At 46.6% G+C, this 72,089-nt stretch overlaps 1 protein-coding gene and 1 long non-coding RNA gene across 2 annotated transcripts; one reads left to right on the forward strand and one right to left on the reverse strand.

The window, feature by feature from the left end:
* Positions 1-13,064: 13,064 nt before the first annotated feature.
* Positions 13,065-17,651, reverse strand: LOC136576389 (uncharacterized). Its single transcript, XR_010786363.1, has 3 exons — positions 17,509-17,651; positions 16,802-16,976; positions 13,065-14,051 (listed from the first exon to the last, which is right to left on the reverse strand). It is a non-coding gene; the product is annotated as an uncharacterized lncRNA (long non-coding RNA).
* Positions 17,652-31,660: 14,009 nt separating this feature from the next.
* LANCL1 (LanC like glutathione S-transferase 1) lies at positions 31,661-59,177 on the forward strand. Its single transcript, XM_066575631.1, has 10 exons — positions 31,661-31,720; positions 36,740-36,834; positions 37,640-37,757; positions 41,259-41,466; positions 45,513-45,660; positions 46,535-46,681; positions 51,567-51,749; positions 52,546-52,722; positions 55,496-55,568; positions 58,466-59,177. The coding sequence occupies exons 2-10, from the start codon at positions 36,751-36,753 to the stop codon at positions 58,540-58,542; spliced, it is 1,215 nt and encodes a 404-aa protein (XP_066431728.1). The 5' UTR covers positions 31,661-31,720; positions 36,740-36,750; the 3' UTR covers positions 58,543-59,177.
* Positions 59,178-72,089: the final 12,912 nt, after the last annotated feature.

Genomic DNA, 72,089 nt, shown 5'->3' on the forward strand with positions numbered 1-72,089 from the left:
GCATCGCACAGACCGATAACCGTGTTTTCGTGCAATGTGCTGCAACAGCAAGGAAGGCTCCATAGGGAAACATGGGCAACAAACCATCACAAGACACAAGCATCTCTAGCAATCGCAGTTTATTTTGTCTCACAACGCTACAAAACATGGCTAATGTGAAGTAACCAACAGAAAAGCATGGGCTTCACATACATGTAATTTGTCGCATCGCGAGAAAATAGCGTGACTTTGTCACCTGTGTGAAACGGGCCTAACACAAGAATGGGCTCATCACTAAGGGGTTAAGTTGCTTTTGTATTGTGAGTTTGCTTAGGAAAAAAGAGAAAATGACACGGAAATGACTAAATAAATAAAAATACATACATGACTATGAAGTATTAACCCTTTTCAATCCACTGATTGACGTCTAAAGCCATTATGATTTAAAGCTGTACAGCTCCAATGTTGGAAAACATACGCCGGGGTTCTCTTACTGTATATTGCCAGCCTCTCTGCTGTTGAAGCCTATCCAAGGCGTCACCTCATGCAGTACTGGCTTTAGCCAGCATATAGCGCCATTGTATAACTGCAGAAAAAGAGTAAGCCCCCTAGGAAAACCAGGATACAAATTGGATTAGAAAGGGTTAATGATGACGCTACTTGGATCACGTGTGACGGGATTTCCTGCAACAGTTTCAAATCTCTCCACTTACATATCCATAAGGACATTTTGCTGCACAACATATATGTTTAATGGCTATTACAAAGACGGATGTTTGTTTTTTCTCTCTACTGGATAGGTGAAAACTGATAGATGGTAAGGGTTTGAGCCTTTCTGGGACCATGCCGATCCCAAGAGCAGGGGCAGCTAGGTCTACAGGGGAACGGAGCAGAAGTGAAGCAGGCGCGCATTTGCTGCATTCATTTCAATGACAGCGCCGAAGATTGTGAATATCTTCTGTTGTACGTAGCATTGACTCAGATTTGCATTGCGGAATCTGGAGTGGCACTTTCCTCTACATGAGTGGAAATCAATCGTGATTTCTATGTGGATTCCATATGGTTGGCTTTCGTTGAAGCTAATGGAAGCCATCCGACCCGCTGCCCTAACACAATGACAAAAACTGTACTGCACATGTCTGACGGCTCGCTGTGCGGACCATCCACAGTACAGCCGGCCAAGAAGAAGAGAAGGTACACGTGGATGCCGGCTGGGCACAGGGTCGGATTCCGCTGTGAGCTCCCGCATGCAGAGCCCCACCTGGTCGTGTGCAGCCGGCCTTAGGAAATACATGTTTCCATATTGTGTTACACAAATGATAAAACAATACCATACGTAAAGACAGACAAAGACTCCAAGGCTGCTGCTATAAAGACTGTTGGTCATTTCCTTCAAGCCACGGTATGGAGTTGATCTGCAACAAGGAAATTCCAAACCCATTTTCGTACTCTTGACTGCAATGGTAACCCATCAGCACCCCATGAACACATTACATCCCCACGCCTCCGCAGATTGAGTGCCCCCCTGAGAGTACCCGTCCTGGGTCCTCAATGAGTTAAATAGCTGATGCATACCTTGTATTCCGCTTCTCCGGTTGTGGCTGCTGTTCTGCTCTTCTTCATAGGACATGGTTGTGGTTAGTGACTGCAGCACAGACGCATAGTATAAGCTGCAGGGGGAGTCTGAAGTAATCTACCCCCCACATCCGACTATATTAGCTGTGGCTAAGAAATCCGCTCTAACTACCTTACACTCAATACTTCTGTGAAAAAACCCGAAGAAGTCAGTTTCCCAAGAGAGGTCATTGGGCTATCAGCACCTACTGCAAGCGACATACACCCCTGTGAGTCCTAAAGTTTAGCTTGTTCTCCTAAGTAAAGAATCCTTGCATCTTCTGGGACCTGGAACTGGAATTTCTTGTTAACTCTTGAGGCACAGAACTTCTGCATGGCAGGATTCCAGAAATGTGCTTAAAGGAGTCGTCCATGATAAAATATTTTTTTACAAAGGGGTCCCTCAGTGTGTAAAAGTAAGGGCTCCTTTCCACTGGCAATAGCGATATCGCTGCGAGAAAATCGCAATGTTAAAATCACATCGTAACGCTGCATAATCGCAAGCTTTTGCGTTGCGATGCGAGAATCTGTTTAGCCATTGCGCTGTATGGCCGACAGAAAAATGCAAAATGCTGAAACAATCCTCCTGCTGCGATTTTTAATCCTCGCATCGCAGCTTGCCCTTAAACATCGCTAGTGGAAAGGTTGTCATAGAACAACGTGTGGGACTTTCCTGCGAGAGCTCGCACTCTCGCATCGCACTGAAAACGTGCGATTACCTCGCCAGTGGAAAGGAGCCCTAATAAAGAGATCACAGAGCTCATATTCACCGCTCTCTGATACCTGTAAGTCCCCCACTGACGCTTCAGATCCCCCCTGTGACGCCCCGTAAACCTGCCGCTCTATCACTGGGCTTTATCATTGGCTGCCTGTTTACGAGACGACTCACGCAACCTCTTTAACCCCTTAATGACGCAGCCCCCTTTTTTCCCCATTTTTGTTTTTTCCTCCCCCCTTTAAAAAAATCGTAGCTTCTTTATTTATCCATCGACGTCGCTGTATGAAGGCTTGTTTTTTTGCGGGGCGAGTTGTTTTTTTCAATGGTGCTATTTAATGTACCATATAATGTACTGAATTTTTTTTTTTAATTCTAAGTGGAGTAAAATAAAAAATAAAAAAACGTCATTCCGCCACGCTGTATGAAGAGAGGTGGCCTGGAACGGGAAGGGGTTAACCCCATAAGGACACGGCCTATTTTGGCCATGGGAACACAATGATTTTTTTTTTAATTGATTTTTGCGTGACGAGCTGTAGTTTATATTTGTATTATTTTAGGGTACATAAGGCTTTTTTATTCACTTTTATTGCGTTTTTTTGGGAGGCAAAACGAACAAAATAAGCATTTGGGGGGTACGTTTACGTTTTTTGCTGCGCAGGATAAACAGTGTGTTCAATTTATTGTACAGGTCGTTACGAATACGATGATATGAAATATGTGGTTTTTTTATACAAATAGAGAAAAATGCGCAAAAAGGTTTTTTTTTTTTTTTACACTGTTTTTTTCTCTTCTTTTTACACTTTTTATATCCCTGCAGGGGACCTGAACTATAACAGCTATTATAATCCATTGCAGGACTTCAATACTGCAATGCCTTATGGCTTACAATAGTAATCATAAGCAATGGCAAGGCGGGACACCAGTATCTTGCGTCCTGTTACCATGGCAACCCATAGGCCCTTCACAATTATATCGCGGGGGTTCGATGACGTCACAGAGGGAGCCCGCTCCCTTTGTGGACCTTTTACATGCCATGATCTACATAGATTGTTGCATGCAGGGGGTTAACAGCAGGGCTCGCTGTTCTTGTGTACCCCGCTGTTGCATCGGGAGGCTGTCAGTAACAGCCGAATCCCGCTACGGGATGGCACAGGCTCAGCCTGCCTCAGTTTATGCGCTATCCCCATGATGTAAGGGTACGTCATTTTGGGGGAAGTATCCTGCTCCCATGACGTACCCTTACGTCATGGGGAGGGAAGGGGTTAAACACTCCCCGCTCTGTGTTTCATATAGAATGCGATAGAGAAGTTCAAATACAGACCAGATCCCCTTAAAGGGGCACTAACGTTTCAGACAACTTCTGCTCATCTACTAGATTGTTAGTCTCATTATTTCTGTAATATACCTACAGTAAAACTTTTGTTGTTTTACCACTGTAAATCAGGTTTGAAGTGGCTGCCACTAGGGGTCGCCCTGCCAGATTCTCTGCAATCCACTGTCTGTTATTAAAGTCTCATTTACATGCAAAGATAATCTTTCAAACGATTGAAATATTGAAAGTTTTAAAATCGTTTCACATAAAGTACTAATGGGCACTAATGCCTATTGGTACTTTATCAGCTTCATTTGCATGCAAATGAGCCTCCTGGAGCTGCTTGCAGAACTCGGCAGGTGATCTGAGCTCTGCAATTAGCTCCATTGTTCTGGCATGGTCTGCTAGGAGAAAACAATGTAATCTCTAGCTCCCATGGAGAGAACAGCCTGCAGTCTGTTTTCTGCAAGGGGTGCTGAAAAAATACAATGTAATCTGCTGCTCCTGTGGAGAACACAGCATGTGGTCTGAATTATGCTTTTTAAGCTTACCTAAAAATCATTGTTCAGACAAAACTTGCAGGATAGTAACATTTACACACAAAGATTATCACTCATATGCTATCCTTTCAAAGAATTTTGAGCGATAATCATTACATGTAAATGGGCCTTAAAGGAGATGTCTCGAGGAAGCAGTGAATTTTTTTTTTTGCCCAGTCCCCCTAATTAAGCAAACATTACTAATTACCCCTGTAAATGACTTTTCTAGCTGGTTTCTACTTACCGTTCCAGCGTTTCAACAACTTATAAAAATTTTCCCAAGATGGCCGCCGGCTCTTTTCCCTTCGCTCGCTGCAGCCCGACGTGCGCGCTCCCGAGACGCTACCAGCTGTGTCTCCATGGCAACCAGACGCCCCGCAGCCGCCGACCGGACCCCTGGAGTGAACACGGCCGACCAGTCACCCACCACCAGGCAGAAGGTAACCGGCGCAGCCCCCCCCCCATCACAGCGGCAGCCCCCCCGGCCTAGCGACAGCCCCCCCCGGCCTAGCGACAGCCCCCCCCCGGCCCAGCGCTAGTTCCCCCGGCCTAGCGACAGCCCCCCCCGGCCCAGCGCTAGTTCCCCCGGCCTAGCGACAGCCCCCCCATCGCAGCGACAGCCCCCCCCATCGCAGCGACAGCCCCCCCCCCCCCGGCACAGCGACGACAGCCCGCCCCGGCCCAGCGCTAGTTCCCCCGGCCTAGCGACAGCCCCCCCATCGCAGCGACAGCCCCCCCCCCGGCCCATCACTTACCAGGACACCAGGACGGCAGGACAGCTGGGCGGTTTCTCCGGACAGCTGGGCGGCTCTGCACCTTCCTCTAACAGAGGATGGTACAGAATGGCCGCTCCAGCGCGCTCCCGAGCAGTGACAGCTCATCTGCGCATGCGCAGAAGAGCTGTAGCGGGGAGCACACTGAAGCGGCTCGTGCTGAAAGGAGAAGACCGGACTGCACAAGCGCGTCTAAAAAAGCAAGCTGCCAGCGAATTTAGACGGAACCATGGAGACGAGGACGCTAGCAACGGAGCAGGTAAGTGAATAACTTCTGTATGGCTCATATTTAATGCACGATGTATATTACAAAGTGCATTAATATGGCCATACGGAAGTGTATACCCCCACTTGATTTCGCGAGACAACCCCTTTAAGTACAGAACTTCTGTAGTAACAAGGATACAGAGTCGTTTCCTTGGCAATGGAGAGAGGCGCTATCTCCACAGGGGTGCATCTGTGCACTCAGAGGCTGCAGTAGGAAAGACCCTGTGATATGCCATGGACTTCTATACCCCCTACCCTGGATGTGCCGCTGTTCCCCAAATCCTGCGCTCTAATTCCCACCTGATGGAGCAATCAATATGCAGAACAAATAGCTGCTTTATATTTCTATCTTATATCTATCAGGCTTCATTCACACGAGCGTATATCAGCTGCGCTTTCACGACCGGCCCATATACGCTGCCCATCTGGTGCATTGGTTTACATGGGCGGATCAGATTGGCATATTACCATGGTGTTATCGCGCTCCGGCGGCCAAGATAGCGAATATGGTGCACATTTCGGCCTGGCATTTTTACACAGGCCAGGAAAGATAGTTCAGGAACTATCTTCTGGCCGGAATACAGCGGTGGCTCCCATAGACTTCTATGGGAGCTTATGGTAGCTGCCGGAGAAGGGAGGTGGGAGGGAGTAAAGCACAGTAGCTCCCGCCTCATCCTCTCCCCTGGCCAAGAGACGGTGATGGGGCGGAAAGGGGGAGGCAGTTTAGCAGAGCTAAACTGTCTCCCAACCATCCAACAGCATTCCGGGCTCGGCGTATATGCACCAGACCCCGGCCGTTTGGCTGCAACATGGCCGACCGAAAATCGTTACGCTTGTGTGAAAGAGCCCCCAACCTCATATCCATTTATAAATGAATCAGTATAAGGAATAATAATTGCTCCCATCATTGCTCAGTGGTCTATAACCTGCGGCTCACTTACTAATGCTGGAAACGAATCTGAAACAAGATAGAGGAACTGTCTTGGAATCTTACAGGAAGGGAGAAGTAAAAGAGAACTGCTTATGCGCTGTAACGGGAAGACCCAAAACTGTCAGAATTTCATTAGTTTCCTTAGTATGTCTACATTACAATTACATCACCTGTGCAAGACTGTGGAAATCCTGAAAACATGACCTGTTGGCGGTCCCTGAGGACTGGAGTTGGGGACCCCTGACGTAGCACACCTCTTCTGTGCTCTAACACACCCCTGGCCCTTCATCAGTTCTGACAATAACACATCTTTGAATTGATAGATATGGGATAGATAGATAGATAGATAGATAGATAGATAGATAGATAGATAGATAGATAGATAGATAGATATGAGATACTGAGGGGCGTGATAGTGGATGGTCGCTACATCGCCCCTAGGTTCCGCCATTATGCCTAAGTCGGGCTGGAGGAAGTTCATGTCCCGCTGCTTGAGACATGAAAAGCCAGGAGTGCAATGTAATCTCCAGCAAGTACTTGCTGGAGGTCTTTTCTTTAAAAGTCTTAAAGTCTTTTCTTGGACTTTATCTACTGGTTTCCATCTCTGACTGCCGCCAACCCGCACTCTACCGAGCTGTCCTCCCACATATGGTGTTTCGGATGCAGGCAGGGAATACGCAGTCTTAAAGAGACATACGCAAGGAATTGACACCTGCGGCTAACGCTGTATGTCCTGGGTAAAAGCCGCTGGTGCCCTATCTAATAAGACTGCTGCCATGGAGGATCTGGTGCGACAGCTGGTGCAGATTTGTCTACAGCAACAAAACGCCCAGGCAGAGGCAAGGCAGATGCAGCAAGAGACTAATCGCCTCCTAATGGAACAAATGGCAACACTGCGGGAGGCGGTGGTGACACAATGGCCTGCGGTCACAGCAAGTCAGAGCACCCACCCACAGGGGGCCCAAGGAGGACAACCAACCACAAGGGCCTCGGTGCAAGCTTCGCTGCAGATGGCGTGGAAGCCTACCTTAATGTCTTTGAGAGGATTGCGGAACGAGAAGGGCTGCCCACGGACCAATGTGCAGATGTTGTGGCCCCTTTTCTGTCAGGGGAGCCCCAAAAGGCCTATTACGACCTAAGTGAACTGGACTCCCGTAACTACATCAAACTGAAGGCTGAAATCCTGGCACGACTGGGAGTGACCATACAGGTGCGTGCAGGCCGGGTACATGCCTGGAGGTACTCGGAGAGCCTACCACCACGGTCCCAAATGCATGACTTAATACACCTTGTCTCCAAGTGGCTTCAGCCAGAGGACTGCACTCCTGTGCAAATGGTGGAGAGGATCGTTTTGGATATCTTCCACCATTCCTTGGCACCTGCGGTACAGCATTGGGTGGGACAGGCTGGCCCGACTGACGCCAATCACCTCGTGAACCTGGTTGAGAGGTATTGCGCCACGGAGGAACTGTTACAAGCCTCTACAAGACGGGACGGCGACAGAGAGGCAAAGGGTTCCCGTCAAGATGGTAAGACTGTACCATGTTCTGCTTCCAGGGGCCCTGTGTGGAAGAAGGGAGGGGGCTCAGGGGGCGAGCCAGCGGTTGGCCCACCCCAGGGCGCTCGAGAGCGGGACCCTGGATGCCAACAGTGCTGGCGGTGCCACGAATGGGGTCATGTTGCGGCACACTGCCCCCTAGGCTCCGAGCCCATGGACTGCAGCTCCGGGCGGAGGGTCTCCCTGTACGCACGCCCCGCGCTAGCCGCTGAAAACCTGTCCGGGGATGAGCCGCAGGTATGTTCGGTGAACATTGGGGACTTCCTGGTACAGGCTCTGTTGGACTCCAGAAGCCTGGTGACCCTAGTACATGGTTCGTTCGTTAACTCCACCTCTTACAATGGAGGCCGAGTGGGTGTACTGTGCATCCACGGGGGCACTCGGGAATACCCCACCGTTACCGTACCAATAGCCACCCTTTGCAGCACCGCTACCCACGAGGTAGGAGTGGTTAAGTCCCTAATGCATGAGGCTATTATCGGAAGGGACTTTCCACTGTTCTGGGCCTTGTGGAGGAAAAGGACTTTGGACAATAAGAATGTGGTTAATAATGTTGTGTGTCAGGAGGTAAGCCCTGAGTCGTATGACCCGGACACTGCTGGGCCAGTAGTAGGGGTGACCATCATTGACGATGACGATTGTCCCCTAGCTGTACTGGCTGGTGACACTGAAAGCCCGGCAGAAGTTCCTGCCATGCCGGAACTTGAGGTGTCGCGTGAAAATTTTGGGTCTGCTCAGCTGAAAGACCCAACATTGATCAGGGCCCGTGAGGCCGTAACAAAGGTAAACGGGGTACCTCAAACTCCAGGTGGGAGTGAAGCATACCCGTATATGGCTGTTAACAATGACATGTTGTACAGAGTGGATAAGGTGCGCGGGGAAGAACTGGAACAGCTAGTGGTGCCCCAACCCTATCGCCGGGTAGTTCTCGAACTGGCTCATAAACATGTGCTTGGAGGTCATCTGGGGGCGGAAAAAACCCGCGAACAAGTGTTGTAAAGGTTCTATTGGCACGGGGTACATGAGGAGGTTAAGCGGTATTGCGCCTCATGTCCTATATGTCAATTAACGGCCCCATAGCCTCATTTCAGGAGTCCATTGGTGCCCTTACCCGTTATCGAGGTACCATTTGACTGTATTGCCATGGATTTAGTCGGCCCAGTAGTATTGCCATGGATTTAGGGGACATCAGTATATACTGGTCATTCTAGACTATGCCACGCGGTATCCGGAGGCAATTCCTCTGAGAAACACCTCCTCCAAACTTATTGCCCGAGAGCTGTTCCAGATGTTCTTCCGCACCGGTATTCCCAAAGAGATCCTTACCGATCAAGGAACTCCATTTATGTCAAAAGTAATGAGAGAGATGTGCAAACTTCTAAATATTAAACAACTATGTGCCTCAGTATATCACCCGCAAACTGTCAGCCTGGTCGAGAGGTTTAATAAAACTTTGAAGAGTATGTTAAAAAGGGTGGTCAGCCAAGATGGGCAGGATTGGGATTGTTTGTTGCCAGCCTTGATCTTCACAATACGTGAGGTTCCTCAATCCTCCACAGGTTTTTCTCCGTTTAAACTGTGGTAGACCGTGGTAGACACCCACGTGGTCTCCTCAACCTCGCCAAAGAAACTTGGGAAAGTGAACACACCCCCTACAAAAGTGTGGTAGAACATATTTCAGTAATGCAGGACAGGATAGTAGCTGTCATGCCCATTGTAAAGGAACACTTGGAACAGGCACAAGTGGCACAAAGTCAAATCTATAACAGGTCGGCCAAAGTCAGAACCTTTTGCCCGGGACATAGGGTGTTAGTTTTGGTGCCTACAGTAGAGAGCAAGTTCTTAGCTAAATAGCAGGGGCCCTGTGAGGTGCTTGAGCGCATAGGAGAAGTCAATTATAAAGTGTACCAACCTGGCAGGAGGAGGCCAGAGCAGGTATACCATGTGAATTTGCTCAAACCCTGGAAAGAACAAGAGTCTCCGGCAGTGGTAAATGCGCCGGGGAGCCAGGTTTTTGTGAAGTTCATGGACAAAGCTCCTGAAGTAGCTATCTCAGGGTCCCTATCTAAGGTACAGAAGCAGGAGGCAAAGGAGTTGGTGCTTCGAAACACGGATGTGTTCTCGGAACTACCGGGATGTACGTCAGTAATCAAACATGACATCGTCACGGAACCCTACGTACGGGTCCGGGTGAAACCCTACAGAATTCCTGAAGCACGTAGACAGGCTATATCAGAGGAAGTAAAGAAGATGCTGGACCTTGGGGTCATTGAAGTGTCAAAAAGTGAATGGTCTAGTCCCATTGTCCTGATTCCTAAGCCCGATGGCACTTTCAGGTTTTGCAACGACTTCAGGAAGTTGAACGAAGTCTCTAAGTTTGACTCCTACCCGATGCCACGAGTAGATGAGCTAATAGAAAGGCTAGGACATGCTAGGTTCTTCTCTACCTTGGACCTAACTAAAGGGTATTGGCAGGTACCACTTACCGACGAGGCCAAAGAAAAGACTGCCTTTTCTACTCCCGAGGGACTCTTCCAGTATGTCTGCCTACCTTTTGGGCTACATGGGGCACCAGCTACTTTCCAAAGAATGATGGATATCATCCTGAGACCTCACCGTCGGTATGCCTCTGCCTATCTGGATTACATCATTATATTTAGCAACGACTGGGAGAGTCACTTGGCAAAAGTACAGGCGGTAGTTGATTCCCTCAGGGATGCAGGGTTAACGGCAAACCCCAAGAAGTGTACGTTGGGAGTGGAAGAAGCACGTTATTTGGGGTACATAATAGGACGAGGAGTTATTAAGCCCCAAATTAATAAGGTAGAGGCCATACAAAACTGGCCCCAACCATTGACCAAGAAACAGGGGAGAGCATTTCTAGGGATTGTAGGCTACTACTGCAGGTTCATCCCTAGCTTCGCCACCATAGCAGTGCTCTTGACAGAGCTAACAAAGGGAAGAAGTTCCACCATGATCAAGTGTAATGACGAGGCCGAGCAGGCATTTCGGAAGTTAAAGACAGCCCTGTGTAGAGAGCCGGTCTTAATTACTCCCGACTTCAGCAAAACATTCGTAGTACAGACAGATGCGTCTGATGTGGGGGTGGGGGCTGTTCTTTCCCAAGCGGTTAGAGACGAGGAGCACCCAGTCATCTATCTTAGTAGGAAACTTACCCCCGCACAGAGAAATTATAGCATCGTGGAACGAGAGTGTCTGGCGATAAAGTGGGCTTTAGAGTCCCTACGGTATTATTTGTTAGGACGACACCTCAGATTGGTGACAGACCACTCCCCTCTCACCTGGATGAGTCAGGCCAAAGAGCAAAACGCTCGGGTGACGAGGTTGTTCCTTTCTTTACAAAACTTTAAATTTAATGTAGAGCACAGGGCTGGTAAGCTACAAGGAAATGCTGATGCGTTGTCCCGAACCCACTGCTTGATTAGTAAAAGTGTTCGCCCCTACGGGTTAGAGCAGAGGGTATGTGAGGTATTGAGGGGCGTAGTAGTGGATGGTCGCTATGTCGCCCCTAGGTTCCGGTATTATGCCTAAGGGGACTGGAGGAAGGTAACGTACCGCTGTTTGAGACGTGAGAAGCCAGGAGCGCAATGTGGTCTCCAGCAAGTACTTGCTGAAGTATCTGGGCCTGGTTTTTTGGAATGGATGTCAGGTTGGTAGTGGGGCCATCCATTCCACTTCCTCCACTCCAGGGTATGGGCGAGCCCCAAGCAGCACAGGTGCTGAGGCTGAGCCAGCAGGAGGAGGTGCATAAATAGCAGGTGCACTGACACAGAGGGAGATTAGATGGCTGCTGGACCCTGGCAGCCTGTGTTACCTGCTGGAGACAAGAGCCCTGCTGTGCGCTGCACCTGCTGAGTGCGACCTGATCAGGCAGGGAGGCCTGATATCCGTATTTGGGACTATTATTTTTTTGCCTGAAGCTAAGGTTGAACATTGTGTTGCTGTTCTGAACTAAAATAAACGCAGGTCACGCCTGCTCTTGGTCTGTATCCACCAGTTTCCGTCTCTGGACGCCGCCAAACCCGCACTCTACCGAGCTGTCCTCCCACAATATATAATTTGTCTCTTCCCCTTTAAAAGCTACTATTTAAGAACAGGAATATTGAAGACAAATTCCCCCAAATTTGGGATTGCTGGATAAATTCCTCATATTCTCTATGCCCAGATACCATGTGTACAACTCTACCAGAGTTTATGGGATTAGAACACCCCCCATCATTGTGTGCTGTCTAACGCTCCCTAACTGGGGTAGCTGTACACACACAAATATCTGACAAGCGGCTGAATTTGGCATTGTCCCAGTCATTTCTCCGTTTTCTGCTTGCACACAATACTATGCAGCTAGTATCTTTACACGTGCTGTAGTAGGGCTTTTACCCACTAGCCTTTCTTTTAGCTGCGATGTCGCTGCGTTTTTTTTCCCCCAAATGTCAATTCGAACAAAAATTGCAGAAGTGCAAACTTGCGATTTTTGAGCGACGCGATTTTAATATTAGAAAGTTGCATTGACATTTGGAAACAAAAAGCGAAATCGCAGCGAAAAAAAAAAAACGCTAGTGGGTATGAGCCCTTATTGTATTGTTTTCTCTTACATTTTCATGCTTTACAAACCTGGATCCAACAAATTTTGTTTGTAGAATTCAATAAAACTTTATTGTCAATAAAGATATAAATTGCAAAAAAAAAGTCCTTATATGGCCATGCTGATGGAAAAATATAAGGTATAGCTCTTGGAAGGCAAGAATGAAAAAATAAAACATTGCCACTAGAGATGAGCGAGCGCACTCGCTAAGGGCAAATACTCGAGCGAGTATTGCCTTATGCGAGTACCTGCCCGCTCGTCTCTAAAGATTCGGGTGCCGGTGGGGGTGAGCAGTGAGTTGCGGGAGCGGGATGGGGGAGATAGATCTCCCCCTCCCTCCCGTTCCTCCCCACTCTCCCCCGACGCTCCCCGCCCCCCGCCGGCACCCGAATCTTTTGAGAAGAGCAGGCAGGTACTCGCAAAAGGCAATACTCACTCGAGTATTTGCCCTTAGCAATACAGGTGACAAGGCTAAGGGGTTAAACAATTGCATTTGGTAAGTCATATGCTTATTTGTGATATTATAAATAGAGATGAGCGAACGTGCTCGTTTAGAGGAATTACTCGATCGAGCATCGCTTTTTTCAAGTAACTGCCTACTCAGGCGAAAAGATTCAGGGAGCGCATGGGCAGCGGGGGAGAGCGGGGGGTAGCAGGGGGGAACAGGGGGGAGCTCTCTCTCTCTCATCCCCCCCCCCCTCACTCCCCACTGCAACCACCCGCTCGCCCCCCCAGGTGCCCCCCCGAATCTTTTCGCCTGATTAGGCAGTTGCTCGAAAAAAGCGATGCTCAATCGAGTAATTGCTCTAAACGATCACGTTCGCTCATCTCTAATTATAAACCATTTTTCCCAACATGCCTAGAACATTCTACATGTTTATAACACTGGAGGCGGCTTCACACGGGCGTATTTGCACGCACAAAATTTGCAGTGCAATACGCAGAGAATAGAACCCTATGGTTTTAATGGGTTAATTCTCATTTCCTTTTTTGCGCACGCATAAAGTAGGACCTGCTCTATGTTTGTGCAGATCTGTGCACCAAGGATCCCCATAGAAGTCTGTGGAAGGCACACAAGGGGATGCATGAAACCCTGCGCAATTCCGTGAAAAAAAAACACACATCTGGAACTCGTGTTTGTCTGCCGTACGCAAATAGACATTCCTGGCGTGCTCAAAAAATACAATAACACACACACAAAAAAGCCTTGTGAAGCTGCCCTAATAGATAAGAACATTGTGGAGGTTTTTTAGAGGGGGGGGGGGGGGGTTATACTTTTTCAGTGATTGTGATTTTCATAAAGCGGCCAATTTTCGCCATTTGTTCACACACCATGTCAGATGAGGCAGGAGTTAAAATATCTGTACTTGATACACACAGCGATGGTGGAATGTGTAATCCTTTACTTGACTTATCAAGAAACAGGGGTCCGGTGAAATGTAAAACAGGGCCAAATGGAGTTTTCAATTCCCAGTATGAGCGAAAAGTGTCCCAGAGCACAACATATTTTTCGCTAGGGTTAATAAACCAGCTTTGACAGCCATATTCCCCTACTTGTAGCCCCCAGGCCTGTGGGGGAGAGTCCGATGTATAGGCATGGGTAATTCTTTCCCATATAATCATCATTGGAAAACATGCCTCATGAAAATCCTTGGAGCACATCAATTCCATCTCCTTATTGATTACCGATGTCTTCTTTCCAGAACGTCTTCAAAAGCACAAAATAAAAGTGCTAAATTGGTGCGGAGAGGAAATGTCTGGAATATAAAACAACATTCTTGGTTAATGAATCTCCACAAATGCATCACTCAGTTTAGCGGTCATACGTTCTGAGGCCTTAGTCACACGGGCGTTTTTTGCCTCGATTTGCGGATCGCATGACGGATGCGCATCCGCAAATCGTGTGACCGGGGCCGAAAAATCGCCCGAAAAATCTGCTCCTAGCCGCGTTTCAATAGAAACGGGCCGGAGCTGTCCAGCGCATTGAATTCAATGGAGCCGGCAATACAGCCGGCTCCATTGAAGCAATGGGCTGCGGGCGATCTCACGATAAATTTTCGGGAAGGGCTTAAAAATATAAGCCCTTACCTGAAAATCATCCTAAAATGTGTAAAAATAAAAAATATATATATACTCACCTGGTCCCGGCAGACGGAGTTTAGCCACGGCCGGCCGGCAGTTCTCCTGAACTGCTCTGAGTAGTATTCAGCAGCCGGGGATTTAAAATCCCCGCCTGCTGAATGAGCTGCCTCTGATTGGTCACAGCCTGACCAATCAGAGGCAGCTCTCACTCACACCCATTCTGTGAGTGAGAGCTGCCCCTGATTGGTCCCTGCGCTGAGCCAATCAGAGGCAGCACTCACTCACCCATTCATGAATTCATGAATGGGTGTGAGTGAGAGCTGCCTCTGATTGGTGAGGCTGTGACCAATCAGAGGCAGCTCATTCAGCAGGCGGGGATTTTAAATCCCCGGCTGCTGAATACTACTCAGAGCAGTTCAGGAGAACTGCCGGCCGGCCGCGCTGAACTCCGTCTGCCGGGACCAGGTGAGTATATATTTTTTTTTGTTTTTACACATTTCTGGATGAATTTCCGGGAAGGGCTTATATTTTTAAGCCCTTCCTGAAAATTCATCAAGCGATCGCTGGCAGCCCATTGCTTTCAATGGAGCCGGCTGTATTGCCGGCTCCATTGAATTCAACGGGCAAACATCCTTCTTCTCTGCCACAGCTGTTACAGCTGTGGCGGAGGAGAATGATTTATCTACTATATGTTCTCAATGGGGCCCCATTGAGCGCATATAGAGAAGAGAACAGGAATCGCAGATAGGTGCGATCTGCGATTTCTGTTCTATAATTTATCGGACGAGCGCATAAAAAGCGCTCATGTGTCCAATACCATTGCTTTGCAATGGTTTTATAAAATCGCCGGACGCATGCGCAAATCGCGCGAAAAAACGCCCGTCTGACTGAGCCCTTAAATGGGTTGTCTGGAACTTTTACTAATGATCAGCTGTATGAAGGCTTGGTTTTTTTTCGGGACGAGTTGTATTTTTCAATGCTGCTATTTAATGTACCATATAATGTATTGAATTTTTGTTGTTTTACCACTGTAAATTAGGATTGAAGTGGCTGCCACTAGGGGTCGCCCTGCCAGATTCTCTGCAATCCACTGTCTGTCATTAAAGTCTCATTTACACGCAAAGATAATCTTTCAAACAATTGAAAGACTGAAAGTTTTAAAATCGTTTTGCATAAAGTACTAATGGGCACTAATGCCCATTGGTACTTTATCAGCTTCAATTGCATGCAAATGAGCCTCCTGGAGCTGCTTGCGGAACTCAGCAGGTGATCTTAGCTCTGCAATTGGCTCCATTGTTCTGGCATGGTCTGCTAAGAGAAAACAATGTAATCTCTAGCTCCCGTGGAGATAACAGCCTGCAGTCTTATTGACTGCAATGGAAGCCGTCCTTGCGATTTTCCGCACAGAATAGAACCTTCTGCGATTCTTCCCCCGCGAGCCGAAAATCGCAGTTGATTTCCGTTCGTGGGCAGGGGGGAATCGTTTAGCACAGCATGTCTATGAACGGTCATTGCTGCGGAATTCGCGGTGGGTGTCTGGCCGTAAATTCCGCAGCGATAATCTATCTGTGGGCATTGGCCCTAAAGGGGAAGGTGTTCAATCAAAATTAAAAAAAATTTTGGCCAAAAAAAATGAAAAGTCATTACTTGGGGAGGGGGTCCGGCCAGGGACACAGAGGGACACGGACACTGTTAGGGTACATTCACACATAGCATATTTTGTTGTGACCGGTACCAAAATCAGCATAAAAAACTGCTTGCCTGGAAAACCCCTGTATGTTTACACGTGGCAGACTGTCCGCAGCAGGCGCGGCACAGACCGCCAGGGTGAAGGAGTGCGCTGACAGCCGAAGACTGGAACACTGGAGTTAAAATGATACTTTGAGCTAAGCCCCACCTCTAACCACACCCCCATTTGGGTACGGGCACTCTGTTTAAAAAATTTTTCCTTAGGGTGCCCCAAGGCTGACAAGGTTTGGAAACTCCGCTCTATAGAGTTGAAGTTTAGGGGAAGTCCGAAATACCGCTGAGTCTTCGGCCAGGCTCACACGAATGTATTTCAGTTGCGTATTATGTCCATTCACGCTTGCGTATATTTATTGCATATATATTACGCGTGTAAAAATAATGCAGCGCGTTCTATTTTCCCACGTATACTGTCCATGCGCAGGCATATACGTGTAAAAATGTGACAATACGCAAATAATACAAATTCTATGCCGCGTATTACCGTACGGCCGTGTGAGCGCGGCCTAAATGAAAGCCTGGAAAATACATAAGAAGGTTCATTCCTACACAGTTTTATCAGGTTTCATCTATTCTGCAATGTATATTGTAACATTGTATCTACAGGTGTATTAAAGGGCCGGCGCTCCAGTGAGAACATCAGCAAGTAAGTTACACTGGTGATGGAACAGCCGCTCACCTTTGGGCCTCTGATAGGCTAATGTCAACGGCCTTGGTTGGATGGAGGATGGACAGCTCCAAATATCCCCGATGGTGGAGCAGCTGCTGGCAGCAGACGATGTAGAGACCGACCCAGGAGGAGACCAGGAAGTCCTTCTACATCCTCGCAGATGGTTTGTGAGCTGTCACATTTCCTGTTGGGTATAAAGTCCTTTCTGTTGTACTTACACATCATTCTATCATGCGGGACGCCACCCTTGGGTCTGACAACCAGTATCTGTTATGTCATATCATATTACATATATTATATTAGTTTTATATCATTATATATATATATATATATATATATATATATATATATATATACATATATATATATATATATATATATGTTTTACATAATTTCATCATTTTCACACTGTTTTTATATCTTATTATGTTTTTATTCCATGCCTTATATTTATCACTTTCACACCCGTATCCTCCTCTTCTCCTTATCACCTGGTTGGCTCTCCCTGTCCCTCTTATTCCAGATACACTCTCTAGTTATTGCATCCATGTCTGGTGTTACTCGCCCCTTCTATCTTTCCATCCACCCCTCTATTCACTGCGTCTTCATAACCCCTCACCATACAGCCCGCCCGCCTTCTTCAGTGCCTCTTCATCACTGCCTGTCACAAAGCCCCTTGCCCCCCTCTTCTCTCTCCTTTGCATCTCCATACTTACGGTACTTCCCATCCCATCCTCGCTGGTCACAGAGCCCCTTCAGCCCCCTTTCCTCTGCGTCATTACACAATCCCGTCACAAGCCCCCTTTGCCCCCCTCTCCTCAGCATCACCAAACGTAAGCAGCATCTCGAGCCGCCGGTCACAGAGCCCCAATCGGACCCCTTTCCTCTCCCTCCAAGGCGCAGGCGCAGTAGAATATTTTACGCAGGCGCAGTGGGGACCTCTCTCTCCCGTTCTGCCCCGCATCTTTGTTTTTCCCGCGCTGTCAAGCTCCGTATTATGACAGCTGTGACCTGCGCTCTAGAGCAGCGCCTCTGCTGGACACAGGTGTCACCTACATGCCGTTATGGTAAGTCCCTTCATAGCCAGCCTCATCAGCCATTGGCATGATTACTTATATATGCCTATTACACTGCAGGAGCCTAACCCCTGCCCTAACTAGCACCAGCCTTTGACTCATCTCCCGCCTGTGCCCCAGCGCTTCCTTTGACCCGTTTCCAGCCTGCGCCCCAGCGGTTTCTCCGCCCCGGCTCCCACTTGCGCCCCAGCGGTTCCTCTGCCCCGTTTCCTGCCTGTGCCCCAGCGATTCCCCCGCCCTGCTTGTGCCCCAGCAGTTCCGCCACGCCGGCTCCCGCCTGCGCCCCAGCAGTTCCGCCACGCCGGCTCCCGCCTGCGCCCCAGCAGTTCCGCCACGCCGGCTCCCGCCTGCGCCCCAGCAGTTCCGCCACGCCGGCTCCCGCCTGCGCCCCAGCAGTTCCGCCACGGCGGTTCCCGCCTGCGCCAGAGCAGTTCCGCCACGCCGGCTCCCGCCTGCGCCCAAGCAGTTCCTCCACTCCGCTTGTGCCCTGGCGGCTCCTCCGGCCCGCCTCCCGCCTGCGCCCCGGCGTTTCCTGCGCCCCGGCGGCTCCGCCACCCCGCCTCCCGCCTGCACCCCGGCGGCTCCTTTGGCCCATCTCCCGCCTGCGCCCCGGCGGCTCCTCCAGCCCGTCGCAGATCCAGCACAAAATGCTGGAAGGAATAGCGCTGCTCGCAATGCTTTTTCTTTCAGTAAATTGCCGGACGGCTGAGCGGAAACTGAACGGACACTATTGTAGTTAATGGGGTCCGTTCAGCACTATTTGGTTCCATCATAAGACCGACCTGTCTGGCCAGGGGATTCCCCTTTCCTGCTACCCGAATGATGCAGGAAAATGGAATCCCAGCCGCAGATGTGAGGCCAGCCTAATGCCCCATTTACAAGGAATGATTTTTGAAAATGACTGACCGACGAGTGAAAATCGTGGCGTTCAGTTGGCATAAAAATCCTCACTGATTCGGGCACTTATCATGGCGTTTAATCACCGCTAGGGAAGTGCTTAATGTAGAAATAAGTGCCTGAGCATGAATAAGCTGGTGATGACGTCACCAACTCCGTCCATGGGCCCATGTAACAGAGCCGATAGATCGATGCATACATTACTAAATAAACAGACTGATACTCCATGTGCCTGTTTTCCCCTTGCTGTTGCAGGAATGGGAGCTGGCAGTGTTACACTGACGCCCAGACATCTATCTGCAGAACTTCCCCAGAAGATCACAACTACTGAATGCTTTACCTTTGAGCTGGCATCATTGTAAGTTTTGATCCTGTTCTCTTCTGAACATCAATCTAACATGTATCTTTTTTCTATGGCCGGGCTCACATGACCATGTTGGTATAGCGTATTCTGCAAGCTGTGAATACACAGTGCCAATCTCCCATAGGGTGCCACGTTGCCGTTCACACCAATTGTGCAAAATACGCTTGCAAGGAAAATGGCAACATGTTCTAGCTTGGCGCGTATTAGGCACGCATACACACCAAGATAGTGCGTGGCGATTGCAGCGCGCAGCAAGTACGCAGTGTCATTGAAGCGTGCCGGCGCATCTCCCGCAGGCAACACACAGCCAATTAGGGCTGGTAAAGAAGAATGCTACTGTTGTTAATGTATGAATTTCCACTATATCTTTGGTTGTAATACCAACTATTCCGTACAATCTGCAGACCCAAAAGAACGGAACGGAATAGAAGCTTTCTTTCTGGCATGTCGGTGGATATTACATTCCATCCACTGCTTGGTGAGGACACTTTTTTTTTTTTTTTTAAATGCATTAAGTTTTGATGACGACTAATTGAAAAAAATGAAGTAGTTTTTTTTTCCGTTTACATAACCCTTAATTTACCACATTTGGGCCACCTGCAGGCGGCCAGGTCGGATCCCCTGCGAGAATCCTCGCAGAGGGACCCGACCCCTGCCCCTGCAGGGACCAGTGCGGGCCTCACTTTCTCCCGCGGCTCCGGCTCACTGATGTGCCGGCCAGCCGGCGCATGTGCAGAGCGGAGCCGGCTGCCTGGGAGTGACATTTCTATGTGGACCTCTCCGAGACCCGCACAGAAATAGAACATGTCGCGATTTGTTTTCCGTGTGCTCTCACCAGACGCACTCAGACCCAATGGGGAAGGGATAACGAGGAAGGGGTATCCCCCTACAGCCAGAAGGCTCTATTCTAGTTATAGCGATGATTTTACTAAATGAAGAATAAAGTAGATTTCGTGTTTATGGAGTTACAACACCAAATGCCAACCACACGTCCAAGCAGGGTGTAGAATGAAACATTATCCGCGCTGCCCATGTGTTGTAGAAACTGGCGTGTTTGTTGTAATCATCAGCGCCAAGCTGTTCTATATGCATTCTATTATCTAATGCTTCTAGCCATAGCAGTCCTCTGGGGGTGATGTTGACTTCCATAGCTTAGGGATAAGTTGACACATGGCTAAGAGAGAGAATCTCAGTGGACTTGCTTGGGCCCTTGCCAGAGAGCCTAGAAGCAGTGTAAGCAGAGCCATTTCTGGGGCGAAGGTCCGGGAGGAATTAATAGCCGCATGATATACCCTTTTTATGTTGTGCCACGTAGGCAGGAGTAAGGGGCAGGACCACCATATTTGTAAGGAGGAGCATCTCCAACAAATATTTTGGGACTGGGGGAACATTTTGGCCAATCGTGATGGAGTTCTGTACCATTGGGTTAAAAGTTAATAGTTGAGTAGAGATGAGCGAACCTACTCGGCCATGCCCCTTCTTCGCCCGAGCGCCGCTATTTTCGAGTACTTCCGTACTCGGGCGAAAAGATTCGGGGGGGCGCTGTGGGTGAGTGGGGGGTTGGAGCGGGGAGTGGGGGGGAGAGAGAGAGGGCTCCCCCCCCCCCTGTTCCCCGCTGCTACCCCCCGCTCCGCCACGCCTCCCCCTGCCCCCCCCCCCCCCCCCCGAATCTTTTCACCCGAGTACGGAAGTACTCGAAAATCGCGGTGCTCGATCGAGTAATTACTCGAAACGAGTATATTCGCTCATCTCTATAGTTGAGCTCTTGGAACTTGTTGGACCTTGTTGTCATAGGATTTGGACTGCTTTGTAAGTGGTTAGGATGTAAAATATTCAAATGCATTTTCTGATGTGTTTTTTTTTTTTTCTTCCCTTCACTAGGAAAATCTAGCTACTCACAATGCCGAGTTGTTTGGTAAATCAGTGCCTTAGCGGAACTGGTCGTAAGGGACAAAGCAAGAAGATAATTCTGCACCCCTTTCCAAAAGAATTATACAGGATAAAAGTATGGTTGCAGCAGACCGGTCAAATGTTCTATGACCTTGATGGCTTATCACAGAAGATACTAGAAGGCAATAAACACAACAAATATCGCCTCTGCTCGTGCCACTTCACACCAGATTCATATCTCACTCACGACTCCATTAGGTCATTGAGAGCGGATGCCGTACCCTCGATTTTCCCGATTCCAATTGAAGGAGAATGTGTTATTTCTGAAAGCTTGAAAAAGAAACGGGCCTCAAGACAGAAAAGACTTTTACAATGTGCGGCCCAAAGTACCGCCGTTAACTTTACACCCGGAGAGCAAGAAATGGTTGTGGATTTAGAATTCAAAAGGGACGGATTCTGCAACATGGGGACACAAACTGATTACACAATGTCCAATTCAATTGTGGTGGTGTCACAAATCCAAGTTCCGGAATCCTCCGTTATCTACAGTCCAATTGCAGCTGGTAGGTATTTCAAAAGTCAATTCATGTCGAGTCCTGTTGAGTCCCAGCTTCGAATTAAGAAATCTAGTAGCACAGACTGCGATTCTCCAATTAAATACGAGATTATTTGAAGATGAAGAGGATAAAACTTGCATCGTTTGGTCAATGAACACCAATGGGATGGAAACTAGTGCAGTCAATGCACCCATAGCCCGCTTGACGATGTGGAGAGAGACACTTTACGGCTAAAGAAAAGAAATCCTTCCATACACGAATGTAGCAAAAGTTGTCAGAAGTCATCAACTCATCAAAGACCCCCCACAGTTGGCTGGCGACTATCATACAGGGAATCTTGAGGAGTTCAACAGTCTAGCCTTGAAATACAGGACAAAAACAACCCTTATTGGTATTGACGCTATGGAGGCCAGAACAATATTGGCAGTAATAACACACAACAGCAATGTTAGAGGTCATCAGGGTTTCAAAAAGAGATACAGAAGGCGCAGAAACCAAAACAACAACAAAAAGGCAAAAATAGATGGACAGTACAGGAAGTATACAAAAAATGTGGACTGATTACAACAAAAACATTACAATGGATGTTCTGGGACTACCGTGTTTCCCCCGAAAATAAGCTGTACCCTGATTTTCGGGGGCGGGGAGGACTGAAATAGAAGTCCTACCCGAAAATAAGCCCTAGCTACACTACATTGGAAAAAAAAAAGCAATACTCACCTAGCAGGTACTGTCCAGGTCTCTCCCGCAGTTCTCCGCACCGACAGAACATTGCTTGCTAGTGACGGTTTGTAAACCCGCCTCCAGCAAGCGATTGCTCTCATTGGTTCTCGAGCGCCACAGTGATTGGCTGAGCCGCGGCGCTCGAGAACAAATGAGAGCAATCGCTTTCTGGAGGCTGGGTTTACACACCCCGTTACCAGAAAGTGATGTTCTGACGATACTGAGAACTGCAAGAAAGCCTGCCGGAACTGCAGATAACAGCCGGAGGGACCCGGATGGCTCCTGCTAGGTGAGAATTATAAGACATACCCTGAAAACAAAACCCTGTACTTCTTTTGAGGCAAAAATTAATATAAGACAGGGTATTATTTTTAGGAAAACACAGAAGTACCATTTCTAACACCAAGTATACTGTAAACAAAGAACGTCCGAATAAAGCTGAAATAAGATAAGAAGTCTGTAGGTTTCCCTTCACACAACCATCCAAATAGCTATTTTTTTTAAAATATATATAGAGATGAGCCTGCATCTGTCTTTTCGAGTTTACTGATTACGTGTCTGAGCACCATGCGGGGGGGCGGAGGGGCAGAGAGAGATCTCTAATTATAATAGTTATTTTTTAAATTAATCTGAAGTCTATCATTCTATTTGGCCATGAAATATGACTGCCCGTATAAGAGCCCAACCTGCGGCTGTGTTGATTTACACCTCTTGTGTACATTGCAGTTTGTACTCTCAAAACCCAAGAAAGTTTCAATCTCCCTCCTGGGACTTGTCCAAGACGCGGTACAGAACTGTAAGCAGCCATTAGGTCTCTTCAATCATTATTCCAGAATCATTCCTACATGCAAAATAGCCAATACATCAACGAGCACGGATCCTTGCAGGGGTCCCTCAACTACCTTGAGCGCCATACTGTAAAGTGGCTGACACACTATAATACATCCTTGAAATCAGTGTGTATGAAATCTGCTACTATGACCCCACAAGTTTAAGGGCTCATTCTCACGGGTGTATTGTCACCACGTATTACTTATGTGTACATCCCGTACATAATACGCAGTCAATGGACTTTCATTGATCCATGTACACCTGCATGTGAACACTGCATAGCAATACGCCAGAGAAATCAATCACAGCATGCTCTACTTCTCTGCGTATCATACACAGCATTTGTATGGCCTGCGTATCATACACTGTCCATATGCAATACATTGCGTATGGTTAGCGTTTCCGTTTCCATTCGCATCCCTGCTCTGAATAGAATTTTAAAAAAATACGCATGTCCGTGAGTGTGTCCATCGCTGGCATGCGCAGTGCACTATACAGCCCATACACGGTCCCTGCCAGCAGAGCATATGGGCTGTAATGTGTACAACGCTGTGGGAGACCCAAAATGTTGTACGTATACACCCGTGTGAATGAGCCCTAACTCCAAATAGCTGACAAACTACTTATGATGAGTCTATATACCTTAGGAACAATTCTACAACTTAATGTCATACCCTTTACACAAGTCTTTAAAACAATGATTGGGAATTGAGCACCAGCCAGAGAACCATACACAGACAGCTGTTTCAGAGTTTTTTTCCCCTCATTAGTCTGCAGTAGGTACCTGGCTTGGCCAGTGAGTGGCCTATGACGTGGGTCGGGAGGGGTATTTGTCTCTCCGCAAGGAGAGCACCTAGAGGGTGTGTGAAGACACCTAGGAGGTGAGTGAGGAGACATAAGGCCATGCATGCTCCTCTGGGAAGTATATGCAAATAAGGAAGAGGGAACAATACCTCTGCAGCGCCACCTATTGGATGGCAGCATTCCTGCAAATCAATGGCCTCAACCCTTTGCAATCCAATTTTGGATTTCGGGTTTACTAGGGGGTTTTCTCTTTCTGCAATTATACAATGGCGACATCTGCTGGCTAGAGCCAGTACTGCTGTATGGGACATGCTTGAGAGGCCCCCGACAACAGAGCCGCCAGTAATATACAGTAAGAATACCCTGCCAGACAACGTCCGACATCGGAGCTGTACAGGTTTCAATCAGAATGTCTTTAGACGTCAGACAGTGGATTGGAAAGGGTTAAGTCTCCTGACTCACCTAGGTGCTCTTCTTAAGGAGAGACGATACCCCTCCCGACCCACGTCACAGAACTCATGTTACTGTAATATTTGATTTAGTAGCTGCCAATCGGCGGTGTGTACGGGCTCCGATGTGTCAGTCCTGGTACAAGTGGTGCTGAATGCAATCTATTCTACGTTTCTAACGTTTACAGTGATGTGATATAATATGTGGTTTTTCCATTTTCTGTAATATTTTATTTCTGACGTCACTCTTGGCGATTGGCTTTTTACTCCGTCTTTACACACCCATGCTTGTTGACCAATGTTGGTTTCTTCGTATGTTAATTTTCTTTTGGATAAAAATTGCTTTAGAAGCAAAAATTTTGTCAAATAACATAATGCAAAGTGAATGAAGAAAAGAGAAATCCAATCAATATTTAGTGTGACCGCCCTTTGTCTTCAAAGCAGCATCAATTCTTCTAGTTACACTTGCACTCAGTTTTCGATAGAACTCACCAGGGAGGTTGTTTGAAACCTCTTGGAGAACTAATCACAGATCTACTGTGGATGTAGCTCGCTCAAATCCTTCTGTCTCTTCATGTAATCCCAGACAGGATTGATGATGCTGAGATCAGTTATCTGTGGGGCCACATCATCACTTCCAGGACTCCTTGTTCTTCACGCTGAATATAGCTGTTAATGCCATTGGCTGGATGTTTGGGCTTGTTGTCCTCCTGCAGAATTAATTTGGAGTCGGACGCCTTCTATTTTTGAAAAACGTTTTACTTTGCAGCATTTTTCCCCCACACCTTCATAAAACCTTTGCACAGCACTGTATGTTTGAGAATTCAACAGAATTTTATGGCAATTAAAACATACAGCGTTATCCAGTTGTGAAGAAACATGTATTTTGATTACATTCGATATAATTGTTTTAACCCCTTAGAGACCACGTGTTTTCACATTCAGGCCGTAAAAATACGCTGGCCTTGTGGACTAAAGTGTCTGTGCATGCAACAGCTTCCTGCTATCAGTTGCTGGAGGTAGCCGATAGGGAGCTGTCCTGGGGGGGGGGGGGTCATGCCTGGTCATGCCATCGCCAATACCCAATGGGTAATGGTGATCGCATCAAAGTTAAAGCCTCATCTCCCCTCACGAATCAGATCCGTGGCTGGAGCTGAAACTACTCACCTCCAGCCTCTGCGCTGTCCTACGGCGATCTGGTCCTGAAGGGTCTGCAATATGCGCAGTAGGCCGGAGAGCCCGGGAAATTTAAAACCTCCCTGCTCTTGGTTGGCAGAGATACCCGAGAGCAGGAAGATGTCACCGGGGGCCGTGGTATGCGGTCCCCGGTCACGTAATCGATGTTGTCCAATGGATAACGGCGACCATGTAAAGTTTAAAAAAAAGTTAAGGTTTCATCTGCCCTTATGGATCATATCTGTGAGGGGAGATACTTACCTAACGCCCTCAGATTTGTCCCCCAAGGCCGCCTGCAGACGAGCGGAAATCCCGCCGCGGGATTTCCCGCGGGATTTCCGCCGCTGAAAGTCTGCATAGGAGTGCATTACAATACGCACTCCTATGCAGACGGCCGCGGTTTGGCCGCGCGAAATCTCGCGCGGCAAACAAACCGCGGCATGTTCTAATTTCCTGCGGGGCACGCACTCACCTGGCCGCCGGCTCCGGTCTGCACATGCGCCGGCTGCGCGGCAGCCGGCACATCAAAGAGCCGGGGCCGCCAGGCGCGGGTGAGTACGCGCTCGTCCCTGCAGGCTCTGGGGTCGGATCGCGCGGCGAGATTTCTCGCTGCCGGATCCGACCCGCTCGTCTGCAGGCGGCCTAACTGGATCTTTATCCACGGGCCTTTCACTGGCTTCTGCATATGCACTCATCGGCAAAAATGGCAGACACATGCACAAAAGCCGAGAATTGTCCTAGAAATTTAAAATCTCTCTGCTGCTTGCTACCTAAGGTTGCTGAGAGCCTAGAGATGTCATGAGGGGCCTCTGTAATAGTACAAAAAAGTTAGTTTCACCTCCTGTCATGGATCAGATCCGTGAGGGGTGGTGAAATTACTTATGAGGCCTCCGACGATGTCCTCGATGGAATCTCCATCTGCGGACCTTTCCCAGACTTCTGGGCACGTGCAGTCTGCAAAATGGTGGACACAAGCGCAGAAGCTGGGCAAGGCCTGAGAAATTTAAAATCTCCTTGCTCCTGACTACCAAAAGTAACAAGAGCCTGGAGCAGTGGCCGGCAGCCTCGTTGAGTGGTCCCCGGTCACATGATCACCATTATCAAATGGTATAAAGAGGTAAGCTGGTCTAGCACGTCCAGATAGGAATTATGGATTCCGCATGCGTTTGATCCGTGGTAATACGCAGCTCAATCAATTGCATTACACAATTCTCACATTAGCGGGTCGGAATTACGTAATCCACTCACAGAAAACAATGCAGCATGTTCTATTTTACCGTGGATATTAACGACATACATCGCATTGTGCTCTATGGATGCGAATATACTCACAAGCCATATGCAATTACTTTGTGTACGGGCTGCGGGTACCCACGTCATCGCTCAGCAATGGTGCGGGAAATACAAACAAAAAAAGGTGTACTGCGCCTGACCGCCTGTGTGAGTACGCGGTTATGCGCAGTAAATTACGTGCCACTGAGGTCAAGAAATACCCCCCAAAAAAGTGTTGGGGTTTGCAGCAAGCATGGGAGTCGAAGGAAGGATACCCGGCTTTATTGCCCCATGTGCCCATCCCAAGCGGGCCTCCGTAATTACCCCTCTTTTGAGACCTACAACACAGTTTACGTTATTACTTTTATTAACCAAACAATAGGCGCAATTGCTAAACAATGCAAACTCTACTTTGTTGCTATGAGAACACAAAAATGGATCCACACATAGAGCTTAGAGTAATTAAAATAGATCCTACATAATACAAGCCAGACAAACAAGGCAATAAATTAACTGTCAGATCACACAAAATAGAAATGCAAAGCTGTTACCACATGCTAGATAAGACCTGTATCCTGAGCCCCAACGGATGCTTTCTCAAGGCATCCAGGTACTCATTTTCTCCCACTATATTTATATATATGTTTTTAACTACTATTTTGTTTTGTAATAAAGTTCATCTATGTTAATTCTTCTAAGCTCTATGTGTGGATCCATTTTTGTGTTCTCATATCATTACGTTTATCTAAGATTTAGGGAATGCCAAAAAGATGGGGGGGATTCTTTATAAGGAGTCTTTTTTTTTTTTTTTTGCACAAGTGAGCAATAGGGCCTGGGACGTTCCCTTCATTATGAGCCTAGCCATCTGTCCTGTAAGTAGATTGGGGCTACAAGAAGAACCAGTGCTATAATATCTGGGGTGCATCTCCCCAGTTTTCCCTGCTTGAAACAAAGGGAACTGCCATGAAAGTGACATTTATTAAAAAAAATAGATTTTATTTATTTTTCACATGCTTTATAATATTTTTTGCAAAAAAATGTGGGGTCAGAATACTCAGTACACCCCTAGATAAATGGGTTATGGGGTCTAGTTTTCAAAATGGGGTCACTTGTGGGAGTGTTCTATCATTTTGGCAGCTTGATGGATGTACAAGTGAGCAATGGGCATGGAATTTATTCAGTTGTGCCCTGAAAACTAAAAGGTGTTCCCTCATTATAGGCCTAGCCATGTTTCCTGTAAGCAGATTAGGGCCACAATGGGTATGTTTCTGAACATGGGACAAGCGCCGGTATCCATTTTGGGGTACAAATCCTCATTTTCATGTGTACTATGGAAAAAAACTGTCTTTAAAATGACATATTTGCAAAATTGCATTGACTCCTGAAAATAAACTGTGGGGTCAAAATACTCATGGCTCAAGTTTTTTCAGTGTGATTCCAGAATAAAGTAAACAGATGGAAATATATAATCAAAAATGTGTACAGTATGTTTGCACATATTTGAGATATTGCAGTGAAATGTGAAAAAATTATAATTTTCCCCAAATTTTCCGTACTTTGGCGCTTTTAAAAAATATACACAACTTCTCTCGGTCTATCTTTACCACCTAAATGAAGTACAATATGTGGCGGAAAAACAATGTCAGAATCACTTGGATATGCAAAACCTTTACGGAGTTATTCTATGTTAAAGTGACACGTGTCAGATTTCCAGAACTTGGCCCGGTCATTAAGGCACAAGCAGGCTGGGGTTAATTCGTCGTGCCGTTGTTATTTTTATTATTTTTAAAGTAGACTGAAAAAAAGGCACATTGTCTGTGTTTGCACTCCTGAAAGACCTTGTGTGCATTTCTGTGCGTGTGTACACCATAGTGAATAGTTTCTGTGCGCACATGCACTGCCTGAAGTCACACGCAGCTGCCAGTGGATATAGCATGGGAATGGGAAGACATAGAGATATAAAACAACCACTCCAATACCCCATGGCCCTTATCCTTTGAGCAGCTTAAGGGGGATAGCTTTATGATTGGTGGGATTTTGACCTCTAGGCCCCCAATCAAACCCGAGAACAGGGGTTCAGTTGGTCTCCGAGGTTGCACAGGTCTGCCACCACTCCACTCACTTCAATGACAGCATCGGCAATTACTGAACTGCAGAGTTTCTGCAAAAACATACTTTGAAGTTTAATTTAGGAATGGAGTTATTAGGTGGGCAGCACTGGTCCGTCCCACGATACTCCGTGCTGTGAGCACAGTGGAAGTACTGGGAGAATCCGCGTCATCACCCAGCGCCGGTGCGTCATGCGCGTCGGCGAGACTCTCGCCACTGATCCGTGCAGTGAGTATGGGGTTTGGAGGGCGCCGGGTCTGATTCCACTGCGACATTTTGCAGACAAAATCCGACCTGGCTGTGGGCATGAGCCCTTACTACTGGGGCCACTATGGGGGTGTCAATGTTACTACTGGGGCCACTATAGGGGGGTGTCAATGTTACTACTGGGGCCACGATAGAGGTCACGATTACTGCAATCACTATGGGGGGGATCACTTTTACTACAGGTGCCAATATGGAGGAGGGGGCTCACTATTACTACTGGGGCCACTATAGAGGTCACTATTACAACAGGAGCCACTATTCGGGAGGAATCACTATTACTACTGAGGCCGTTATGAAGGGGTCACTGATACTACTGGGGCCACTATAGGGGGGGTGTCAATGTTACTACTAGGGACATAATGGGAGATCACTGTTACTACTGGGGCCACTATAGGGGGGGTGTCAATGTTACTACTAGGGACACTGTTACTACTGGAGCCATTATGGGAGATCACCGTTACTACTGAGGCCACTATAGAATTCACTATTACTACTGGGATCACTGTGGGAGGGATCACTATTACTACAGGAGCCAGTATGGGAGATCAATCACTATTACTACTGGAGCTGCTGGGGGATGGGGGCACTGTTAATCCTGGGAGCACTGTGGGGGTCACTATTACTACTGGAGCCACTAAGTGCCAGTCATTGCACTGGCTGCCAGTTAAATACAGAATTCAATTTAAACTTATTACCTTCATCCACAAAGCCCTCCACAGTGCAGCGCCCCCCTATATCGCCTCCCTCATCTCAATCCATCACCCAGCCCGGGCTCTCCGCTCGGCAAACGAAACTAGACTGCACACCCCTCTAATTCGAACTTCTCACTCCCGCCTCCAAGACTTCTCCAGAGCAGCACCGGTCCTCTGGAACGCACTACCAAAGAACATCCGGGCAATCCAGGACTCGAAAAACTTCAGGCGTGCTCTAAAAACGCACCTCTTCAGGGAGGCATACCGCATTCCCTAAACAAACCCCTCTGTACTCCGCCTGATAACATGCTCCCTGACCTACTGACTGCAGCTCCTGCTAGCCATCATAAACCGCTCCTGTAGTCATATTGATCCTGCCGTCGCATAGCTAAATGTCTGACTGTTGTCTGTATATAGCATCCCTCACTCTCCAGCACGCGATACTGTGCACACCTCCAGCCATTTTACCTTCTGTATCACCCCATTACTTGTAGTATGTAAGCTCGTTGGAGCAGGACCCTCACCCCTATTGTTTCCATCAGCTGATTACGATTGTAACCGTGGTTCTGTAATGTTTGTACTTCTGTCTTTCTGTATCCCCCCTGTCTATGTAAGCGCTGCGGAATATGTTGGCGCTATACAAATAAAGATTATTATTATTATTATTATTAAGGGAGATCACTGTTACTACTGGGATTACTGTGGGAGGGATCACTATTACTACTGGTGCTGCTATGAGGGTATCACTGTTACTACTGGGGCCACTCTAGAGGTCACTATTACTATTTGGTTCACTATTACTACAGGAGCCACAATGGGGGTGGGGAAACACTATTACTACTGAGGCTGCTATGAAGGGGTCACTGTTACTACTAGGGCCACTATAGGGGGGGGGTCAATGTTACTACTAGGGACATAATGGGAGATCACTATTACTACTGGAGCCACTAAGGGAGATCACTGTTACTACTGGGGCCACTAAGGGAGATCACTGTTACTACTGGGGCCACTAAGGGAGATCACTGTTACTACTGGGGCCACTAAGGGAGATCACTGTTACTACTGGGGCCACTTTAGAGTCACTATTACTATTGGGATCACTATTACTACAGGAGCCACAATGGGGGTGGGGAAACACTATTACTACTGCAGCTGCTATGGGGAGGTCACTGCTGCTACTGGGGCCACTGTTGCCATGAGGTTGTTATTGGGGCTCGTTCACATGGGTGTAAGAGCATTGGCATTATTGCCGATTGGAATATCACTTCTGATTTCCGTCGCTGCGGCGTTCTCATGTGCGCTGTCCGTATTTGTGCAGCACGCAGACGGGCTGATTACAACAGTACGTAAGCACCCAGGTCTCCGGCCCATCTGCGCCGCCCGTTACTACAATCGCCCGTCACAGCGCGTAATATGCACCAAAATGGGTCATGCCGTGTGTGTCTTCACGTGATCGAACATTGCATGAGGTGGCTCATACAGACGAAGCCATCAACACCGGCGGCTGCTCTGCGTAGTACGCGTATGGGCGAGCCTACTACACTATAACAATCAGCCCTGTGAGGCAGCCATAGTGCTGCGGTCTCCCCAGTGACGATGAGTCAGCCCCGCCGGTGTAGAGGCCCACAGGTAACACACGGCTGCCGGCCCCTCCACCGCTGAGCTCTCACTCAGCACTGACACATTCAAAGCAGCCGCCGCCAGGAAGAGGAAGTGGCGCGGCAAGAACGTCACAGGAGGGGCGGGGCCTGAGTCACGTGATAAGCCGGTTCACGCTGTGCACGTTGTGTTCCTGTTGTCTCCTCGCCGCTGGTCTCTGCTGTGAGTTGTGGCGCATGCGCCGGACGCTGTGCTCGGGTTTTGCGCCGCGCTGTGTATTAGCGCCAGTGTCCGGGAGGAGCTGCGTGCAGCGGCAGTGCGGTTGGGGTTGGTATAACCCCCGGGGGTTGAGGGCCGCTGCTGTGTAGTGCATGCCGTCAGGGAGCAGCTGCAGCTCTGCAGTGATGGCCCGGATGTGACAGGGTGCGCAGGTGTATTATAACTGCTGGCCTATAGACTGCTGGTGTGGCTAGCAGGTCTGCGGCACATGCACCCGGCCGACAGCGAGCCGCGCCACAGGTTCTCGCGCACCACCTCCCCCGTCCGATTGCTGGGCGAGAATTGCGCTAAAACAGGACCTGCTTCGGTTTTCCCGTTGCGCTCTATTGGTGCAGGAGGAAAAAACGTCCGTTGAAAACAAGGTGCGAGTTCAGTGCGTCTCGCAGTCACACAGCGCGCACGCTTTTTTTCAGCCATTTGAATATGGCCCCTTCTTCGTACGGCGGTGTCCGCGTCCCGCTACTCTGCAGTGCCGAGTTTGTTCCGTCCGCAGATCACATGCTTGGAATAAAAAGGCGTTTTATTGTTGATTCCACTCCAGAAATTCCATATGCGGATTTATCTGGCGGCGCGCTGCGTCTTGGCGTGTTATTTGCGCCATGATAGAACATGCTGCGGTTTGTCTTGCGCAAGCATTTCCCGCAGTTCGTGAGCGGCCGCCTACGGCAGATGATGCGGCGCGTTCTGCACACGGCATACGCTATAAAAATACGTTAGGTGCGAGAGCCACAAGGCCGGCTGCGTACGAGCGTATCGTAACCCGTCCGTGATCTGTACGCCATGGGGTGCGTGTTCGTGCAGTGTGTCTCCACTGGAAGTATGGGTGGAGACATAGGTTGGAACGCCCGCAGCTGCTGATTGGCTGCCGGACACACACCTTCACATAGCCACGCCCACACCAGCTCCTCCAGTTGGAGACGTATGCAGGGATAACACAGCAGCCATCATCAGCACCCGGGAGCCGATATGGGATGAGCGCGTACACAGCAGCCGCTGCTGGCTCAGCACTCCCTCTAGGTGGCAGCAGGGCGGCCCCAACGGCCATCCAGGGGCCGTATGCAGCATCCTGACCGCTCAGTGACGGCAACTGTCAGGAAGGTGCGCAGCTGTTGTCCACCAGCGGCCACTTCTCCTTTGGCTGAGAGCGGCGTTCTATGGCTAAGTGTGAGGAGTGACGGGAACACACACACTGCTAGTCACGGGCTCCCGGAACTACGAGGGGCCCGGTACACAAAGCTGCTGCTGCCACCGGGATCAGGAAAGGGGATAACTGGAGCAGTCAGCCCCGAGTACCCCCTCACTGCTGCTGCCGCCACCTGGATGAGGAAGGGGAATGACTGGAGCAGCTGGCCCCGAGTACCCCCTCACTGCTGCCACCGGGATGAGGAAGGGGGATGACTGGAGCAGCCAGCCCCGAGTACCCCCTCACTGCTGCTGCAACCGGGATGAGGAAGGGGGATGACTGTAGCAGCCGGCCCGAGTACCCCCTCACTGCTGCTGCCGCCGGGATGAGGAAGGGGGATGACTGGAGCAGCCGGCCCCGAGTACCCCCTCACTGCAGCTGCCACCGGGATGAGGAAGGGGGATGACTGGAGCAGCCGTCCCAGAGTACCCCCTGACTGCTGCTGCCACCGGGATGAGGAAGGGGGATGACTGGAGCAGCCGGCCCCGAGTACCCCCTCACTGCAGCTGCCACCTGGATGAGGAAGGGGGATGACTAGAGCAGCCGGCCCCGAGTACCCCCTCACTGCTTCTGCCACCGGGATGAGGAAGGGGGATGACTGGAGCAGCCGGCCCCGAGTACCCCCTCACTGCAGCTGCCACCTGGATGAGGAAGGGGGATGACTAGAGCAGCCGGCCCCGAGTACCCCCTCACTGCTGCTGCCGCCGGGATGAGGAAGGGGGATGACTGGAGCAGCCGGCCCGAGTACCCCCTCACTGCTGCTGCCACCGGGATGAGGAAGGGGGATGACTGGAGCAGCTGGCCCCGAGTACCCCCTTACTGCAGCTGCCACCTGGATGAGGAAGGGGATGACTAGAGCAGCCGGCCCTGAGTACCCCCTCACTGCTGCTGCCGCAGGGATGAGGAAGGGGGATGACTGGAGCAGCCGGCCCGAGTACCCCCTCACTGCAGCTGCCGCCGGGATGAGGAAGGGGGATGACTGGAGCAGCCGGCCCCGAGTACCCCCTCACTGCAGCTGCCACCTGGATGAGGAAGGGGGATGAATGGAGCAGCCGGCCCCGAGTACCCCCTCACTGCAGCTGCCACCTGGATGAGGAAGGGGGATGACTAGAGCAGCCGGCCCCGAGTACCCCCTCACTGCAGCTGCCGCCGGGATGAGGAAGGGCGATGACTGGAGCAGCCGGCCCAGAGTACCCCCTCACTGCTGCTGCCACCGGGATGAGGAAGGGGGATGACTGGAGCAGCCGGCCCCGAGTACCCCCTGACTGCTGCTGCCGCCGGAATGAGGATTGGCGATTATTGGAGCAGCCGGCCCCGAGTACCCCCCGACTGCTGCTGCCACCGGAATGAGGATGGGCGATTATTGGAGCAGCCAGCCCCGAGTACAACCTCGCTGCTGCTGCCACCGGGATGAGGAAGGGGGATGACTGGAGCAGCCGGCCCCGAGTACACCCTCACTGCTGCTGCCACCAGAATGAGGAAGGGCGATGACTGGAGCAGCCGGCCCAGAGTACCCCCTCACTGCAACTGCCACCGGGATGAGGAAGGAGGATGACTGGAGCAGCCGGCCCCGAGTACACCCTCACTGCTGCTGCCACCGGGATGAGGAAGGGCGATTATTGGAGCAGCCGGCCCCGAGTACAACCTCACTGCTGCTGCCACCGGGATGAGGAAGGGGGATGACTGGAGCAGCCGGCCTTGAGTACACCCTCACTGCTGCTGCCACCGGGATGAGGAAGGGATGACTGGAGCAGCCGGCCCCGAGTACACCCTCACTGCTGCTGCCACCGGGATGAGGAAGGGCGATTATTGGAGCAGCCGGCCCCGAGTACAACCTTACTGCTGCTTCCACCGGGATGAGGATGGGGGATGACTGGAGCAGCCGGCCCCGAGTACCCCCTGACTGCTGCTGCCACCGGAATGAGGATGGGCGATTATTGGAGCAGCCGGCCCCGAGTACAACCTCACTGCTGCTGCCACCGGGATGAGGAAGGGCGATGACTGGAGCAGCTGGCCCCGAGTATCCCCTGACTGCTGCTGCCACCGGGATGAGGAAGGGCGATTATTGGAGCAGCCGGCCCCGAGTACCCCCTGACTGCTGCTGCCACCGGAATGAGGATGGGCGATTATTGGAGCAGCCGGCCCCGAGTACAACCTCACTGCTGCTGCCACCGGGATGAGGAAGGGCGATGACTGGAGCAGCTGGCCCCGAGTATCCCCTGACTGCTGCTGCCACCGGGATGAGGAAGGGCGATTATTGGAGCAGCCGGCCCCGAGTACAACCTCACTGCTGCTGCCACCGGGATGAGGAAGGGCGATGACTGGAGCAGCCGGCCCCGAGTATCCCCTGACTGCTGCTGCCACCGGGATGAGGAAGGGCGATTATTGGAGCAGCCGGCCCTGAGTACCCCCTCACTGCTGCTGCCACCGGGATGAGGAAGGGGGATGACTGGAGCAGCCGGCCCCGAGTACCCCCTGACTGCTGCTGCCACCGGAATGAGGATGGGCGATTATTGGAGCAGCCGGCCCCGAGTACAACCTCACTGCTGCTGCCACCGGGATGAGGAAGGGCGATGACTGGAGCAGCTGGCCCCGAGTATCCCGTGACTGCTGCTGCCACCGGGATGAGGAAGGGCGATTATTGGAGCAGCCGGCGCCGAGTACACCCTTACTGGTGCCACTGGGATGAGGAAGCGTGATGATTAGAACTTCCTGCCCCGAGTACCCCCTCACTGCAGCTGCCACCGGTATGAGAAAGGGGGATGACTGGAGCAGCCGGCCCCGAGTACTCCCTCACTGCTGCTGCCACCGGGATGAGGAAGTGGGATGACTGGAGCAGCCGGCCCCGAGTACCCCCTCACTGCTGCTGCCACCGGGATGAGGAAGTGGGATGACTGGAGCAGCCGGCCCCGAGTACCCCCTCACTGCTGCTGCCACTGGGATGAGGAAGTGGGATGACTGGAGCAGCCGGCCCCGAGTACCCCCTCACTGCTGATGCCCTGGGATGAGGAAAGGGAATGACTGGAGCAGCCGGCCCCGGGTACCCCCTCACTGCTGCTGCCACTGGGATGAGGAAGGGGGATGACTGGAGCAGCTGGCCCCGAGTACCCCCTCACTGCGGGAGACCTCTCCTCATCCTCACAGGGGCTAAGTAAGGGATGAGCAAAAGTAGTAGAGCGGTCAGGATGCTGCAGACTCATGAAGGTGTGTGTCCGGCCAGCCAATCAGCGGCTGTGGGCGTCAACCCCTGCCAACTTATGGCTGCGATTGGCACTGTGCATGTTTCGGATTCTGACGTCTCGGACATACGCAGTGTGATATACATTTTTGTTTTCGAATTCCGCGCTCTGTGGAGGGCTGGCCTGTGTATTAAAACACCGCTCCTTCGCAATGCCTGCGTATGATACGCAGAGAAATAGAGCATGCTGCAATTTATTTCTCCTGCATATCATACGCAGTGTCCACTCGCAGGTGTAAATGGAAGAGCAAAACTCCATAGGCTTTCATTGCCTTAATACACCGTGTGTTGTGCATCGGGTAATACGCGGTGACAATACGCCCGTGTGACTGAGCCCTGAGGATCTAGTCATACATTGTAGTCAAACCACATTTCTGACACTTTGGTATTTATTTATTTTTTTTTTTTGCAAAACCATGGCGTTGCGCTGCAATTTTGTGACCATCACAGCAAAACCTGTAATATGACACAACGTGAGTCTAGAACCTGACAGAAGGAAAGTAACAATCTCACTGAGCGACGTTTTCATGCTTTTTCTTAGGTTATTACACCATGGATATCAGAAGCTTTCAAAATCCTTATTTATATCAAGATTACAGTAAAGATGATTCAACACCCTTCAATTCGGTTGGACAGGTGAGCGGGCCGGAACTTTTTTTTTTTTTTTTTCTTTAAGTTTGTAACATGTAAATTATTTGGCTATAATTTTTTTTTTTTTTTACTACATTATATCAGAAATATATATTTATTTAATGAACATCCCTGCTCTGTATCTTAACCCCAACCCTGCAAGTATGTGGCCTTGATTCTCACCAGTAAAGGCCTATTTAGACCTAATGATTATCGCTCAAAAGATGTCGCTCAAGCGACTTTTGAGCGATAATCGTTGTCATTTACAGTGCAAGATGATCGCTTAAGATGAGTGATTACCTTGCACTGCCAGTGGAGGCTGCAGAAGACAAGCGGGGTGTCCCCGCTTGCCTTCTACATCCAGCTGTTCCCCACCCCGAGCGTCCGGCTGTTATATAGTCGAGCGCTCCCGAGTGGAGAATGCAGAAGACAAGCGGGGTGTCCCCGCTTATCTTCTGCATCCAGATATTCTCTGCACGGAGAGCCCAGCTGTTATACAGCCAAGTGCTTCGAGCAAGGTATGGAGAGCTGGACCGCTCTGTTCCTTATACCCAGCCAGTTATCAAGGAGAGGGATACAGCTGAAACAATAGTATCAGCTGTATCCCGCTGTGAATCCCTGATAAGGCTCATCGTCTTTCAGCACGCTAAAAGACGCCAATGAGCGACTGCATAACGAAAACTGCAAAACAGTTACGATTATCGCTCAAAAGAAGGCTTTTGAGCGATAATCATTGTGTCTAAATGGCTTTATGGTTTCATTATCTGATTTAATCATCCTTTAATGGACCCTTTTTTCTTTTCTCTTAAAGCTGAATCCGGTCTTCGTTAATCGCTTAAATTGTAAAATCCAAGAACTCCTTCAGCTTCTGAACACCGGACTGCAGTCTGCAGATCGTGACGATTTCACTGTATACACCGGCTGGTCTGGTAAGACTATGAAAACATTCCTTATCCGTCTGTCTTGTGTTCATTCACAATAACTGTTTTAGGCTTTGTCGCATGTAAGGTCATTTCTTCCTACAACAAAATTGTTAAAAACATCCCAACTTTCTGATTATTGATGATCGGTAAGTTTGTAGTACTAAAATAACTCATGATGGATATTTATGCCACCCCTTGAACACTTGTCGCTTGTGCTGCCCTTTTTTTTTTTAAGGTGCATTTACACACAGATGATCGCTCAAAAGCTGACTTTTAAGCAATCATTTTGATCATTCTAATGCCTATTAGTACCATCTGAGGCGCCAGGAGCTGTATTCAGGGAACAGACCACCCGCTGTTCTCTGAATACATTACCTTTGTTCTGCCAGGGGGCTGACAGCTGAGACAATGTTATCAGCGCTCCTCGGGCAGAACACAGTGGGCGGTCCTTCTTAACTGAAATTCATTGTTTGGTAGAAAAGTGAAAGATGGGCACATTTACACGCAACAATTATCGCTCAAAAGACTGCTTTCGAGTGATTAATTGTTGTCTAAATGGGCCTTTAGTCATTAGATGTAAACCCTGCAATCATAGCCTTTATCTGGCTGTGAAAAGTACATGTGGGGAGCAGAGGTGTAACTTGAAGCTTCTGGGCCCCAATGCAAAACCTGTAACAGGGCCCTCAACTGTAATGCTTTATTCATAGTACTGGGTTCCCTATATGGAGAGGACAGGCCTTATGGGCCCCCTAAGGCTCCTGGGCCCGGGTGCAACCATATCCCCTGCATCCCCTATAGTTACGCCAGTGGTGGGGAGGATGGAGTTGTGGAAGCAATTCATTAGATGAGACATGGGTAAACATGTAACTGTATTATTACAATGACTTCTGTTACTGAACACGGATTTTATTAATCCTTTTGATATTTTGTAAGCCATGAGTCAGCTGTTAATAAGTTACAGAAGATACAAAATATTTGCATCTCCTCACAGAAATGAGCAGCTTGGATTGACGCCAAGATTGGTAGATATACACGAGTGATAGTTGGGATAAGCGCTTATTGCAATGCTTCTTGATCAAGCGCTTTGAGTGATCAGGTTATCTTTAATTGGTATATTTCAATTAATTGTGATTAATTCTAAATGATGATCCCCAAATAAGTACATATTGAAGAAATTGTAATATTTGGATGTATTTCTTTAGATGTAAGGGGCGGACCCTAGAATTAATATAAATAAAGCAGCCTCTGGGGACCATCCCCTGAGAGAGTTAACCTAAGGTCTCAATCACACGGGCGTATGCAATCTTGGTCCACGAAAACCGTATGCGTGTGCATATTTGGCACATGTGAATTTTTTGCATCTATGCTCACTCTTTCATGTCCTGTTGGTCCCCAAATGAATTGAGCAGAGGTCAAGCATACGTGCTACCCCCTCCGTTAATTTCAATGAGCGCTCCAGAGATTGTCGAGCGCTTGAAATAGCCCCCAAAATTAGCTAATAGAATTGGAGAGGTCAGGGGCTTAATATAAGGATATGTCCACATGACATGGATAGGTTTCAGATTCTCTATAGCTTTTACATTAGCCACAAAGTGGAGATCTTACTAAAATGTACCCACAGATTAGATTTCAAATCCATAGCATAGCCAGGGTTCATATGCGTCATGGAAGACCTGGAAATGTCATGGATCTTTGTTTTTGTCATGGAGTCTTGCTAAGAGTCAAATCGGTTCTTTTTTTTTTTTTTCCATCCCCCATCACTGAGCGATTACTTTTTTTCTTGTATTTAAGTTAATTGACTGCAGTTCATGTGCTTAAGATGGGAGGACGGTTGGGTGATCGACAGAATCAAAGAAGCTGGTTTGTCACAATATTCCGAGCTGTTTTCTATCTGAGAGTAAAGTCTGTTAAGAGAATTTGCCAAAAGTTGTTTTTTATTAATTCAGTTTTTCTGTAGTGGTGATATAGATTCGGTAATGTTTAGGTTAACTACTGGCAGAACAATAGTTCACTTAAACATTACAGTTTTTTTTTTTGTATCCCTTGTAAAGGCCCATTTAGACACAGCCATTATTGCTCAAAATTCACTCAAAAGCCATCTTTTGAGTGATAATCGTTTCTGCCAACCGATAGATTTCAGTTCGGCTTGAAAACCGTCGTTCAGCAGAACAGCTGATAAGACGGACCACACGCTGTAATCAGCGCGGCAGATACAAGAATTTATTCAGAGACCAGCGGGTGGTCTTCTGAATAAATTCTGCTCCCAGCGGCTCACATGCTACTAATTGGTACTAATAGGCATTAGTACCAATTAGTAGTTTTTGCAAAATGATCACTCAAAAGCCATCTTCTGAGTGATCCTCTTTGTGTCTATATGCACAGTTAAACTGTTTCAAAGTGTATATACTGTTTACTTAATACACCAGTATATACAGTTTCATGCCGCTAAAAGCTATGAACTTGACAGCCTCTTAGGCCTCCTTCACAAGATTTTCTTGCGTTGCAACAATGCTACAAATCGCATGTATGTGAAGCCGATGCTTTCCTATGGGTTCCTTCACATTTGCAATGTTTTGTAGCCTATGACATTGGGAGACAAAAACCTCAGATTTCGTGATATGCACGCAGCTTGTGAGGTTTTGTAGCCCATGTTGTCCTATGGAGCCTTCCTCTCTGTTGCATCACACAAAAACTTTATGTGATGCAACTTTGACAGTAGGATATCGTACAGTCAAGGCCCTAAACTAAGCTCTAGCTGCAGAGGGAAAACAAAAAACATCATCTAGAAGGGCTGTCCAGCTCTGCTGCATCTTCCCAAACCCGGCACTCGTCTTCAGCATCTCTTCTGGACAGGGATTGGAAAATCCCTGCCTCCAGGAAGAGCTGGCTGTGATTGGCTGAGGGCCTCAGCTCAGCCAATCAGAGCCAGTGCTCGTTGAACCAATCGCATCCATTCATTGTATTATGCAGATTTCACACCTTTTAATGTAACCAGTGCATATTTTGCAGTGGATGCATCACATTTTTCCAGCTCAATTTACACCCCATGTTGTGTTGAATTAAAAAAAAAAAAAGCTGTACAGCTGGAAATGCTGATTTTTGTGAGCACTCTAAGGCCCACTTACACGTAACCATTATCTCTCAAAATTCGTTCAAATGAACAAATTTGAGCAATAATTGTTTAGTGTGAATGGGAAAAAATTGGTCACTATGCGTTCGCGGTTTGTTAAGCCGACTTTTCAGTAAGCTTAAAAAAACCTCGCTGGCTTCTTGTCCGCGGTGACTGCTTCCTACTCAGGGCTACTCATAGGAGGAAAAGCCCACAAGCCGGGGGCAAGTCTTTCTGTGTAAACTCTCTGCACAAGCGCTGACGACATTGGCGGTGACGTCAACGCTCGAGCAGTTGTTTAAAAGCCTGTTGGTCCATGTAAAAGGGCCATTACAGCATGCGCTACAGAGCTTTTCAGATTCTTTGCTCTAACATTGCATTCCTTGTATTCTCTCTAGGTATAGCCCTCTTGTATCTTCACCTTTCTGAAATGTATGGAGATCAGTCATATTTGCTAAAAGCACAAGAATATGTCTCCAAAGCATTGCATTGCCTAAAGAAAAGAGATGTCACCTTCCTGTGCGGCGAGGCCGGCCCCTATGCAGTAGCGGCTGTCGTTCTATATAAGCTGGGGTCCCATAAGGAGGCGGACGAATGTATATTAAGGTAAGGGTTTCACATCTGCATAGGCGTGACATCTCTGCTCTCAAATTAAACGTATGATGTGTTACTATTCTGTGTTAGGAGTTTAAGATATTTCTAACTCCCTTTTAGCTCTGGGCTGTTCAAAGTATATAGAAGCTAGTATGTAACAAATATGATTCTTCTTCCAGAATGCACCAAAATTTTAATGCAAACCTGGCATAAAGTTAGCCAATGGATTGGTGATATAAAGTTAAGACAAAGATGTCTAAGAGATCACCAGATTTATCATCTAGGATGAGCCACTGTGATAAAAATGGCACATTTGTAGACCCTGTGATCTAAAGCCCCATTTACACGCAACAATTATTGCTCAAAATTCGGTCAAACGACGGCTTTTGAGTGATACTCGTTGAGTTTAAAGGCTTCCATCTTTCACTTTGGCTGAACAATGATTTTTTGGAGAGCAGAAAATCCATCATGTAGCCAGAGAGAGATAGCAGGGACTGCATGTTGTGCTGTCCAGGGGAGCAGCTGATTACATTGTATTAAGCTGATAGCCTGAGGCAGCCCATGTGAAGATAATGAAGCTGAGTGTAAAGTCTAGACCACATGCTGGGATTTGCAAACAGCTGCTGGAGGCTCATTTACATGCAAATGAAACTGATAAAGTGATAATGTACATTAGTGACCATTTGTACGCAAAATGATTGCTAGAACTGTCAATCGTTTGAAAGTCTGTCTAGCTGTAAAGCCCTATTTACACCCCCCCCCGCATGTACTGTCTCCTGTGCTGTCGCATAGGAGCGAGTATCGTTGGCTCACAGCGGATCGGCTGGAGGAGATTTCACTCCTCGCTCTCTCCTGCCCCTCTCTATTCACTTTACATAATGGCCGTGCAGTACTGAAACGATGAACGCTGATCATTCAGTATAAACAGCAGCCGTTCAGTACTGAACAGCCGCTGTGTTAAGTGTGTTTTAAGTGTCTCTCATTGCTGCTATTGTTCCAACACTGAGTATTCCACAGTGCTGTACAAAATGCTCATCCTACGTATCGAGCCCTGTCCGCAACGAGGCTCGCAATCTAATCTCCCTCTCTGCTATATGTACAGTGTGAGAGAAAATTAGAGACCCTGTAGAAAACCCACACAAACTTGGAGAAACTATTAAAACTTGATGCCGATCTTTTCTTTAGTCTATCCTGAATCCCTGATCTCCAGTGGTGCAAGGCACAAGTGCTAACCACTGGGCCACTGTAGAGATCTCCTGCTTTCTACTTCAAACAGATGCTAAATGGTACTTAAAGGGATTGTCCCGCACCATGATCTTTTAATTTAAAACTACTTAAAATGATGTAAAATCACAGAAGTAGTAATACTTTCCCTACCAATCCCATGCTACCTCTGTATGACACTCCAGTCTCAAACTGGTCGTCTCTTGTAGTAATGGCAGGATGACTTCACTAGGTTTATAACTGTGGCCAGTGGTCATATGTAGTGTCTGTGCATTGTTGTTGTAGAAGAAAGAACAGACTAGCAGGGGTCGAAACAGGAGGAGTATTGATACAGAATTGGTAAGAAAGCATTATTACGCTAGTTATTTTACACCCTGCTGGGGGGGGGGGGGGGTGGTTGCACATCTGCAGCAGGGTTTCCTTTGTCCTGTTCCATTCAGGGAGCAGGAAAGCAGAATCCCTGCGGCCAAACAGTGGCGTGTGCCCATTGACTTTAATAGGGTCTGTTGGCTTTCCACCCAGCTGCTCTGCTTTTGGATGGAAGAAAAAGTGCTTCATCCAGTGCTTTTTTTTTTTTTTCTTCTTCTAGTATTTTTAGCCGTATCTGCAACAGAATCTCCGCAGATATGAAACCGGCCATTCACTTTTTTTTTTAATCTGTTTGCAAAACCACTTTTGAAGAGTGTTATAAGCCCTTTATGACAGCCTAATAGTTTTTTACGTCCTGCGTTTGCAGGATGTGTATGGAGGGAGAAAGCACCGCTATCTCCCTCTATACAGTGCGGGCGTCAGCTGTTTATTACAGCCGCGGACAACTCTTTAAATGCCGCTGTCAATTCTGAGATCGGGGAAGCCGTGCAGGTGTCATGGCAGCCGAGGGCCTTAGCAGACTGCCTATCAAGCCATCCCCATGGGGTGGCTTGATAGACTGCCTGTCAAAAAGCAGTATGACGTAATGCTACAGCATTACGTCATACTGCAGGAGCGATCAAAGCATCGCATGTTGTAGTCCTCTAGGAGGACTAAAAGAAAGTATAAAAATAAGAACAAAAAAGTTTTGCTAATTAAGAAAAAAAAAAGTTATAAATGTTCAACCCCCACCCCACCCATAAAATCAAAATATTAAACCAAAAATACATGTTTGGTATCGCTGCGTCCGTAAAAGTCCGATTTATCAAATTAATGCATTATTTTACCCGCACAATGAACGTAGTGCGAAAAAAAAAAAAAAATTAAGAACGCCAGAAATGCACTTTTTTTGGTCACCCTATCTCTCATACAAAATGGAATAAAAAGCGATTTTAAAAAGTCAATTGTATGCAACAATGGTATCAACGGAAACGACAGGACATACCGCACAAAATGAGCCCTCCCATAACTATGGCGACAGAAAAATAAAAGTTATTGTGCGCAGAAAATGGACACGAAATAATTTTAAAAAATTAAATATCTTAAAAAATACAAGTACTACAGTAAAAAAAAAAAAACTATACAACTTTGGTATCGTAGTAATCGTACTGATCCATAAAATAAAGTTATCGGGTGCATTTTTGTTCAATTTGTGCGCCGTAGAAGCAGGACGCACCAAAAGATGGTGGAATGTTGTGTTTGTTTTGTTTTTTTTCATTTCTCTTCAGTTAAAATTTTTTTTTAAGTTTTTCAGTACATTATATGGTATAATAAATAGTACCATTGAAAACTACAACTCGTCGCGCAAAAAACAAGCCCTCATACAGCGACGTCAATGGATAAAAGAGTTATGATTTTTTTTAAAGGGAGGAGGAAAAAACGAAAAGGGGAAAAAAGCAAAAAAGCTTAGTCACTAAGGGGTTAAACCGCTGTGGATTTGTTACAGATTCACAGCAAATCCTGGTATGATACAATTGGATGGGGTTTCACAAAGTCACGTGGCTTTTCAAGTAGTGGACACTAATGGAGTACAAACATCAAGTGCTCAGAATTTGTATTACACATTTTTTAAAGTTTGCTACTTTTACGCTAGGTGAACATGAGCCTCAACTGAGTTGCACTCTAGACTCAGGCACAACTCGACAGTCCGTGTACTGTCCGATATACACGGGTGCAGCACATTCACGTGCATTACCTTGTCCTGTTTCCCGTCCATGAGACAGAACATGCCATGAGTTTGTTGACTTGGGCCGTGTGTGTATGAAAAAAGCATCCATGTGTAGAGCCACGTAGGCTATAATAGGGCCGTGTACTGTCTGAGGAATTGCATGGACGGCGCACTGCACCAAAATACTCTAGTGTGCATTTGGCCTTAGTAGCACAATATTTCTTACATATAAACTACAAGGTTTGTGCACCAGATGAGGTAATGCTAAATCCATGGGTTATATGTGGGTTTAAGTGTAGATTTGCTACAGACTTAAATCTGCAACATAATGGGCATACTGCAGATCTGATGATCTGCAGAGGAAAGATCTGCTACATGGTGAATAGGATTCTGAAAATCTTATTTTCATGTGTTTTTACTGTATTGTGTTGCCAGTTTTCATTGCTAAAATCAGCAACATCCAGAAATCAGACCTCCAAAAGTCAAAGCGAGGTAATTTAGTAAGTAGTCTGATTTTGATAGTCCAGCAGTAGGTATAGTTGTAATTTTAATTATTGGGCTATAGGTTTTCTGTGACCTACTGGAGCCAGTAATTGGCTGCAGTGATCCTGTCTGGGTGTCATCCCTGCAGCAGTGGACAACCTTTCCTAAGCTGACAGATCCCGTTTAAGCATGTCAGGACTAATGGGTTCTCTGTGTAAATCAATGTTTTGCTTATTCTGGTTTAATCAGTTCCTCTTTTGTTTGTTTTTTGCAGAATCCTCCAGATGCACTCTTCAGTGATGAAACTGGAGTCCCGAATACCTGATGAGCTATTATATGGCCGTATGGGTTACCTATATGCCTTGTTGTTCATCAACAAACATTACAAGGGAGAGAAGGTTTCTTCGCAGTACATCCGAGAGGTGAATGTTAAACCAAATTCCAATCACAAATTTGGCCATTTAAAAATGGTTGATTTCTACATTTAGGAGCGCTCAAACCTAAATAAAAAAAAACTATAAAGCAACATTCTTTTCTATGTATGGTAATTGTAATGTATACAATACAGACCTGTACTATCTAACAGCTGATGTGTTCGGTCGGTGATTTGTGGGATGGATATTAGTTCAAATATGATTTTCTTCCTACCTTGGATAATGGCCCTCTCTACACGGGCTGACGGTCAGCTAAACAACTGCATGAGTTCGGATGTCACCGCTAAGGTCGTTAGCACTCGTGCAGAGCGTTTAGACTTCACCGCTAGATTGCGGGCTTCTCGCTCAGCGCTTCACCTTCTATGTGAAGCAGAGAGTGTTTACACAAAAGAAGAAGCCAGAAAAAGTTTTTAGGCTGGCTGAAAGTCGTCTGGGGAGTCAGGAAGCCCCCGTGTGGATTAGATGGTCACCCTGTCCCGCTGAAGTTGGTGGTTTTGGCTGACCTTGATCAAATGTGTTTAGCCAACTTCAAGGCAGCCTGTTTTGTCCTGTAAGCACCATAAACTAAATTGACGGGCTCACGGGATATGTGCAAGGAAGCCAGGCATGTAATTTTATGCTCGTTGTTCCTTTGCTGTCTGGTGCATTGAGTTGACTCCTCTCTGCTTTCAGTGGGCATACACACATAGAGAACACTGTGCAATCACACTGAAAGCAGTGAGGAGTCCATTTAACGCCCCGTGTGGCAGCCTCCTGGGCTAACAGCACTTGTCCTGTGAGCCCATAGACTTAGTTTACTTTATATTGCTCATAGGCCATGACAGATTACCTTTAAAGCAATATATATTTTTTTTTTCCTTAGGTGTGTGACATAGTAATAATATCTGGTGAGAACTTGGCTGTTCACAAACGCATGAAAAATCAAAGCCCATTAATGTACGAATGGTATGGCGAGTACTATGTAGGACCAGCCCATGGCCTCGCGGGCATTTATTACTACTTAATGCAGGTAAGTTTGCTGTACAAAGCTCTTCCAAAGTATCTAACATGAACTACCAATTAGGATTTTTGAGCAGTTTGTTTCCTTGTACACAAGTATTAGTTTGTTCTCAAATACATGTGATCTTGGCACTTTTTTTAAACTTCCCTTCAATGTTATTTCAGCAGATCTGAAGATCAGGCATGGAGAGACCCAACTCTACTGTGTTCAGGTTGTGGAGGCAACTGTGCAGCACCAGCAAGCTTCATGTTTAGGTCCCATTCTACTTAGTAGGACCCTGCACAAAGCTAGCTGTGCTTTTAGATGGCTGCTCAGCAGTCTAACCACCCAGTGTGGAATGGGGTCTCTTCTTGCCCGATCAGAGGGCAGAATAATATTGAAGGGACATTATAAAGGGGCTTTCTAAAGCCAACACTTCTCCATAGCAAAATGGCAAAATGGTTGAAACATTGAGTTATAAGGTGCAACCTATAGACTTTTTTATATAATCATATGAGATGGATATTTGCCATACTTCCCTGTTTGCTCATAAATAGAGATGAGCGAGCATACTCGTCCGAGCTTGATGCTCGTTCGAGTATTAGGGTGCTCGAGATGCTCGTTACTCGAGACGAGCACCACGCGGTACTCGTCTCGCTTAAACGAGCACTGACCATTAAATTCAATGAAGCCGGCAATACAGCCGGCTCCATTGAAAGCAATGGGCTGCCGGCGATCTCAGGATGAATTTTCGGGAAGGGCTTAAAAATATAAGCCGTTACCTGAAAATCATCCTAAAGGGCTCGTTCAGACGAGCGTGTTTTGGTGCGTGCATACACACGTACAAAAACACGCTTGTATTTACAACACTGCATTCCCTATGGTGTGTGCACATGTCCGTACTTTGCAGGTGCGTGCCTGCAAAGATAGGACATGCGTGCACCATAGGGAATGCACGCATTGTTTTCAATGGAGCCACGGCTGCTGCCCGCGGCTCCATTGAAAACAATGACCTGCTGGTTCCCTGCATTCCTTTTCATGGAAGGACTTTACATATAAGCCCTTCCCTGAAAAAGAAAGATTTTAGTGTAAAAAAAAAATTAAAAATGCAGCCATTCTCTTCAATGGAGCCGCTTCTCCTGCCGGCGGCTCCATTGAAGACAACGGTCTGCTGGCACCACCAAATTGTTTTTCAGGGAAGAGCTTAACATATAGGCTCTTAACTGAAAAGGAAAAATTTTGGTGGAAAAAAAAAAAAAAAAATGCAGCCATTCACTTCAATGGAGCCGCTGCTGCCGGCGGCGGCTCCATTGAAGACAATGGTCTGTGGCACACCTGAATTGTTTTTCAGGGAAGGGCTTTACATATATACATATAAGCCCTTCCCTGGAAATCAATTTAAAAGTGATTTAAAAAAACAAAAAAAATAGATACTCGCCTCCCTTCAGCTGCCGGGGCACAGCCGCGTCTTCTCCTGCTGTCCCCTGCACTGTGGTGCTGAACTGCTGATCTATCAGCAGCCGGGGATTTAAAATCCCCGCCTGCTGAAAGAGCTGAATGTGATTTTGGCTGAGGTGCTCAGCCAATCACAGGCAGCTCTCCCCGAATGAATGACAGGTGAGAGCTGCCTGTGATTGGCTGAGCACCTCAGCCAATTAGATTCAGCTCTTTCAGCAGGCGGGGATTTTAAATCCCCGGCTGCTGATAGATCAGCTGTTCAGCAACACAGTGCAGGGGACAGCAGGAGAAGACGCGGCTGTGCCCCGGCAGCTGAAGGGAGGTGAGTACCTATTTTTTTTTCTTTGCTTTACTATTTTAAAAGGCTTTTCAGGGAAGGGCTTATGAAGCCCTTCCCTGCAAAGCCACTAACAGCTGCCGGGGCTCAGCGGGGACTTCTGCCGCTGTCCCCGGCTCTGTAGCGCTGCTGAGCTATCAGCAGCTGGGGATTTAAAATCCCCTCCTGCTGGTAGCTCTGATTGTGATTGGCTGAAGCAATTCAGCCAACCACAATCAGAGCTACCAGCAGGCGGGGATTTTAAATCCCCGGCTGCTGATAGCTCAGAACTACAGAGCCTGGGACAGCGCTAGAAGTCTCTGCTGAGCCCCGGCAGCTGAAGGGAGGTGAGAATTGTGTTTTTGTTTTTTTTTTTTGTTTTTTTTGTTTTTTAAAATGTTTTGCACTATTTTAAATGGCTTTTCAGGGAAGGGCTTATGAAGCCCTTCCCTGAAAAGCCATTGACAGGATGCCGGCAGCAGGATTCTCTACCGCAGCTGTCATGTGTGACAGCTGCGGTTGAGAATTGAAGAATTCCTTTTGCTGCATCTGCCACAGATGTGGAAGATGTAGCAGCAGGGAATTCTTTTAACTAGCGGGGGTGAAGGATACATCTGCCGCATGCGGCAGATGTGTTCTTCATGCCCGTGGGGGTCACAGCAGCGGCGGAGAGGTAAGTTTTGGGGGTTTTTTTTATATTCTTTTTTTTGTTGTGCACTAAAATGTTTCTTTTTCAGGGAAGGGCTTATATGTAAAGCCCTTCCCTGGAAAAGAATGCAGGGGACCGGCAGAGCATTGTTTTCAATGGAGCCGCCGGCAGCAGCCGCGGCTCCATTGACAACAAGCACGCAGCTGTGTTCAATCGTGCTTTTGCTCGTACCTAGGTGCGGACGTATGTACGCACCTAAGTACGCACTAAAACACGCTCGTCTGAACGAACCCAAAATGTGTAAAAATAAAAAATGTCAGCATAAACATCGTTCTCCTCTGCCATAGCTGTAACAGCTGTGGCAGAGAAGAACGATGTTAGCCCATTAAATTCAATGGAGCCGGCAATACAGCAGGTTCCACTGAAAGCAATGGGCTGCTGGCGATCGCGGGATGAATTGTCGGGAAGGGCTTAAATATATAAGCCCTTACCTGAAAATCATCCTAAAATGTGTAAAAATAAAAAAAAAATTTATACTCGCCTTTCCACTGCAGCCGGAGTTCAGCCGCGTCTGGCCGGCAGTTCTCCTGAACTGCTCTGAGTAGTATTCAGCAGCCGGGGATTTAAAATCCCCGCCTGCTGAATGAACTGCTTCTGATTGGTCACAGCCTCACCAATCAGAGCCAGCTCTCACTCACACCCATTCATGAATTCATGAATGGGTGAGTGCTGCCTCTGATTGGCTCAGCACAGGGACCAATCAGGGGCAGCTCTCAGCTGTCAATCAGAGGCAGCACTCACTCACCCATTCATGAATGGGTGTGAGTGAGAGCTGCCTCTGATTGGGGAGGCTGTGACCAATCAGAAGCAGCTCATTCAGCAGGCGGGGATTTTAAATCCCCGGCTGCTGAATACTACTCAGAGCAGTTCAGGAGAACTGCCGGCCAGACGCGGCTGAACTCCGGCTGCAGCGGAAAGGTGAGTATAAATTTTTTTTTTTTACACATTTTAGGATGATTTTCAGGTAAGGGCTTATATTTTTAAGCCCTTCCCGAAAATTCATCCCGCCGGCAGCCCATTGCTTTCAATGGAGCCGGCTGTATTGCCGGCTCCATTGAATTCAATGGGCTAACATCGTTCTTCTCTGCCACAGCTGTTATAGGTGTGGCAGAGGAGAACGATCTTTATGCTGACCGTGGGGGGGGGGGGGGGGGGGGAGGAGGAGGGAAGGAGGGGGGGGCCCACTCTTGCCGCTATTGTGACTTAATAGTGGGGCCTGGGAACTTGAGATGCAGCCCAACATGTAGCCCCTCGCCTGCCCTATCCGTTTCTGTGTCGTTCCCATCACTTTCTTGAATTGCCCAGATTTTCACAAATGAAAACCTTAGCGAGCATCGGCGATATACAAAAATGCTCGAGTCGCCCATTGACTTTAATGGGGTTCGTTACTCGAAACGAACCCTCGAGCATCGCGGGAAGTTTGACTCGAGTAACGAGCACCCGAGCATTTTGGTGCTCGCTCATCTCTACTTATAAAGCCAGCATATATATTTGCATTTCGACGTTGGCAGACCCCTTCGGTACTTGCTGGGGACACACGGTGACAACATCTAGGATTCTTGTTTAAACATTTGGAAAAGAGCATCTTGCCATCTGGATGCTGACTGTGTGCTGAGAGAAGATTGGACATTCTCCATATACCATTTTTGCCCCACAAACCTCAGACAATACTTATCCATAGATTATACAGATAGCTATTGAGTCAATAACCGCTGATTGCTATGGGTTTCCTAAGCGGGGCCTGCGTAACCAGTTGTGATGAGACAACCTCTTTAACGCATTAAATGGATAAACTGTAGAAGAGATTATGTATTACAGGACCTTCAGGCTGGTTTCGCACGCAACACTTTGCTGAAAATGTCATGTTTTTCCTTGTGTGTTCACAAAATACTATGAAAAAACTTTTGAAATTCAACGTGTTCTTGTTTTTTCAAGTATTTAAAAAAAAAAAAAAGCTAAGTAAGAGTTCTAAAGAGGACCTGTTGGCTCTCTTTACATATGTTTTAGTGTTTTAGTAATGCATGCTTTAGATAATGATTACGTAAAATGATTTATAGAACATCTTTTTTTTTTTTTTTTTCTTTTTTTCCCGTAACTCGCAGGGAAAACTTATGTTGCAAATCTGGTGCATTTGCAAACATAACCCTGCTTAAAGACCTCTTAGGTTTCTTTTTGAGCAATTAAAGGCTATGGTTCTGTCCTGGGGTTCCATCTAAATCCTATTTTTGGAGATCCAAGTGTAATCCTGGGGCAGAACCCAGGAGCATACATAAAAGTGATGTGAACAGCGCCTTATCTCACCTACTTGGAAAATCAACCAATGCCCATTTCTGCAGGAGAGCGGAATAGTTCAGCGTGTGTAAATCCAAATGATATACTAACCATATTGTGCTTTACTTCCAGTACAAGTAATATTGTATTGTTCTCCTCAGCCTGAATGTAATGTCAGTATTGAAAAACTACAGACCTTCGTTCGCCCAAGTGTGGAATACGTCCGCCAGCTCAGGTATCCCACTGGAAACTATCCTGCCTGCATTGGGGACAGCAGGGACCTTCTAGTTCATTGGTGTCATGGAGCTCCGGGGGTCATTTATATGTTAACACAGGCTTACAAGGTACTTAGCACTTTTCTTGCGCTTTGATTGAAACCTTCCCTGTTTCCTAACAGTCTATAAATATAGTGATGTTGATGGCGAGCTGCGAGACGCCGTGCTGCAGCAGCACTAAAGCCTTTCTCCTTTTATAGATCCATTTAAATGTATGTCAGAAGCGAACATAATCCATTTTCTCAGCATACTTTAAATGAATCTCAACATTAAATTATGGCTTTCTTTGACTCGTGATGGCAATAATGGCAATGCTCAATCCTTCAAGTGAATCCTGATGGACCCAGTTGACTTTTTTTTAATGGGGTCTATCAGGTTTGGGGTCTACAAGAGCAGCGGACTGAGCTTTGGATGGTTTTGAGAATTCTTTTCGGCACTTCCAGTGTATCCAAATACATTGTTAGCAGGGAAGGTGATACAGATGTAGGACAAATAGATCTCCTTTCTAGACAATTTTTATTGCAATAGCTAACTACAGGAGTGCCTGGCAGTCAGCACTCTGTAATTACAATCACTGGCCACTAGGAGTGAGCTCCTTACTGTGAGCAAGGGTAACCCTTGTAATGACAGACTTCTTCCAGCCACCCAATCACTGGCAGCAGTAGTAAGAGCAGAGAAAAAAGCCAGAGCTCTGGATGGGACTCGACGTGCAGCACTCATAGCATCCAGTAACTGTAATGACCACCAACACTTGTTAGATGCTGCAATAAAATCCCGATTTATAATCTAAGTTTGCTTTGGTCCAGCTGTTTTTTGCAGAATTCTACTTCTCCAAAAACCCTATATCTTTTGTTTTTTTTGTCAGATTTTCCAGGATACTGCATATCTAGCAGATGCTGCACATTGCGCTGAGATCTCGTGGCAACGTGGATTATTGAAGAAAGGATATGGCATATGCCACGGGGCAGCAGGAAACGCCTATAGCTTCCTGGCTATGTACAACCTGACACATGACTTGAAATATTTGTACAGAGCATGTAAGGTGAGGGGTTTGGCAGTATTGCAATGTGTGTCCAACTGTAATGCTTAACCTGGCTTCCCATTCTCTCCTAGTTTCTTTGTGCCTTTCAGTCCTGCATTAAAGGGATATTTGGAAAACAAACCTTTATGGCCCGTCTCACAGGACTATAAGAAAGTGCTGCATATGAATGGCTGGTTCTCTTCTGCTTCTTCGCACCCGCCTGTTTTCTGTTGTAAACTTCGCCAAACATGCATTCTACCTAAAGTTGGGGTCCCAAAAATGAGAACCTCACCTATCGGAAATTTAGTCCTACAGCCATGATATCTATCAGGGAGCCACCTTTCACTGTCCAGCTTTTTACATGCTGCGGTCACTAGTGAGCGCAATATTTAAGGGGTCTCTCTGATCCCAATTGTTAGAACGGAACTTGTATGTTGCTGAGCTGCAGCACCAGACACAACCGTGCATACGGATGAGCTGCTGTGCCTAAACCTTCTCCCCACCAAACACCAATTAATGACTTATCCAAAGAATAGGTCCTCAAGTGTTTTTTTTGTTTTTGTTTGTTTGTTTTTTTTCTTGGAAGCTCTCCTTTAAAATGGAGAAAATGCTGCAAAAAATTAACCAAATGGCCTTTCTTTAGGTCTGGGTCACAGCGGCCTTGACTGTTAGACGTACAGAGAAACTCTGGCACAGTTCATGTTGCACAATACACGGATACCAGTCCCCTTGCTGTCCGATATACATGGGCACAGCACATTGTCATACATCAGCATGCCCTGTGTGTCATCTGTGAAACAGAAAGGCATAGGACAGGCTGTGGGTTTTTTGCACACCTCATTGGTTTGGAAAAAGAAAATATTTCTTTTTCCAACCCAAACCAATGGTACGCTGGAAAAGGCTCATGGCGTGTGCTATGCTAGCCGGCAGAATACGATATACAATACAAAATTTTCAAAAACCTCAAGTCAGTGCGCAAATGGGTAAAAACAAATACCAGAAAAACTCACGAAAAAATTTCAAAAAATCGCACTGCACAGGTCCGTGGGGGTGTGATTTGCCGGCATGCACAGTGCCGTATGCGGTCTCTGCCGCCGGACCGTATGGCTACAAGATGTGTAAAACTCTGCAAGGAGAACCACGGCGTTTCACACATACGGCCGTGGGCATGAGCAGAATCACCCACACTAAATCACCCAGACTAATTTTATGCAGGGATGAAGAATATTTTGGAAGTAAGAATCAAGCAAAGTTGAGATAAATATAAATATTTAGTATATATTGTAACCATACTCAACCAGTGTACACGGTGTCCAAGCCAGTATATATTGTTTGCAGTGTAACACCACTCTGCTTGTCAAATAATGAAAATGGTTGTCCTGGAACTGGCAGCCATTCCTCAGTTCCAATCAATAGAGGCAAATCTGCCGAAGCTAGTAGAAATGGTATGCTTACCGGTGAGATGTGTGAATGTGATTGTTGGGTAATGCGCTATGCAAGGACACGATACTGCATGCCATCAGTGGGGTATCTTTAGACAAGTAGAAAGTGGAAGCGGGAATCCCTCAAGCGACGACCTTGATAGCGGTCATCCAGGACTGTGTCAAGGGAGGCGCTGTAGCCGGTAGCGTCTACTCACCGCCTAGCAACCCGGAGGCATCAGCAACAATCACATTCATGCATTATTTCACCGGTAAGCGCGCTATTTCTTACGAACATGTTTCTCTGATAATACGCCCTAGCCCGAAAATAAGCCCTAGCTACATGTAAAAAAAAAAAAACTCAGCAGCCGGCGTCTGGGTCCCTCACACTGGGCTGTGACGCTTATGCAGGCTTCCGTGTCCTCCAGCACGCCGACAGAACAGTTCTTGGTCTTGAGGCTCGAATACCCCTCTTCCAGCAAGCTTATGCTCTGATTGGTTAATCGAGCGCCGGCTCTCATTGGCTGATGTGGCGCTCGATTAACCAATCACAGCTATTATTGGCTGGTGTGGCGCTTAATTAACTAATCAGAGCATTAGCTTGCTGGAAGTGGGGTATTCAAGCCCCACTACCAGGAAGAACTGCTCCGTCGACGTGCCGGAGGACATGGAAGCCTGCAACAGCGACTGAGACGAGCGCGAGGGACCCAACTGCGGCTGCTAGGTAAGTATTATAAGACATTGCGCCTCTTTTGAGGCAAAAATAAATATAAGACCGTGTCCTATTTTTGGGGAAACACGGTACTAGCCTCTGCATATATGTCTCTATTGGTTGGATTTGATGAGTTTCTATGTTGTGGGTTCATGACATACTCTTTTGCTCTGCTAGTTCTAGGACAACTATTTTCATTATTTGACAAGCAGAGTTCTGTTAGAGTATACACTATATACTGGTGCATGCTGGGGTTTGGACACGGTGTACACTAGTTAGTTGAATATTGTTACAAAATACAATATAAATAATATTTAATGTATCTCAACTTTGATTCTTAAAATCTTCTTTATCCCTGCATAAATCAGTCTCGGTGCCTCTGGCCATCGGGCTCCACATGCGGAGTGCGCCTCTGGAGAATTAGATTGTCAATCCTGCTGTTTGTTTTTACCTGTTTACACACTTGATGGTTTTAAGACTAGACTATTTTTTTTTCAATGTATGAATATTTATTCTCATGGCCAGGTAGAAGCCATCAGTCACTTGCATCGGGGCCATCCTGGCGCAGATGCCTAGGTGCCTGTTGTTGTAATCTTAATATGAAATGTTATTTTCCGTAACTATGATGGTAAACCATTCTGATAATGTGTTCTTCTACCAGTTTGCAGAATGGTGCATGGATTATGGCGATCATGGTTGCAGGATTCCGGATTCTCCATTTTCCCTTTTTGAAGGTATATGAAATAATTACTTTATTTTTTTATTTATTTATTTTTTTCTCTGATACTTCCCCATCGGTTATTTACATTTTCCACTTATAAGGAATGGTAAAACTGACTTAAAATTAAGTCTTTCTGTACTTGGGTTTTTTTTCTGTAATGAAGAGGGGAGGTAATCAGATACAGTATGTAAAGGGATTATTACTGGCTTATCCTTTAAATGGGTCATTCACGTGTAATCGGGCCCTTGAACCAGCAAATTGTGTGAGGCGGACATGCAGAACTATTCACATCTGCTGAAGACCAAGAAAAAGGGGAGAAAATGCAGAGTCCGTAGATCTGCTGGAGGACACTGACGGAACTGATTCAGTAGATGCCTTCATCCATACTACATGTTATGGTGCTGAGCTTGGGCTTTCATCAGATTCGTGGTGAAGGTGCCCGTTTGGCACCATAATGCTTAGTATGCGTAAAGGCCCTTATTGCACCAGTTCTGTGACTGTTACCTCCACAGTGTCTGATGCTACACTTTCTCCTGTTTAGACTTTGTCTGCTTTATACTCATGTGATTCCTCATCAGTCCAACAAGCAGGCTGAGCAGTTTTGGAGCACTTCACTATTATTCATGTATTTGATCATATTGTGCTTCGTCTACACGATATCATCAGATGGGTGTCATTTGTTTTAGTCAGTGTACAATATGCAGCATCTTGCTCTGATTTATGCTCTACAAGTATTCCCATATACAGATGACCTGCTGTGCCGGAATAAACTAGAACCCCCTCTCCATCTGCTACATATATGTATGTCACAGAACTGCAGGGCAGGTATGAACTGGGCCTGTTGGATACCTGGTGGGTGCCGGCTGTTTCTGACAGTTGACACCTACTATAAAACAACGAGTTGACTTATTGCAGCTGCCTGACCGTTGCACAGAACATCCAACTTCGGCATGTAAATTGTAGCTGTAAGGACTCTCTCTCCCTCCACCCCTTCCCTATGTGATCCAATTGCAATGCATGAAAACTATAATATACTACAAAAGTATTGCAGTATATCGTAGAAGCGCTCATATGATTACAAGTTCAAGTCCTCTAAGAGGTCTTTAAAAAAAAATGAAAAAATTGTCATTGCCATGTACGAAAGAGCACAAAGTATTAAAGTATCATGTTTATCTCCCACAGTGAATGCTCTCAAAACCCAAAAATACATAATACCAGAATTGTGGGGGGGGGGGTTTCCCGGTCACCCCATAAAAACTTGTGCTTTATTCAAAAATGGTAGCAATAAAAACTTACAGCACGCCCTCATGCACCGATAACAATGGAAAGATATATGGCGGTCTGGATATGACACGGGGCATTTTTTTCTTTAAAAGTATTTTACATTCTTTTTATGGTAAAACGTAAAAAATTATATAAATGAAAATATAGTATCATCGCATTGGTATTGACACGTAGAATGATAACGTGTCATTTTTTTTTTTTTTTATCTTACCGTACCCAAAATGCTGCAAAAGCCAACCCCCACCCCTACCCCTGAAAAATGGCACATTTGCTTTTTTTTCCCATTTAAAAGTTTCAAAAGCTTTCCAGTACACTACATGGTGCATTATCCGGTACTGTTAAGAATATAACATGTCCTGTAAAAAACAAGCCCTAATATAGCTATGGCGATGGGGAAAAATAAAAGTTATAGCTCATGGAACCCGAGGAAGAAAAAAACTAAAACTCAGAAAATGGCTGGTAGTTAAAGGGGTAAAAATAAGCACCAGCCAAAACTAAGTTTTTTCCCCATAGGTGTGGACAGAAACTCCACACTTGGGGCTTTTCCACACTGGTAATAGATTTTCCTGCAATGTGAGCGAGTGAACGCATGATTTTGAAAGCAATGATTTCATGCTCATTTGCGATGTTTTCACTCACTCCCAAGTTGCGATTTAAAAAAAAAAAAATCTGTGATATCGTGCATGGTCTTCCATGGGGCCAGCGGCAGCAGTGGCAGGCCCATTGAAATTAATTGGAGAAGATCGTGAAAGCGCTTCGGAATCCCCCATAGTGAGGAGCCGGGGGGTGGGGGGCAATCGGAGCTACTGAGGATCTCTTGTATATCTCCCCATATTTGGATAGGCGATGCAGCTAGAGGGCTTCCCCAGAGCTGCTGAGGGGGCAGGGCTAGAGGATGGATCCCTCTTGCCTTGCCCCTTCTCTTGGTAAGAGAAGAATCACAATGAGAACCTCTCCAGCCTCGACCCCCCCCCACTTTCAGGAAAGCCCTCTAGCCTCGCCCCCTATCTCTCCAAATATGGGGAGATGTGTAAAAGATCCCCTGTAGCTCTGCCCCCTCTCTCTCTCCTCACTATGGTGGATTCCAAAGCTCTTTCGCAATCTTCTCCCATTGTTTTAAATGGGGTCTGCACTGCTACTGCCGGCCCATTGAAAACAATGGGTGATATCGCAGACTTTTTTTAATCACAACTTGGAGGGAGTAAAAAAACATCACAAATGAGAATGAAACCAATGATTTTCACTTACTCGTATCACAGGAAAATCTATCACCAGGGGGTAAGAGCCCTTAGGGCTCCTTTACACTGGCGAGAGACAGAAAGCTGTGTGTTCATACAGTCCTGTGTCTCAGCAGCTTCACAATACACACCTTAGATGCTGCACACCTTCTTTATGTAAAGCATGCCTGAGGTTCATAGCAATCCTTTGTGCACAGGAAGCTCCTCTTACTCCACACATGGGCATTATACAGACTATTGGGAGTCCACCTGTAGATCTGCACTCCGCTGTTATATGATACAGAGCCCCTCGGTGATGTAGAATAATGTGCCCTTATTGTATTTTCTAAGAATATGTTCCATACATCTCGTTCTTATACACTTTGTCACTTGTCTGCTTTCCCCGCAGGTCTTGCCGGCACCATTTACTTCTTGGTAGATCTACTGAATCCTGCAAATGCAAAGTTTCCTGCCTTTGAGATATAATTCCTCTTGCTTGACATGTAAGAGGGATCTCTCCAGGACTTCAGTACTTACATCAGTCACCATCTTGAATAGAGACTAAGTTCGTAGATGTAATGTTTAAGTGGATCTGACAAACGTCATTTTGCAGCTCTTTGTTAGCATGATAATGCTTGTCAAATGAAACTGCCTACCGCATAGCAGCAGCCCTGCTTCCCTTTACAGCGGAGAACACGTTAAGCATTGACTGTTCTGCGCAGTAGACTGGCTTTGTCATCTTCTCCCATCACTGGAAGAGGCCTGTCGTATGTTGTTTAAATGCCGCTTGCATTTTCCTGCACATGGGCTTACTGGTGCGTAGTGAAGTACAGTGTAATGTGGATATTAGGGGTCAGGAAGGAAGCTGTGTAAATAGGACAGATATCTGTGTTCGGAGGACGGCGGATTCAGTTTTTGTAGAACACTAAAATGAAAATTGGGACTGCAGAGTTCAGATTTCAAAAGTATTTTAATTTGTGACCATATTTGGGTATTTTTTGACTTCCAGTGTGGTAAGTGTTTCCAGTACTGTATTGATTTACTTATGCAAAAAAAATCAATGGAACTAAATATCTACTGCTTAAAGGGAAACTCCAGTAATAAATGAAAAATGAGCGTTACTGCAGTCTGAGCATTCTCTAGAAGCAGTGCTGCCAGGGGAGCATACGTCCCTAATCCAACATGCATTGGAGTGTGACACTTTTTTGTTTTTTTTTTTCTATGTGGATCATTGTATACAGATGAAGTTCTTAGGCCTCTTTCACACGGGTGACAGCGATATCAGAGCGAGAAAATTGTAGCTGTGTTCTGTGCAAAATGGCTGCGATTTTTGTGGCACTCTTTTGCCAGGACTTTTGGGAAGGGGGGGGATGAAATATAAGCCCTACCCCAAAAAAATTTAAAAAAAAAACTAATACATTACCTGGCAGGGGCTGCCACACTTGTTTGTAGTCTTCAGCCATCGCTTCCTGGCTAGGAGGTTCAAAACTCCTGTCACCAGGAAGCACTGCAGTGATTGGTTCTCAAGCGCTGCAGTGATAGGCGACGCTGGAGAACCAATCAGAGCCAGCGCTTCCTGGAGGCAGGATTTTTGAACCCCCTCACCAGGAAGCGCCAGCTGAAGACTACAAACAGGTGCCACTAAACTGCTGGAGTAAAAAGGCGGCGGAGCGGACAGCACCTGTTAGGTAATTGTTTTTTGGTGTGTGTGTGGGGGGGTTTGCCTTTATAATGCATCTAGGGTTTATTTTTTGGGACAAACAGTAAGGCTGAGTTCACACTGGGCGGATTTGTCACGGAAATTCCGTGCAGAATTTCGCCACAGCAAATCCGCATGCGGCCGCTAATCCCGGGATTAGCCAGCCATGTGGACGAGATTTCTCAGAAATCTCGTCCATGTGGGATGGCAAATCCGCCGCGGCTAAGCCGACTGAAGGCTCTGCTGCGGCGCAGATTTGCCGGTCGCAGCATGTTAATTTTATTTATTTTTTCCGTTGCGGCCGCACCCTCCTCTATGGGTGCGCCAGCCACAGTGGAAGAGCGGGCGTCCGGGCCGCTTCAAAACCACCGCGGGTTTTGCAGCGCCGGTTCTCCCGGCGGAAATCTCTCTGTTTTTCGCTGCAGCCAAACTGCGAGAATCCGCCCTGTGAGAACCCAGCCTAGGACTTCCTACTGTAAAAGTTGCATCAAACCGCAACTTTGTTCGATGCAACACAAAGAAAGGCTTCATAGGGAAACATCTCAAATTACAGCTGTATAGAGCATGCCACGACTCCCCCCCCCCCCCCCCCCCCCCCCCCCCCCCCATTAGCTTCATATACATGTGATTTGTAGCACTGTCGCATCGCGAGAAAATTGCACGCTTACAGGTGAAAGCGGCCTTAAGATGAAATGTATATTTTCAGCCAACTTTCAAAGGTCAACCAATAACAAAGGGATCCTGGATCTTCAAGAAACAACTTAAAGTCAAATCTGGGAATACCCCTTTATCATCTACTTGGTGATGAGTATCTTACTTACTGCATCCCCCCATCGATGCTAGAATGTGAGTCCCCGCTCTCCCTCTCGCTGCACCCCCTGCAGCGAGGAGGATCTTGCATGGAGAGGTGGATAATTATGCATACTGTGCTGTAGTCAACTTCGTGGTACTGCCAGAAAGGGTCAAGTATAGTAACTCTTCAGCATGTTCCTTTACATGTGCAGAGGTCATTGTGCAGGAGGGGAGAGGAGGTGAGCTCTGACATCTCTGTGACTGGTGGATTGTGTGTTCTATATATATATATAGGTGTTACCTTTTATTGTATTCCTGCCTGTGATAATGAGATGATTGCTGAAAAGTGATCTCTGCAGCCAGTGTAAAAACTGCAGTATCTTTGTTTTTCTTAATATATGTAGACAATTAAAAGAAAATGTAACAAAAAATGAAACCATTTATACAATAGGTCATTTTAATGACACATTCTCTTGAAGCCAAAAGTAAGAGTCATGAGAAAACTGCTTTTAATGATTGATTTCCCAAAGGAAAAGATTTGCTCCGCTTTGAAAAGCCAACGCTAAAGTTACATTGGGGAGCTTCTTCAGCACTTCTCAAATATGCTTCTGTTTCGAGGACCCTCCTTTCATGAGAAGAAGCAACTTGATGATCAGACAGGGGTAAAGTTGGCATCGGTCGTTCCTTTACACAGCAGTAAGCATTACATGGGTGACGTAACTTGTAATCCACTCTGACTCCGATGGAAGGGTCTAAAGCCAGGAACCCACTCTGTGATGTCTTTACGTCTCAATAGAGCATATAGACGGGGCTTGTCCAGTCGGCGTGGGAACTCTTTAAAGTGGTTGTCCTACAAAATTATCAGACCCCCAATGATCAGCTAATTAACCCCTATCCTATGGATAGAAGCTAACGAGGCCCATTTACACCCAACGTTTATTGCTCAAAATTCATCCAAATGACAGCTTTTGAGCGATAGCTGTTGCGTGTAAATGCACGCCCATTGTGCACTGTTCTTTCATCACTGACTTCAGTTCAGCATGAAATCCATCATCCCTGAGAGCAGGAACTGCATGCTGAGTTCTCCAGCAGTGCTGATAACATTGTATGCAGCGGGCAGCTCCAGGCAGAACAATGGACACGTATTTAGAGAACAGACCACCCGCTGTTCTCTAAATATATGCAAATGAAGATAGTAAGCTACTAATGAACTAATTAGCCCATCAGTAGCTAATACAAAATGATCTCTTAAAACTGTCAGACTGATGATTTTTGAACGATCATCTTTGCGTGTTAATGGGGCTTTAAAGCAACCCAACAGTCTATGGCTACACCGCTTCTGACTACCTGATGCACACTGCATTAGTATGTATCGATAGTCTGATATACTCCGTGTTGTTCTGACTGGTCAGTGCTACTGACATGGGCAGCACTCGCCAATCAAAGCGTGTGTAGTGTTTTAGACTGATGATGCACTAAGAATGCAGTCAGTGTTCATCAGAGAAGCGGTGTAGCCATCTCTGTGGAGAGGAGACACATATGAAACTGTAGCAGCAGGAAAGAGAAGCTGTTACTGCAGACTGAGCCGTTCTTGAGACAGAAAAAATTGATTTCTGTTTGCAGGGCACAGCATTTTTTTTTAATTTTGCAGTTTTAAGCATGCAGGAATGAAGAAAAATTCTTTCAATTGATTTGTAAGGGGTTGTTATGGATATGGCAAACGCATTTTTTTTTTATTTTTACTGGTTTTGTAAAAATAAAAAAAGTACAAAGCACTCCCTTCCCCTCTATGCACATGTGATCCTATGATCGCTCAGATAACATACTGAAATAATTCTGTATTTCAGTGTGATATATCTATTCCATCTCTGCCATAGCAACTCATTGGCCCTCCGTGATTGTATTGAGGAGGACTGATGGTGTGACAGAGCGAGCGCCCTCCCTTAACACCTGACCTATTACTGTTGGCATTGACGGCAGTATCAAAGGGGTTATCGGCCAAGATCCGTGTCTGATCCCAGCTCTCTGTTACGGTTGCCGTGCTGCAGTCACAATGATGTACTAGTACATCAAATCATGCAACCTGCTTGGTTCCCATGATGTATTAGTACATCATGGGGCAGAAAAGGGTTAGGTTCTACTTCTGTAACTAATATCTAAGACAATGACCTGTACTGCAAGCTGAAGTTAGTGGGTGCTCCTTTAATGGATTTACATGTCCTCATGATTGCCGAGAGGATCAGATGACGGCAAAATGTGGTGTTGTGTCCTTACAAGACTAATAGTCTTGTATGGATATGTCCCTTTCTTTGCTTTAGGTTAGAAGGATTAGCGTTGAGGGTTTTTTTTTTTGGGTGCTTTTCGCTTTATTTTTAACAGCCAGCAGGTGGCAGAAGAAAGTAAGTGTCGTTTAGTATGCTGCTTCTTGGAGTATATGCACAATGCCAGCGAGCACTGCTTCTAGACATTCAACCATTAAAAGGTATTGCTGAGTTCTGTGTGTCTATGTAGCTTTTTCTGAAGAATTTTATATACCTACTGTGTTTTTCTGAAAATAAGCCATACCCTGATAATAAGCCCTGTTTTGATTTTCGGGGGGACTCTTTAAATATAAGGCCTCCTCTGAAAATAAGCCCTAGCTAAACTACATAGGAGGGGGGGGGGAACAACAATACTCACCAAGCCGGCAGCATCTGAGTCCCTCACGCTGCTCTCGGGCGGTGTCCTCAGTCTTGACACAGCACGCTTTCTGGTGCCTGGGCTTTGGATACCCCACCTCCAGCAAGCCAGTGCTGTCATTGGATCATGAGTGGAGCTGGCTCAGCCAATCTGAGCCGGCGCTCTATTATTCACCGCAATTTAGTGAATCACTAAATGGCTCAGATTTGCAGAGCAACGTCGCTTATGATCCAATCACAGCACTATCTTGCTGGAGGTGAGGTATTCAAAACCCCGTCACCAGCAAGAGTGCTGTGTCAATGCTGAAGATTACACTGCAGCGTGAGGAACCCAGATGCCATGGGCCAGGTGAGTAGAAGTGCCCCCCCCCCCCTGAAAATAAGATACTGTGCCTTTTTGGGGGCAAAAATTAATATAAGACAGTGTCCTTTTTTTCGGGGAAACGCAGTAGCTCCTTTTGTGAGGTAGCATCTCTGATCATACCTAGACATGTCGTGACGTTGGACTTAGACATTTTGCCCTGCTAGCAGACTTTGAGAAGGCGTATTATTGGAATGAGAGAAGTAGGCTGGTCTTTTCAACTAATTGCCCACCCTCTAGGCTATTCTAATGGAGCTGTTGGGTGTTTGAGTAATGGTTACGGGAGTGCATACACCAATAGCAGACTCCAGACAGACCACCAATAGAGAGGATCTTTTGAACCACTGACAAGGAAAAGCAGATACAATACTTTAGTTTGTCCACCAGCCAGACACAGATGCCACCTTCATTACAGAACCTTGTCTCTGCCCGGACCATTTCCAGGCGATTAAAGGAAATTTGGTGTCATGTCACCCATTACATGCCTCGCTATTAACACCCCAACACTGTTGCCTTTATTTGCTCCGGTGTTTCGTGAACGTGAAACCTAGACCGCTACAGACTGGAACTGTATTAGCGATGGATCTAGGTTTGATTTGGGAGCGAACGACTGTCGTGTTGAAGTATGGAGGCCTCATGGTAAGCACTTCCTACCTATGCTATTAAGCGACACACTGCCCCAACTGCTGCTGTGATGATCTTGGGTGTCTTTGCATATTGCATTCGGCCACCCCTAGTGCTGATAAGAGGGACACTAACAGCTCAGCAACATGAGCAAGAAAGCCTGTGGCCACATATGTTGCCTATTATGGCAGGGCTTCCAAGAGGCATTTCTCAACAGGATAATGCTTGCATACAAACAGCAAGGGTTTCCCAGGAATGCTTTTAGCCAGTTGGCAGATTTATCCACCGATCAAGCCTTTATGGCACCAGCTGGGACCCCAGCAGCAACAGCCTACAAGTGTGTACACTCTAGAGGCCCAGTTCCAACATCTAACTGCAAATGCGCCACAGGATAACCTATAGAGCCTGTATGCCCCCATGCCCAACCATATCTCCTCATGTATGCAGGCTAGAAATGGCCCAAAAGTCATGGGATCAGAACTAATATGGTGTAGGATTCCCTCTAGCCCATTGAAGTGCCGCAACTTGAAGTGACCTAAATATCACAAGTGGGTAGAAGACATCTGGAGGGCTATTGAGCCATGCAGTTGGGATAGCCACCAATTGCTCTGTGGTATTTGTAGGTGCGGGAATCCAGGTGCGAAAAGACCTCATCACTGCATCCCATAAATGCCTGATTGCGCTAATATCAGGAAACTGTACAGGCTACACCATCACACGAACTCTCTAGAATTCTCCTAGAACGAACATTGGACAAATTGGACCTGATGGCAAAATGCATTATCCTGCTGGAATATTCCATTATTGTGGGGGTACATGGAATCTAAGAAGGGCTGCAAATGTCCACTAAGCAGTGAAAGGTAGAGGACACTTGCCAGTGATGTGTTCAAGTTGATCAAGTGGACCCAACCAATGCCATGAGAACACACCGCACACCAGAATGGAACCACCACCAGCCTGCACAGTGGCTTGTTGACAGCTGGAGTCCATGGCTTGAGAAGGGATCTGTGCCACACACAAATTCTACCTTCAGCCTGAAACAATGGGTACTGTGACTTATTGGATCATGCCACATTTTCTCTAGGGTCCAGTTACCAACATCATGAACCAAGGTGAGGCGCTGTGTCTGGTGTTGTGTTAACAGAGCCACTGTGATGGGTCTTCTGTTCCCATATTCCATGTAGGCTATCCCATTGAAGCTGAGTTTCACAGCCCGATATCGCGCTCGTCGTGTGTAGGTACCCTAACTTGGTAATAACATAAAGAATTCTACCATTTCTTTCAAATCATATGGCTGGAGTGAAGATAATCTGAATTTGAGATACCTATTGGGGGTAGAAGCAGGTACCTGCACTGTTGGAGTGATTCTGATACTACCATCGCGTGACATCTTGTGATCAGTAATGCAGTTCCATGTGATGGCCACATCACAATGTGTATCAGATAATATGCTACCTTCTCTGCACCACTGGGGTTCAACTTCCAACAAGGGTGCCCTTGATAACCCCGTGTTATCGCCAACAACGCCTTGCATGGGCCCAGGAAAAACATCACTGGACCTTGGATACATGGCAGAAGGTTGTCTGGAGTGACGAGTCCTGTTGAACCATATGGATGGCAGGGGCCCGCATCTGGCATAAACAATATGAAGCCATATCCCACGGGTACACTGTTTGGCTTCAACAGGGTGGTGCTGGCAGTGTAACGGTCTGGAGAGGGTTTTCCTGGCATGGCCTAGAACTGTTTTTCATCATACCACAATCCTTGAATGGTGAACGCTACAGGGACCTAATTTGTGTCATATTCTAGACCAGTGTTTCTCAACTGCAGTCCTCGGCACCCCCAACAGGTCATTTTTTTTCAGGATATCCTATAGTAAGAACATCTGTGGCAATGTCTGAGGCACCAACAATAATTACATCACCTGTGCAATACTGAGGAAATCCTTAAAATATGACCCGTTGGAGGTTCCTGAGAACTGGAGTTGAGAAACCCTGTTCTAGATCATTCTAGAAAAGTTAATTGTAGATTGTTAAAAAAAGTACATATTTTTTTTAAATTCTATTTTCCATACAAGGCCATGGGGGCTATCTAACCTGAGCTGCAGTTAACCATATTTAGAAATATACTTTACAGCAACCACATAGGTCATAGACGCAATAGACAAGATGATACTCATTGACTTAGAGTGTCGTGGACATGCTCTGTGACTTGTGTAATGGTCACCATGCAGGGTAGGGAAGGATGTGAACTGTGACCATTGTCTATTGTGAATGGTGCATTCTATGTTATCTATATACGTTTGTTACCTTTCACTGTAATTCTGCACAGAACATGAAGTGTCAGACTACAATTAGGCGTAGTGATCAATGTGAAACTGCCTAGTTTTAGGATTTAAAAAAAAATATAGATAATAACCTCAAAAATTAAAAAAGTCACCAAAAATTTGATTGCTATGGACCGTGCCGTTTTAGCCATACCAAACCGCTATTGAAGGGGCTTTCCAGAACATAAAAAAAGTTAAACGGGCTTAAAATTTAAAAAAAATTGAATACTCACCTATCACAACCGCTCCCCAACCAGTGCTGCAGCCCCGATGCCTGCCGCACAGAACCTAGAAGTTGTGGTGGTCATGTGCTATTTACTGTGCATGTGACCACTCAGGCATTCAGAGGCCTTAGCAGCCATGGAAGAATCCCCAATGAGTAGTCACATGCACAACGAATGCACGTGACCACTTGCCACTTCTTCCAGGTTCCATGTGGTGGACATCGGGGCTGCAGCACTGGACAGAAAGCCATTAGGATAGGTGAATATTCAATTTTATTTCATGTTAAGCATATTTAACTTTTTTTATGTTCCGGAAAATTCCTTTAACAATCAACTTAAATCCAGGCCCGGAAAAGCCAAGATGACTGGTCCACTTATCTGAATACCCAATGGACAGTGAATTGGTAGAGAATTGGAAGTCTAAAACACTGTTATCTAATCAAAGCAGCATGTAGTGCCCTAGGGTCGTTTCAGACGGAGCGAGAAATCATGCGAACAAATGAATGATGACAGAGTAAGCAGTTTGCCAGGGAATGGGAATGACTGAATGATCATCGCTTTTTACACGTAGCGACTTGCAGATGACTGAGGGATGCTTTTTATGTCTTCATAAAATGAACAACGAACGATAAGCAGATTCACTGTGTAACAAGGGTGTCAAAATCAATGTTCTTACCTATGCGGAAACCATGAGACACTTGATGTCATGTGTCCTGGAGCTGAATGTGTGGCTCAGCGTGAGGCACATGCCGGGGGTTCAGAACTCATAGTTGACTCATCTTAATTTTGGGAGCACTTCTGCATGTTGGCACCGGAGTTGGCGTAGCATGAGGTTCCCTACACGGGTCATCTCTATGAAGTCTGTTTTTCAGACGGTCTTAGTGCTGATGGGTTGAGTGATCAACGCAGCAAAAAAATGAATAGGATAGAGTTTTGTGGTGAGGTGGGTCAGGAAGAAGTTAGGGAGGATTGGGTGCCATTGATGTTTTCCATTGGTTACTCTCTCTCAAAAGGAGTATCTAATGCAGGGATTTGTAAAATCTGGTCATGTGCGTTTGGGAATGTTGTGAGCTTTTGCATGCATTGGGTTTATGCATGAGTTTGCTTTTCTTCTTTAATATTTTCATTTCTTCTGTAGTTCCAAGTGCATGCCTCGTAGGGATTTTAGGTCAGTTGTGAGAGTACTGGGGAGCCCTGTGGGCAGAAGTGTGACCAGATGCTTGGTTTCTTCAGCAGTGAGGTGTCCTACACTGGACAGGTGTTTGAGGCATGCTTTGGAATGGGGTTATGCCTGAGCTCCATTTTCATTCCAGGCTGGAGCAGGCTCTGGACGTCTTAGCACTTCATGCTGGCAATGACCTTGGAGTGTTTCCCAGAAAGGTGCTGGTATGGTCAGAGATGGTCACGTTCATTCTATGGACAGACCAAACAAGGCCAAAAGGAGTTAAGAAAGAGGCTTGGAAAGACAAGGTTATGGTTAGGCACCAGGACCTTGAGTTCCTGGATAGGGCCCTGATAAGAACTGACTGGGTGCAGCTTAATGAGGGGGGCATAGACATTTGCTGCTTAGAGTTGCAGAATGGCATAGAGAAGACTTGTGATCACAAAGGGTAACTTTTTTATTAGTACCCCAATATGGCTCCAATAAAAAATTCAGGACACCCTGCATAAATCAAGCCCCGTCGACAGAAAAATAAAAAAAAGTCCTGAGTCTTAGAATATGGCGTCACAAGACACTAAAAAACATTGTAAAAGTATGAAATATAATAAAAACTTTATAGAATTACCATTACCCTAATCATCCTGACTCATAGAATAAAATTCAATTTTGAATCACGCAGTGAACACCAAGAAAACAAGACTCAAACAACACTCCCAAAGAACCGCACAACTGTTCCTTTTTTTAGAGGGTGAAATGGAAAAAAGCAAGTTTTTCAAACCATTATATGGTGCAATAAATTCTATTCAATGAATGGCACCATTAAATGAGTCATTGCCAAAATGGAAGGGGTTAAAGGGGGTTGTCCAGAACTATGAAAAAAAAGTCTGCAATTATTCCAGAAAAAGTGCTATGTCAGCCCACTGGTTGTTTCTGGTACTGCATCTCATCCCCATTCAAGTGAACAGAGCTGAACTGCAATATCAAACACAGACCATGGACAGACACGGCGCTGTTTCTGCATTCTACAGACACAGCAGTTATTTTAATAGTTCTAGACACACTGCTGATTCTACAATTTATCTGTTTCGTCTTTCAAAATACTATTTATAAAATGTGGGGGAAAAAATCAGATTTCTTACAGTTATTTTTGTATGTTTGAATCTGAAAGATAAAACACATTCAGATTTACAGAACAATAAAATAGTTTTATAACTATTGGGAAAACCCATAGAAGTGTGCAACATGAACATGCCCTAAAATATCATTCTTCCATGACAGTAGTGTACTATTTCCTGAGCCCAATACTGGCACAAGCTTTGTTATATACACTCATTGACAAAAAAAAAATTTAGCCATCCAGAAATGTCAGATTTCTGCAAAACCCAGCATGCAGTAATGTCTCAGGCAGATATGTAAGTGATTACAGTTGTGGTCTGATTAGACACGGGGTCTTTCCACCAGAGGCTGTAAAAGTGCTTCCCCCGTTGCCCTATAAAAAGGCTCTGAGTCTACTTTTGTGTAATGTACCTCTTGTTGAGAGATCGTTGACTGCTAGACATGCCTCTAGGATGCACTTGAAGACATGTTGTCCAGTTAACAGACTTTGAGAGGGCACACGCTCTTGGAATGACAGAAGCAGGATGCTCATTTTGAGGAATTGTCCTCCATCTGAGCCATTCTTACAAAGCTGTGAGGAGGTGTTGAGAGCAATAGTTATAAGAGGGCATACACAGACTGTGAAAGGCTCTGGACGGCCCAGACAGATCACCAGTAGAGATGAGCACTTGATCTGACAAAAAGCATGAGCAGATCCAACAATTTAGTTGTCCGCCATCCAGACACAGGTAGCACCTTTATTACAGAACCCGGTTTCTGTTCAGACCAATTCTAGGCACTTAGCAGAAGGAAATTTGATGTCACGACTCCTATTTCATATCCTGCCATTAACACACAAACACCGTCCCCTTCATTTGTAGTGGTGTTGTGAAGGAGAAACCTGGACTTCTATGGAGTGGAACTTTATTGTCTTTAGCAACAAACCCAGGATATGTTTGGGAGCCAACAATCATGTTCGAGTATGAAAGCCTCGTGATGTTCTCTTCAATCCTGCCTTTGCTGTGAAGCACCTGCTATAACTGTTTGTGTGATGATCTAGGGAGCCATTACCTACGACAGTCAGTCAACCCTAATAGCGATCAAGGGACATTAACAGCTCCATGATATGTGCCGAAAATCTTGCAGCCACGTGTTGCCTCTCATGGCAGGGCTTCCAACAGGCATTTTTCAGGAGAGTAATGCTCACCCACGCTAAAGTTCCCAGAAATGCCTCCAACAGGCTGCCACACTTCCTTGGTACTGCCCAAAGATTTATCGCCAAGAGTGCTTTTATGGGACCCGCCCGGGAGGCTAGCTTCAGCAGCCTATGAGTGAACAAGACTTAGAGGCCCAGTTGCAATATCTGTGAGCAAATGTGCCACAGAATAACATATGGAGCCTGTATGCCTCCATGGCCTACCATATCTCATCATGTATCCAGGCTAGAGGCAGCCCAACAGGACACTAGAGCCTCCTTTTGCATTGTACTGTTTTCCAAAATAAACATCTTTTCTCTCTAATATTGTAATCACATATAACATCATTACATTCATACATATAATGTTCATTCGATTCCAACAATTCCTCCTTGGTGCATTATATTTTGTCAATGTATTTTCTGAATCATACAGCCCTTTTCTTGTATAGAGTTTTGGAGAGGTGTGTGACGGGCGATACTGTACTTGTATGTATAATGTATATGTACTGATGTAGCCAAGCTTAACCCAACTGTGATAACTTTCTGCTGTCTTAAGCCTTAAGTTCCATTTACACACGGAGGTGATCCCTCAAAATTCGTCAGAAACTGATAGTTTGGAGTGATCATTTTGCATTAGCTATTAATGGGCTATTCAGCCCATTAGTAGCTAACAAGCTTCATTTGCACGTATTTAGAGAACAGTGGTTGGTCTGTTCTCTAAATACATCACTATTGTTCTCCAGCGGGACAGCAGCTTGAAAGAATATGATCAGCGCACTCAGCATGGGGTCCCTTTTTTCGGGGATGACTGATTTTAAGCTGAGCTGAACTCGGCGATGGACGAAAAGAGCACAGTAAGTGCACGATGGGCACACGTTTACACACAACGATTATCGCTCAAAAGATGGCTTTTTGTTTAAGTGAACTTTTTGTTTTTTATTGAGTTAATCTGGTCTCAACTAAGATTTATTCACTCCTGCGTCAAAACGTTTTTCTCACTGCGTGGTTTGATTTACACATTTTATTGGTATATGAAAACACAGCAGAAGCTTTTGTATATATACACTACCGTTCAAAAGTTTGGGGTCACATTGAAATGTCCTTATTTTTGAAGGAAAAGCACTGTACGTTTCAATGAAGATAACTTTAAACTAGTCCTAACTTTAAACAAATGCACTCTATACATTGCTAATGTGGTAAATGACTATTCTAGCTGCAAATGCCTGGTTTTTTGTGCAAAATCTACAAAGGTGAATAGAGGCCCATTTCCAGCAACTATCACTCCAGTGTTCTAATGGTACAATGTGTTTGCTCATTGGCTCAGAAGGCTAATTGATGATTAGAAAACCCTTGTGCAATCATGTTCACACATCTGAAAACAGTCTAGCTCGTTACAGAAGCTACAAAACTGACCTTCCTGTGAGCAGATTGAGTTTCTGGAGCATCACATTTGTGGGGTCAATTAAACGCTCAAAATGGCCAGAAAAAGAGAACTTTCATCTGAAACTCGACAGTCTATTCTTGTTCTTAGAAATGAAGGCTATTCCATGCGAGAAATTGCTAAGAAATTGAAGATTTCCTACAACGGTGTGTACTACTCCCTTCAGAGGACAGCACAAACAGGCTCTAACCAGAGTAGAAAAAGAAGTGGGAGGCCGCGTTGCACAACTAAGCAAGAAGATAAGCACATTAGAGTCTCTAGTTTGAGAAACAGACGCCTCACAGGTACCCAACTGGCATCTTCATTAAATAGTACCCGCAAAACACCAGTGTCAACATCTACAGTGAAGAGGCGGCTGCGGGATTTTGGGCTTCAGGGCAGAGTGGCAAAGAAAAAGCCATATCTGAGACTGGCCAATAAAAGAAAAAGATTA

The sequence above is a fragment of the Eleutherodactylus coqui genome, chromosome 8 (genome assembly GCF_035609145.1).
Source record: "Eleutherodactylus coqui strain aEleCoq1 chromosome 8, aEleCoq1.hap1, whole genome shotgun sequence".
Lineage (NCBI taxonomy): Eukaryota > Metazoa > Chordata > Amphibia > Anura > Eleutherodactylidae > Eleutherodactylus > Eleutherodactylus coqui.

Coding starts and splice junctions, on each gene's coding strand:
- LANCL1 (XM_066575631.1), top strand. CDS start 36,751: ATGGATATCAGAAGCTTTCAAAATCCTTATTTATATCAAGATTACAGT. Junction 51,750..52,545: donor TGTTAACACAGGCTTACAAG/GTACTTAGCACT, acceptor TTTTTTTGTCAG/ATTTTCCAGGATACTGCATA. Junction 52,723..55,495: donor ATTTGTACAGAGCATGTAAG/GTGAGGGGTTTG, acceptor TTCTTCTACCAG/TTTGCAGAATGGTGCATGGA.